Source organism: Malus sylvestris, chromosome 2 (assembly GCF_916048215.2).
Source record: "Malus sylvestris chromosome 2, drMalSylv7.2, whole genome shotgun sequence".
In the NCBI taxonomy this organism is placed as follows: Eukaryota; Viridiplantae; Streptophyta; class Magnoliopsida; order Rosales; family Rosaceae; genus Malus; species Malus sylvestris.
The window spans coordinates 25,610,030-25,682,118 of record NC_062261.1 but is presented as its reverse complement, the minus strand read 5'-3'; the positions used below and the strand labels follow the sequence as shown (position 1 = coordinate 25,682,118).

General features: G+C 37.8%; 3 protein-coding genes and 1 long non-coding RNA gene across 4 annotated transcripts; 2 read left to right on the top strand and 2 right to left on the bottom strand.

Moving 5' to 3' along the window:
• Positions 1-32,010: 32,010 nt before the first annotated feature.
• Positions 32,011-57,948, top strand: LOC126634368 (uncharacterized). Its single transcript, XR_007627312.1, has 2 exons — positions 32,011-32,298; positions 57,776-57,948. It is a non-coding gene; the product is annotated as an uncharacterized LOC126634368 (long non-coding RNA).
• A 431-nt stretch (positions 57,949-58,379) lies between these two features.
• On the top strand, positions 58,380-60,825 carry LOC126634347 (uncharacterized). The gene is made up of 4 exons (XM_050304865.1): positions 58,380-58,888; positions 59,786-59,944; positions 60,040-60,148; positions 60,308-60,825. Exons 1-4 carry the CDS (start codon positions 58,517-58,519, stop codon positions 60,499-60,501), a joined length of 834 nt encoding a protein of 277 aa, XP_050160822.1. The 5' UTR covers positions 58,380-58,516; the 3' UTR covers positions 60,502-60,825.
• A 124-nt stretch (positions 60,826-60,949) lies between these two features.
• LOC126634358 (transcription factor DUO1-like) lies at positions 60,950-62,959 on the bottom strand. Its single transcript, XM_050304870.1, has 3 exons — positions 62,700-62,959; positions 61,801-62,047; positions 60,950-61,576 (listed from the first exon to the last, which is right to left on the bottom strand). Exons 1-3 carry the CDS (start codon positions 62,888-62,890, stop codon positions 61,067-61,069), a joined length of 948 nt encoding a protein of 315 aa, XP_050160827.1. The 5' UTR covers positions 62,891-62,959; the 3' UTR covers positions 60,950-61,066.
• A 2,710-nt stretch (positions 62,960-65,669) lies between these two features.
• On the bottom strand, positions 65,670-67,818 carry LOC126634346 (uncharacterized). Its single transcript, XM_050304864.1, has 2 exons — positions 67,486-67,818; positions 65,670-65,867 (listed from the first exon to the last, which is right to left on the bottom strand). Exons 1-2 carry the CDS (start codon positions 67,723-67,725, stop codon positions 65,790-65,792), a joined length of 318 nt encoding a protein of 105 aa, XP_050160821.1. The 5' UTR covers positions 67,726-67,818; the 3' UTR covers positions 65,670-65,789.
• Positions 67,819-72,089: the final 4,271 nt, after the last annotated feature.

Genomic DNA, 72,089 nt, shown 5'->3' with positions numbered 1-72,089 from the left:
TATTTAAGTCTTTAAAGGCGAGTGCTCAACTTCAATTGCCGAATCCTCCAACCTCATTTACGCTTTGTTTATTGTTGATTAACCATTGAAAGCCAAGCTTTGAGTTGAGCAGATGTCATTGCCTTCTTCCATTTCCACAAAACAAACACAAACCCGTGTCTATGTGGATTTAGGGAAAATAAAAGGTTCAAAATTGAATCTTGTGAAGAGAAAATTCTCCGAAATTCAAAAAACCCATACGAAAAAATGAAAAGAGTTGTCGAGGGAGATTCAGAGTTCAATTCATACCTTGAATACTTGATAGTGAGGTCATGAGGGATAGGTGAATGGCGGAAGCCGATGCACAACAAGTTGGAAAAACTTGTATATTAGACGTTGATGTCATGATTGAGTAGGAAAAGAAGTTGTTGCAGAGTGAAGAGGACGTAGAGGCGGTGTCAGAGGGTGAGATTTTTTCGCTGCAAGTATTTGATGTCGAAAAATTAGGATGACAACTGCAAAGAGGATATCAGATGACTCACACGTGTGGGTAAACTCATCATTTTATTGTTGAGCCAAAAAAAAAACTGAAACATAAGAAAGGGAAAATTAGGGGCAATTCCACCAATTCACTGTGCTTAGGAACAATGAACCTGCTGAACTGGGTTTTAGTATATATAATTTATTTTCACAATAGTGCCTACAATATGCCAATGATTATCTACGGTTTAAAATATTATTTTTAAATCCCACGAAATTAAACGTACCCAAATAAGTTTTTCTTTTAGTATATTAAAAAGAAAATAGGACTGAAAACAATATAAACATGCCAATAAAAAATGTGTATGAAATCGAACGTGGCTAAATGAAAAATAATGTACCAATATTAACAATATGTACCAGTTCAAAAGTACCAAATGCAAATAAACATACCAATCAACGATTTTACAAATTTAAACGTACCCACCAATAATATATGCATAATATATTGTACCTAATAATAGTCTGTCGACAACTATATGTAATAAAACAGCAAAGAAAAATAGTTTCACAAAAAAATTGAAAACAATTTACACAAAACTTGTTATGTTGGATCACAACTATTTGACAAGAAAAAAAAAATCAATAAAACAAACCATTTGGGAAAAGAGATAACATTAAATGTTTGTAAATATATTTAATAACTAATATCTCCACTAAACAAGGAAAAACTGAAATTGTTACCAGGTGGAATATCTTGTATATATAAATTATAATCCGCTGGACTGAATAGTCAAGCCCGCTAGTCAACTTAGATAGATTTGTTAGTCTTTAAATCTGAGATTCAAATACTAATTTCAGTTCACAAAAACTATCTTAGTCAGCAAGGCTATAGATCGTTGCAAGTTATTAATGTGTCAAGTGAGCATGACAGTGAGCACAAACCATTTAAATATTCAACAAATATATGTACCATGTATAGTGGGATGTGTGATACAATAAACATGACTTGAATACAAGATATTTTGGGCCAAAAAAAAACCAGGGTTAAAAAACCGAGGACTCTCCATTGAGTCCAATCCACTAGTGTAAACAAAGGTTCATACAAAGACCACACAAGCTTAAATCCTAGATCCTTTTCCATGGAGCAGCTTTACCTTTGTGCAACCTTACCTTCCACGAGACAGACTTCTTTTGTCTTCACGAAGTGGCAGGTCCTCTTGAGCTCATCACCTTGTGGCACCGAGATCAACACGAACAATGATGTGATATGATTTTATGATATGCATATAGAATTTGGATTCAAATGACTAGTCAGATTCTCCAGTCAAACAATTGAAGGTAGAATCTAACTTGAATCCAAAAGCTTGGTCTAAAACCGAATTTAAAGCTTAAAACCAGACAAAAACTTAAATGCAAAACCTTAAAACAATGCAACCCTAATAGACAATGATTGAGTATTTAATGCATGAGGAAGGTTTGACAGTTAGGGTTCATAAATGGAGAAGATGCAAGCTTCAAGCGTTTAAGTCAACTCTTTATTTCTAAAACTAAGTTCTAAACCTGCAAAGAACAATCTGCAACCCTATAAGCAAATATACCCAAGGAAATCTGATTTTCCATAAGGCAACTTATCCCAAAGACACTTGTCAACTGTAAAAGAAATCTAGGCAGATCAATGGCCAGAAACTGACTACCATAAAAAAGGTGTCAGTCAGCCCATGTGGGCTGTCTTAATTTGTGTGCTTAAATAGTTGGAAGTCAGTGCGCAAAACTGACTAGACAATCAAACTAGACATAATGCAACACAAAAAATAATATGAAATGCACATGCATGAACAAACATTTGAGTTGAAATGTGTCACTTCTTGAACATTTACTCCAGCAGCAACAACCCATAATCTGAGTATATTCTAAAGTTAGATTGAGCATGTGTTATATTCAATTACAATATATGACAAGAAAAGTCAAACACTTAAAGTTAGACTTTACAATCTCCCTCTCTGGCTTTCCTTGACAAAATATCCCAAGCCTATAACTAATTTCACTCAAAACCCACACTCAAGAGAACATCAAGCAACAGAACAAGGCCAAGTAACAACTCCTGCAAAAAAAAAAAAAAAAAACTCTTGACAAGAACAAGTAAAATTTATCGTGGGTAAAGACTTACAAAATATGAAGCACAAAGAAATATTTCTCCCCCATTTTGTCATGGTAAGACAAAGAAATGGTGGAAGATCACACAAAACAGTCAAATTTGCTGCAAATAAACATGATAAGAACAACAAGAACACAACAGATACATAATTTGAAATAGAACATGTGGATATGCCCAAGAACAGTGTAGCAACAATGAGACTAACAACAAACAAGCAAGAAAAGATACATGCGTTGTGATTGAACCCCCCCCCCCCAATAATGAAACTCCCCAAAAAATGATGCTTGCAATATGAACAGGCTCTTAAACAAGATTATCACAAATTTTGAGATTTGCACCAATAGACAACCGACAACATAACCACTAGATGAGAATAAATTACAATGTAGCTTGAATATCTATGCTTCCAAGAGATATGTAATTTGAAGAACACATAAAGTAGACGTGCAATGCAGTTTTCAATGGACAAATCTTCAAAGGCATACACAAACATTAATAATGAGATTAACACAAGGTCATAATCCTGCAGTGATGTGTCAAGGTATGAGAGAAAGGATTTCGGATAACACTTTTAAAATCATAGAACCAAGCATTTAATCTCAAAAGCATTTTCAAAGTTAACCAAGCTTTTAATAATCCATTGAACTTAAGAGACAACACTTCCTACATAATATGGACAGTGGACATGACTCGCAAAAAGCAAGGCATAAGCCTTGAAGGAAAAGCCAACTTTGGTGAGAAACTTTGAGTGAGGCACCAATTTGAGAAGTGCCAAAGGTCATTTGAATGAAGGTGAAATTTTGATGAATCACCATTGATGTTTGAGAGAATTGCATACATGACCCAAAGAGGGGGATCTTGCGGCACTACTCAAGACATTGCATGAGAGACTAAATGAAAGGATTTTCCCATTTGATAATATATACTTTCTTTCGAAGATACCCCTTTCATAAAACACTCTTCCATTTGATTTTTTTTTTGGGAGAGGACAAAAAGAAGAGAATTGGCACCTGGTCTAGATTATAGAGTAAATAAAGTCATTACCACTCAATTAGGACCAAAGCAACATTAAATTCAAGAATACCACTAGATTTGGATGATTGGAAAAATGATTTTGTTTTCAGAGGCGATCAAGATAATATGGAGAACCTTTGACATCACAATGAATAATTAATCAAGGATAATCCCAAAAATATCATGAATGTATGACAGTTAAGATAAGCATATAGAGAGACAAATTGTAAGTATCTGATGAGCATGCTGACAAGACAGACACAAATTGGAAGCGTAACTATTCAAACAATTTAGTTCATAGTAGAAATGCTAATAGACCATCGAAGATCTTCATACCTTCGATTATCTAGGGCTTTAACGAATATGTCAGCTAGTTGTTTTTCAGTAGGCACAAAGTTCAGTGTAAGAATTTTAGCTTCCACTAGATCTCTAATGAATTGATGCCTAATGTCAATGTGTTTGGTTCTCGAATGTTGGATATGGTTCTTAGAGATAATAATTGCACTCATGTTATCACAATAAAAAAAAAAGTGGATTAAGATATACCATAGTCATTGAACATTTTTTTCATTCATATCAGTTGAGTGCCAACTCTCAGCAGCCACATATTCTGCCATGGTAGTAGATAAAGAGACACAATTTTGCTTGTTGATGTGCCAAGCAATCAAATTGTTCCAACATAAAAAGCTCCCCCTGAGGTACTTTTTCAATCATCAATGCACCCAGCCCAATCAACATCACTGAACCCAACCAGGTTTGTGTTGGTGTCATGAGTATATTGAAGTCCACAAGCAATGGTTCCACTCACATACTTGATGACCCTCTTAATGAAGGATTTATTTTGAAAAACATGTTCATTTGAGCAACATCATATGGCATGCAATTAACAATTAAAGGCGGAATCATGCTTGCATGTACTCAAAAACAAAACATTACCATGAAATTCAAAGCCTAGTAGATTGGTGAACCAATAATCAACTCAAAACAAAGTGAGTTGAAATTATTACCTTTGTAGATTCCTCTTTGCATAAGCAAAGGCTAATCACCCAAAGAGATAGGGCCTTCATTCCTTGCTTCTTAGATCCATGGATTTGGATGGAAAAATAGGTTTCTCCAAGTTCCCAAAATAGGGAACCTCTAAGTCTCTTCACCAAGGTTTGATTGTAGAAGAAATGAGTGACCTTGGAGTAGTAGGATTGCTAGATGTACCCTCCAAGGTGTTGGCCTCTTTAGAGAGAAATGGAGAGACAATTCTCACCAATTTTCCCCAAAAATAAACCCTTTTATCACTTAATGAATATTTGGCTATAAAATCATTTATATAGTCACTTCTTTAAGTGACCTAAACAACCAAAACCCTAATTCATTCACATATGGCCGGCCATTTAGGGGATTTTGGGCTTTTGGGCTTTAATGAATCTTCATTCATTAAATTGTCATACAACTTAAGTTAATGGGCTTGACGTTCGAAGCCCATTGGGCCTTAAGGTCCAAAACTATCCCGAAGTCTTTAACGAACTTATTCGTTTGATTAATTAACATATTAATTAATCCTTGCCATAAATAAATGATTAAACCATTTAATCATTCTTACTCATTTCCGTTTAATCTCCAATCTCTACCTTTTACGGTGTGCGATCCATTAGGTTCCTTTTAGCGAGGTAGTGGGCGATTAAAACCATTTTACATCGATTGTGAATTGAAACTATTTTCAATTCTCCCTTTAGTGATTACACACGTTTAGGGCTTCCACAAACCATGAGTGACACCTAGCAGCATATCATGGTTACCCAAGCTAATCAGAAGAGGTGGAGAACCTATTCAGTTCGGGATTACAAATGCAATACGGTCCTTCTCTAATCTAATACTCTTGACCACATTGTTTGGTATGATAGTTTATTTACCCATGTCTACTATCCAATGTAAATCGTTTGCTTATATGATTTCCTTGAATGTGATTTGGAACGCATTCCCTAATCTCATTCATACTCTGGCCAGAGATTCCAAATCATATCATAGAGTATTCTCCCTCAACTGTTTGAAGGTTAGAGATCCCTTGTTGCGCATTCACTTGTCTCCATAGCTAAGTGGCTTAACCCCAACGATGCCGTGGACACCCCGAGGGGGTGACTTTGACATAATCAAAGATCAAGGACTTAACCACAAGACAACTGTGATGCCTCAGGTCAAATGACTACTTTGCATTATCCCAACCATGAGTTCTTATGTGACATGGAATATGAGAACTCTTCGTTGATCACGTTCAGTGTACTCATTCTCTATTGAGCACCTACGTACTTGTCTTGATGTCACACACACCAATGACTCGAGACTAATCACTCTCCCTGAGAGAAGACATAGTACGTACCGATCTTTACGGACTGTCAATGCCCAATTGACAATCCTATGATCAGGAACATTTAGGATGTGTCTACGAAAGAATGGTCTCATGAATCTAACTTCATTAGATTACATTCTCCCAATCACATATTCCTTGGACTTTATCGTTTAAGCATATAACATTTATATGAGACGGCTCAAACAATAATGTATGCCCTTTATATGTAAAACTAGATTAGTTTAACATGTGAAATGTCCGTAAAGTATCATCACATGATTGGCTTTAGGGCACATTTCCAACACTTAACTGCTTGCAAGTAAGACTCATTTGGGCAGCTTTGAAACCGTGCACATACCCCAACAGAAAATGTGATGTTTGGTCGACTAACAGTCAGGTAGAGAAAGCTTCTAATCATGCTTCTATATAGAGTCTGATCAACACCCTTGCCACTTGAGTCTTTGTGAATTTTGGCACATGTGATCATGGGAGATCTAGCAGCTTTTAAACATTCGAGGTTAAACTTCTTCACCAAGTTCTTAACATACTTTGTTTAAGAGATGAAGATGTCATCCTTTTCTTATTTCACTTGAAGTCCAAGGAAGTAGTTTAATTCACCAACTAAGCTCATCTTAAATTCACTTGTTATCATATCGATAAATTGTTTCACAAGAGAATCATAAGTATACCAACAACTATGTTGTCCACATACAGTTGAGCAATCACAACATGAGATTTAACCTTCTTACCAAACAAAGTTTTATCAACAGAGCCACGAGTATAACCATGAGTAAGAAGATGAGAATACAACCTGTCATACCAAGCACAGGGGGCTTGTTGAAGATCGTAGAGAGCTTTCCTCAGTTTGTACACCCAATCTAGCTTGTGAAGATCCTCAAAGCCCTTTGGTTGTTCCACGTAGACCTCTTCATTAAGATATCCATTAAGGAATGCAGTTTTGACATCCATTTGCAAAAGTTTGAAATTTAAGTGGCATGCAATAGCACAAAGAAGTTTGACTGATTCAAGACGAGCAACATGAGTGAGGGTTTCATCAAAATACCTTCAAGTTGAGAGTATCCTTGAGCAACAAGCCTGACCTTATTTCTGATTACATTCCATGACTCATCAGACTTATTCTTGAAAATCTATTTGTGCCAATAACATTAGTGCTTGATGGACGATCAACAAGGGACTAGACTTCATTCCTCTCAAACTGATTCAAGTCTTCCTACATGGCTAGGATCCATTCATCATCAGTTAAAGTATCTTTGATATTCTTAGGCTCAATCTGGGAGACATAACAAACATTTACAATTTCATCAGCTATTTGTCTTCGAGTTTTAACGCCTTTGTCAATTGGACCCACAATTTCCACATCACGATGACCTTTGGTCCACTTCAGTTTGTCCTTAAATAGGACACGAGAGTTGTTCAGTGCTTGATTCACTCTCATTGTCACTTTCTGATACCACACTTGACTCACCAAAAGTATCACCATTATTCCTAGAAGAAGGATATAACACATCATCATTTTCAGTCGCCAAAGAGGATGGGACATTAGTGTCATCAATCTTGACATTTATGGACTCCATGATGGTTTTTATTCTCAGATTGAGAACTCTATAAACCTGACTTGTGTTAGTGACACACCCCGACTCAGAATGTCCACTAGAACCCCGAATCGAGCCATGCTGGCCGACACCTGGAAGGTGATGAAGCCATAAAGTGTGATAATGTATAAAATGTGAATAAATTAAAATCTAAAAGTGCCTAAGTACACTAGTGCGAGATGAGTGGGTTTGGACCCATTTCACGCATGATACAGAGAATAAGTAAAGTACAGTAAGGTAAGATAATGTTTATACCATCATAAGAAGTCACCTACACTGGGAGGTGCCACGAATCCTCGTCGATAAGGAACTCTGCTGCTAGAACCTGGAGGGGTAAAAAATAGAAAATGTGAGTGACTGAAACAAAACTCTTCAAACTAATTCCAACTACCAAAGATAGTAGCCCATCGCCGCAATACCTGCTTAATTTCTCAGAAAATAACAGACGTGACTATAAATCAAGACCATAACCAAAATGATAGTCTTACGGTTATGCTATGTCAATTATCTTAACAGGAATGAGTAACCCAGGTGAATTAAACCAATAAGAAATGGCATGTTAGCCGGATCCACCCATCATGTACGGTTGAATCAATATTTCATCCCATATATGCTAGCATCTCATCACATATCTCATCATAAATATATACTAGCATCTCATCATATATCACCACATTTATGCTAGCATTTCATCACATATCTCATCATAAATATATGCTAGCATCTCATCATATATCACCACATTTATGCTAACATTTCATCACATATCTCATCATAAATATATGCTAGCATTTCATCACATATCTCATCATAAATATATGTTAGCATCTCATCATATATCACCACATTTATGCTAGCATTTCATCACATCATAAATATATGCTAGCATCTCATCATATATCACCACATACATGCTAGCATTTCATCACATATCTCATCATAAATATATGCTAGCATTTCATCACATCATCACATATCTCATCATAAATATATGCTAGCATCTCATCATATATCATCACATTTATGCTACCATTTCATCACATATCTCATCATATATCTTGTTGATGCACAAAATCAGCGAAGACTTTGGTACAACAGAAAGTGTTAAGTTTGTGACCTTCGCTAGGTTGCTCCAGTTACTAGTGTGGATAAGTAAGTAAATGGATAGGGACAGGGAAACAAACACAAGATATATGTGGTTCACCCATATTGGCTATGTCCACGGAGTCGAGGAGTTCTCATTAATTGTGAAGGGTTTACACAAGTACATAGGTTCAAGCTCTCCTTTAGTGAGTACTAGTGAATGATTTAGTACAAATGACATTAGGAAATATTATGAGAGAATGATCTCTATTTATAGAAGAGAGTTTCTAGTTTCATTCTGACATTGACACGTGTCGTGTTGTGATTGGCTTATGATGTTGACATGTGTCGTGTTATGATTGGCTTCTGATGTCAACACGTGTCGCGCTATGATTGGCCTCCTGGTTGGAGGGAAACTCTTCTAGGTCCTTGACGGTATAACGTTGATTGGTGCTCAGTAGTTTCGGGATTGGTCAAGTATGGTACAAACAGTGCTCCCCTAAGTTCGCGAGTGAGGGAAGCTCCTCGGTTGGGGACATGCAAGATCTAAGCCATTGAGTAATCACGAAACTTCTAAGTACCAAAGTGTGGTATCATTTTCACTTGCCTCATCTGTCTCATATGTAGATGTGACATTTTCTCTAGAAGTATTTTTCCTCCATCCAGGGGTGGTATCTTTAACCGATGAAGATGCACAAGGTAATGTATCAATTTCACTTGAAGCTTACTTGTAGTTTCATGCTTGGTCAAGTGCGATACAAACCCTATAGTAGGAGTCCCACAAGTTGCCGAGCTAGGAGATTTGCCGAAGAGGTAACAGACAAGGTAAGCAATCATACTTCCAAGCAAGCAACCTGGTTCGGAGGTTCGACTTCGGCTTCCGGTTGATTGTTCTCATTCTCCTTGTGTCGTAAACAACAATAAGGATAAGGAGAAGAAAATGGAAAAGAGATGATATGAGATGCTTTTGCTTTTGAAGAAGTAACTTTCCACAGGCTTATTCTTGAACTGGGCTGGAGGGTTTTCTGGTTTCCTCCAGAGTATAAGGCCGACTCAAGAATTTAAGGGTCAAAACAAGTTCATCAAATCTAGAGTACGTTCAACCCTGATGATATAGGATACTTTTGCTGTTGACAAAGTAGTGGATGTATCGGCACGTGTTCTGTTATGCTTGTCTCCACATGCTTCCTTGTATCCTTCTCACTTGCCCTATCTGTTCCTCAGGAAGATGTGGTATCTTCTCTTGAAGCATAAGATGTTGAAGATGAGTACTCGAGAGCAATGCCAAGTAAGTAATCAGGTAAGGGGTTCCAGGCAGTCGGTTCCTGACTGGAAGCTTGATTCCAAATGCTGACTGATTGCTCTCTTTCTCCTTGTTTTGCAGGTAAGAACAAGGCCAAAGGAAAAGACAGGGAAAAAGCATGATATGGGATACTCTTACTTTTAACCCTGATGATATGAGATACTCTTGCTCTAGTGTGGCTTGGTTGCAGAGGTATTATCGGGAGGAAAAAAAGCTGAGTATTTTGAGAGATTTTGCTGAGAGTGCTCTCTCGGATGTGAAGAAAAGTTGAGCAGTTTTTTTTATTTGCAGGTCTGCCTAGCTGTGGAGGATGGAGGTTAACATATATAAGAGTCTCCCTAACAACAAGTAGTAGTGTTATTCCTTTACCCTTATTGGTCATAGCAATGAAGTGGGAGCTGCAAACTTCATGTGTTTTAACTTTATCAAAGCACTTTGAAAAAGTGGTCTGTGGTATCTGGAAAGCTGATGTTGAGTGTGAAGATTGCAAACAAGCTTTATCCAAGGAAATCTGGCTTTCAAAGTTCGGAGAGAGATGCCTCTTCGGTTTTTTAACAAGCAATCCTGTCGGGGATCTGGCTCTCGAGATTCAGAGAACGGTGTCTCTTCGATTTTTGAGAATGCAATCCTGTTGGGAGTCTGGCTCTCGAGATTCGGAGGGCGGTGCCTCTTCAATTTTTGAGCGCGTAATCCTATTGGGAGTCTATTTTTCGAGATTATGAGGATGCACAAAATCAGCGAGGACTTTGGTACAACAGAAAGTGTTAAGTTTGTGACCTTCGCTAGGTTGCTCCGGTCACTAGTGTGAATAAGTAAGTAAATGGATAGGGATAGGGAAGTAAACATAAGATGTATGTGGTTCACCCAGATTGGCTACGTCCACGGAGTCGATGAGTTCTCATTAATTGTGAAGGGTTTACATAAGTACATAGGTTTAAGCTCTCATTTAGTGAGTACTAGTGAATGATTTAGTACAAATGACATTAGGAAATATTGTGAGAGAATGATCTCTATTTATAGAATAGAGTTTCTAGTTTCATTCTGACATTGACACGTGTCGTGTTGTGATTGGCTTATGATGTTGACACGTGTCGCGCTATCATTGGCTTCTGATGTCGACACGTGTCATGCTGTGATTGGCCTACTGGTTGGAGGGAAACTTTTCTGGGTCCTTGACAGTATAACATTGACCGGTGCTAAGTAGTTTTGGGATTGGTCAAGTATGGTACAAAGATATCTCATTGATGCGAAAATTAACTTAACACACAAATTTAACCCTCTTTTGACAATTGTAGTAATAATATAAGTAGGGATCGTTCTGGACCGGAGATTAGGAGGGCTTGCTAATAACGTCTAAACCGACTCAAAAACATAAAACTAAACTTAAAAACACTTAACAAGATTCACAAGACTCAAAGCAAACTTAAAATACTCAAAACAGCTCAAAACAACCAAATAAACTTAAACTAGACACTAGGAATAATTTTGGACAAAAATGGACTTTTACTTGAATCAAAACACTTAAAAACACAAACTAAAACAGATTTGAAACACTTTGAAACAAGAACTAACAGGGGGGTTTTGATTTGGATGAAGTTGTGAGAAACAAACAAGTATGAAAATCTAGACAGATTGTAAAACGAATGTGAGAAATAAGATGATGGATGGGATAGCAAAAGGCTTTTTCTCCACACATGACATGTATGCAAATAACTTGGTTTCCAGTTACTACTTCATTGAATTATGAATGACAATGCTCCAAATTAACCGTGACATCACTAGTTATCGGATTGAATGACATCATTCGACAACCCATAACATTCTTCAAAAGTTCCCTACATGACATCATAATAGAGATACAATCAAAGATCATTACGTTTAATGAAAATCATAAGCATTGACAAATCACTTGCAACTATGACATCATGTCACTCATGCTAGGAATTGAACTTAACGCAATCGTTTATAAGCGACCTTCACTACATGTGAATATAAGTTTGTAACGATTATGTGAAACTTTATTATATTCTAGCAACGAATTTATGCATGTCAATTAAGTGTCGACCCTTAATTAACAAATACAAATAAGTTATCAATCAAATAGTTAAGCCAATTGCATTCATGATTCAAGAGTTCATAACTAGAATTTATCAAATTATATTGCACACATAATCATGGCTTTGAAATCACCCCTAGCCAAGAGGGGTTTAGCCACTCATATTTACAACAAAACGAAAGGAAATGAATTTAAACATTAGAAACAAAAGAAAGAAAACACCTAAACGCTCCAACGATCCAAGTTGGACAGCAAACACGTCCAAGCACTTTCCTTCCCTTTCTTTGCTACGGCACAAGGTGTTGGTGAGTGTTTGAAGGTTTGTTTGTACGGAGGAATGGATGTGAAGATGAATGGATGTGTTTGGGTGAAGGTTGTGTTGAAATGGGAATGAATGATCTAACAAAGTACGAACTCAATTTATGTTACACACACTTCCTTTTATAGAGGAAGTGCATGGCAATGGAGGGGAACATGGAGTGGTGTAGCAATTGAGTGCATTAATGCATGAAATCTGAAATGATGGAGGGAACAAGGAATGGTGTAGCAATTTAGTGCAATGTTTCAATGTAATGATGCATGAAATCTGAAATGATAGAGGGAACAAGGAATGGTGTAGCAATTGAGTGCAATGATTCAATGTAATGATGCATGAATCTGAAATGATGGAGGGAACAAGGAATGATGTAGCAATTAAGTGCAATGATTCAATGTAATGATGCATGAAATCTGAAATGATAGAGGGAACAAGGAATGGTGTAGCAATTGAGTGCAATGATTCAATGTAATGATGCATGAAATCTGAAATAATGAAGGGGACAAGGTGGATATGCATGGCATGGGTGGAAAGGTGAGTAAGTGGTGAATCAATAAGTGTAAGGAGGTGAAAGGATATTGTGCACATGGTAGACAAAGGAAAGGAAGTGGAATGATGCAACAAATGAGTCAATGGAGGGAACATGGATGATGATGCACGGCATAGGAATCCAAAGGGAGTGTAATGGTGTTGCACGGCAATGATGGAAAGGTGAATGGTAGAGTGACACCCTTTTGTGGATGAGCTTTTTGTCCTTTTTACATTAATTCTTCTTTCTCTTTAACACATTCCTAGCCTCTTTAGTCTTCAATTTCATCCATCCACCTTGCTCCATGCATGTGTTATTCATTCCAAGCCCAAAACTGCTCCAAAATGCACCAAAATGCATCTTATTGCTATATAAGGCCTATGGACCTACAAACACACGAAAATAGCTTAAAATACATAATTAACTAAGAAATAACAACATAAATGCATGAGAACAAGCTAACTTAGTCGCATAAATATGCTCCTATCAAATTCCCCCACACTTAGCTTTTGCTAGTCCTCGAGCAAAACAAAACAAACGAAACAAACAAAACACAACCTAGATCTTCCAACATTTGCCTCAGGGATTTTTAATGAAACATGACATGTTAAAAATCATCATTCCCACAGATTTAGGTCATCTTTACACTTGAGCACATACTTAATCATAGTCACCACTTACTAGTTCACAATTAACCCATTAAAACAATGTTTTGAATGTAGTAACATGCCTTAGAGAATTTTCTCAATTCTTTACAAGATACTATCTATTTTAACACACATTTTCTGACTACACACCCTACACTAGTATATGTGAGAAGATTGATGTAAACACGAAAGACTAGGACTCACATATGTTATAACAAAGAAAACAATTTTCTGGAGTTATTAAGCATGTTTAGATATGATCTCATGAATGGAATGCTACTACTTAGATGCGAGAACCAGTGACACCATATGCTCATACCAATTTCGAACTCCACAAATTGAAGCACACAACACTCAAGATTGAAGTCAATGGTTGTAACAGGGCTTGGGGGTAATGGCTAACAAAGAAAGGATAGGGATAACAAACGTTCTTAAAGCGATAGCAAGCAAAGCAATGAAATAGACACTTGGAAATCCTTTTAGAATGCAGAATCAACTTTTAAATGCAAAGGGAAGATTCATGCAACACTTAGGGCCGAATTCAATGTTTTGAACCCTTTCTTTAATAAACAACACTTTAGAGCTCTTTTTCATACTTTTTTTCAATTCTTTTTTTTTCTTTTTTTTTCTTTTCTACCCGTGCCTTATTAAGGACTTTGGCACACACACACACACATACAAGAATCACTTCCCTCACACTTGCTTTCTGCAATACATTGATAAAAAAGGAGTTCATTTTAAGTCATGCTTTACTATGCTTCAAGAATAAGGGTATGGATGGTCCTAAAACTAGGCTAGGTAAGGATAGTGTGGGTTAACAAAGAATATAGGCTTAACAAGGTTCAACGGGGTTAAACTTAAACACATAATGAAATAGGGGCACGGCAATTTGGCTTTGGTGGTCACTACACAACTTCATCTTGAATATGTGTTATGCAAATCAATAGCATGCTTTGAATGAAATAGGCATGAGTTCTAGCATTTGGAACTAAATGATGAAATGCCTTCTAAGTAGCAACCAAGCAAAGAATAATGAGATCATGCAACAACTTTAGAAAACAATGGTGCACAGATTATTAACTCTCCAAATAAATGTTTAGGCTTAAGTCTCACAAGTTTGTAGCGTTCATTTGAGTTCATTCCTTCAAGCATGTTACAAAAACTGATTTTTCCTTTATGATTGCATGTGAATTCATAAATTATAACCACAACCAAGCATACACCAAAGAGTAAATCAAATTTTCATCCATGTTTATAACTCTTTTTAACAGTCATGTAATTAAAAACCAAATCCTCATCATTGTGTTGGAAGGTACCCTAAGACACAAATAAACACACAAAAACAACTCTTTTTGGGTTTTTCAAAACAATTTTTCAAATTTTTATGAGATTTTCGGATTTTTATGTCAAAACACACTAAAACACTCCAAAACAGCTTAAAAACACTTAAAAACAGCAAGGAACAACACTAGAAGTAATGGGTGATAAACTCCTATGAATTTTATGCAAAACAACTTGGTTACCCCCCACACTTAAATCAAACATTGTCCTCAATATTTCAAGCATAAACTCACACAAAAACAAGCAAACAAACAAACAACGAATAAACATAACAAGTATAGCAAAGTAAAAACCAGAGAGAGTAGAGTTTAAGAACGCAAATCTGGTTTTGGAGATAGATGATCTTGTTGACTTTCCACAGCTTTGATCTCGAACTGGTTTGGAATTCTGAGTGAGGAATATTATAGTTCCTTGGTTGTGCAGTCTGCATTCTTCTCTGCTTGTTTCTTCTGCACGGCAGGCAGACACGAGGTAGAGGTGATGGTCTGTTTCTTTCTTCAATCTTTCCAAGTGCCGACCATTTGCTTTCTTTCTCCTTGTCCCTAGCTGAGGATGAATTAGCACATTGTCTCCACATGCTTCGAGGTATCATTTTCACTTCCCTTATCTATTCCCCAGGCAGATGTGGTAGCTTGATGAAGCATAAGATGTTGAAAATGAGTACTCGAGAGCAAGGCTAGGTAAGCAATCAGGAAGGGGTTCCAGGCAGTCGGTTTCAGATTGGAAGATTGATACCAAGTGCTGGCTGATTGCTCTCTTTCTCCTTGTCCCGCAGGTGAAAAACAACGACAAGGAGAATGACATAAAGAAAGCATGATATGAGATACTCTTGCCTTCAACCTTCATGATATGAAATACTTTTACTTTTGGTGGGTTGTTTGCAGAGGTATCCCAGGGAATAAGGAACACTAAGTGAGTCGAGAGGCTTTGTTGGGAAGGCATTCTCGGAGATGAAGAAGGGTTATGTATGTCTGCCTTGCAATGGAGGGTGAAGGTCGACATTTATATGAATTAAAAACCGGTACTATTCTTTCACTCTTGTTGGTAACTGTTGGATGATTGAATAATAATCTTCACGTGCTTTCTACGTCACCAGAAATCTTCGACAGATTGCCTGTAATTTCTGCAAGGTTGAGTGTGCATGTGACAGATGCTGACACGTCTGGAAAAGCAAATGCCTCTCTGATTTCTGAGCTTGCCCCTTCGATTTCTGAGCTCCATCGAGTGCAGAGGTTGCATGTGACAAGTGCGGACAAATCTAGAATAGAGGATGGCCCGTGGTTTCTGAGTAAGCCCAGCTTTTGAGAAAGCTAGCGCCTCTTCGATTTTTTAATTGGCCTCAAGCCCAGCTTTTGAGAAAGCTAGCGCCTCTTCGATTTTTTAATTGGCCTCTTTGATTTCTGAGCTCGCCTCTTCGATCCCCGAAATCCCATCAAGTGCTGATTTTTATAGAGGATAAGCAGTTCATTTCTAAGCACACTTGAATTTCTGCCCGTAGAAACTCCCTTCATTGCACTTCTAAGATCTCGATTTGTCCGACCTTTTCTTTCTTCAACACCTTTGAAAATGTCTAGCCCATCCGATCGTCGTTTTGACTTGAACCTTGGTGAAGAGGCATCCATGCCTTCTCCAGACAACATATGGCGCCCATTCTTCATATCCCCTACTGGTCATCTTACCGTTGGGGATTCGATAATGAAGAATGATATGACCGCTGCGGTGGTGGCCCGGAACCTTGTCACTCTCAAAGATAACGGACTACTTTCCAAACGGTCTGATGAGTTGGCTGTTAAGGTTTCTCTGGCTCTCAGTGTGCAGTGTGCGGGTTCTGTGTCTAATATGGCCCAATGTCTATTTGCTCGAACCCGTCAAGTTGAATCATTGGCGGCTGAAGTGATAAGTCTCAAACAGGAGATTAGAGGGCTCAAGCATGAGAATAAACAGTTGCACAAGCTTGCACATAACTATGCTACAAACATGAAGAGGAAGATTGACCAGATGCAGGAATCTGATGGTCAGATTTTACTTGATCATCAGAGGTTTGTGGGTTTATTCCAATAGCATTTGCCTTCGTCTTCTGGGGCTGTACCGCGTAGTGAAGCTCCAAATGATTAACCTCTGATACCTCCTCCTTTTGTGGCTTCACCGACTGCTAATGCTCCGCCGACTACTGAGACTTCTCCTAAGCAGCCTTTGTGAAGGCTCCCTTTTGTATTTTTCTGCCTCCTGTTCATTTTCAACGAATTTTAATGTAAAATACCTTGCATATCTGTCAATGTTCCAAAAATAAACCCATACAAAAAACAATTAAACAAGCAATAAATAAAAATGACAATCATGGAAAAATAAAATTGCAGAAAAGGGAAGGTTTTTAGGAACGCAAAACATGGGTTGCCTCTCAAGAAGCGCTTGCTTTAACGTCTTGCAGCCGGACGAAACTTCCTTCTAAGCTTGGATAGGGCCCACGGCACTGAGTGGGATTTCTTCCACAATTTGCCCCACATCACTCTTATAGTATAGCTTCAGGCGATGCCCGTTCACTTTAAATTCATCGCCGTTCCTTAAGCTTTTAACTTGGACTGCACTATGGGGAAAAACATTAGTGACAACAAATGGCCCAATCCACTTAGACCGTAACTTACCAGGGAATAATCGTAGATGGGAATTGAATAGTAGCACTTTCTGTCCAATTGAGAATGTTTTTCCTCGAATCATTTTGTCATGAAACGCCTTTATTTTCTCCTTGTAAATTCGTGCATTCTCATAGGCTTCGTTCCGTATCTCCTCAAGTTCATTCAGTTGGAGCTTCCTATTCATTCCAGCAGCATTTAAGTCCAAATTGAATGTTTTCACAGCCCAGTGCGCTTTGTGCTCCAGTTCCACAAGTAGGTGACACGGCTTGCCGTAGATTAGTCGAAATGGAGACATCCCTAGAGGTGTTTTGTAGGCAGTGCGATATGCCCACAGTGCATCTTCTAAACGCAAGCTCCAATCCTTCCACTTTGGCCCAATAGTTTTCTCCAAGATTTGCTTGATTTCTCTATTCAAGACTTCGGCTTGGCCACTTGTTTGAGGGTGGTATGGCGTGGAAACCCGATGCTTCACATTGTACTTTTTAAACAACGCCTCAATGGTGCAATTGCAAAAGTGGAAGCCTCCATCGCTTATGAATACCCTCGGCATGCCAAATTTGGAAAAGATGTTAGCCTTGATAAAATCTGCCACCACTCTAGAATCGTTAGTATGGGTGGCTTTGGCTTCCACCCATTTCGACACATAATCAACGGCTAGCAAAATATAAGTAAAACCTTATAAGGGCGGAAAGGGTCCCATGAAATCCATACCCCATACATCAAAGATCTCCACATTAAAGATGGGGGTTTGCGGCATTTGATCCTTGGCACCTATTGTACCTGTTCTTTGGCATTTATCACAAGTTATACAAAATGTTCTAGCATCCTTAAACAATGTAAGCCAATAGAAACCACTCTCTAAAACCTTAAGGGCTGTCATTTGGGTGCCAAAATGACCCCCACATGCATAACTATGGCAAAATGCAAGAATTGAATTAAACTCGGAATTGTGCACACATCTACGAATAATCTGGTCAGGACAATACTTCCACAAATATGGATCATCCCACACATAAAATCGTGCATCATTTCTGATTTTATCACGCTTGTATTTATCTAGAGTGCTAGGAACTTGTTTTGTGACCAAATAATTGACCAAAACAGCATACCAGGGCTCACTTACCTTTAGGGACAACAATTGCTCGTCAGGGAAGGTCTCTAGAATGGGTAAGGAGTCCTCCTCGTGCACCAAACGGCTGAGGTGGTTAGCCACCACGTTTTCACTCCCCTTTTTGTCTCTTATTTCAATGTTGAACTCTTGAAGTAGGAGCATCCAACGAATCAGCCTTGGTTTGGCCTCCTTCTTGGTGAAAAGATACTTCAACGCTGCATGGTCAGAATATACAATCACTTTAGTGCCAAGTAAGTATGAACGAAATTTTTCTAAAGCAAATACAACTGCAAGAAGTTCTTTCTTAGTGGTAGAATAATTCAATTGAGCATCATTTAGGGTCCGGGAAGCGTAGTGGATGACGTGGGGTTGTTTGTTCCTCATTTGGCCTAAAACAGCACCAATGGCATAATCGGATGCATCACACATTAGCTCAAATGGAAGGCTCCAATCTGGTGGCATGATGATGGGGGCTGAAGTCAACATGTCTTTAAGGGTTTTGAAAGCGGTCTCACACTCCTTGTTGAACTCGAAGTGGGAGAGGGTAAGTGACGTACAAGATCTATTTTAGATTTATCAACCTCAATCCCTTTTTCTGATATGATATGCCCCAAAACTATACCTTGTTTTACCATAAAATGACACTTTTCCCAATTCAAGACAAGATTAGTTTCAATGCATTGTTGTAATATTAGAGTAAGATTATTCAAGCATGCATCAAATGAGTCACCAAAAACACTAAAGTCATCCATAAACACTTCAATGATCTTTTCCACAAATTCTGAGAAAATACTTACCATACACCTTTGGAATGTGGCTGGTGCGTTGCATAGCCTAAATGGCATGCGTCGATAAGCAAAGGTACCAAAGGGACATGTGAAGGTAGTCTTTTCTTGGTCATCAGAAGCTATCACAATCTGATTATAACCCGAATAGCCATCAAGAAAACAATAAAATGAATGACCGGCTAACCTTTCCAACATTTGATCAATAAAGGCAGTGGGAAGTGATCTTTTCTTGTCGTAGCGTTAAGCTTCCGATAGTCAATACAAATTCTCCATCCGGTTTGGATTCGGGTGGGCACAAGCTCATTATCTTCATTTTTTATCACAGTGACTCCGGACTTCTTAGGAACAACTTGGATCGGCGAGACCCAATGCCTATCAGAAATTGGGTAAATCACTCCACAATCTAGTAGCTTGATGATTTCCTTCTTCACAATGTCCATCATGGGTGGATTGAGCCGGCGTTGTGCTTCCCTAAATGGTTTGGCTCCTTCTTCCAAGAGTATTCGATGCATGCAAGTGGTAGGGCTAATTCCCTTGATATCAGCCAATGTCCACCCAATGGCAGTTTTGTATTCCCAAAGCACCCTCACCAACTTGTCCTCCTCTTGTAAAGTAAGTGAAGAAGAGATGATGACATGCAGCGTCTCTTGTTCTCCCAAAAACACATATTTCAAATGGCTCGGCAATGGTTTAAGCTTTAGGGAAGGAGGCTGGATTACAGAAGGAAGCAACTTGTTAGTCGAATTGGGAATTGAAATTAGGTTAGGAGACTTACCAATATGCCTTGGATTTGACTCTAGGGCAACAACCATCTCCACCAATTCTTCTTGAATAGGCACGACAAGAAGTTCCTTGTTGTTGCCGTGTGCATGCCTAAGTGCTAACCCTTCATTTTTTAGTCTAATGCTTTACGTGAGAGTCTTTTCAAGTGCATCCTCACTCAAATCATCAAGGAATTCCTGCGCCCAAGAGTCAATCACATCAATAGAGAAACAAGAGTGACCATCATGAGGATATCTCATAGCATCAGAAATATTGAAATCAATAACTTCCCCATCAAATTCCATGGTCAATGTTCCCTTGAATACATCTATCTTTGTACGGGCAGTCTTCATGAATGGTCGGCCAAGTAATATTGATAATTGAGGAGAATGGTTCGGGTCTTCCATTTCAAGCACGTAGAAGTCCGCCGGAAAGACTAGGTGATTCACCTGCACTAAAACATCTTCCAAAACACCTTTTGGATACGCATTAGATCTATCGGCCAGTTGAATGATCACTCCATCATTTTTTAATTCTCCCAAGTTCATAGATGCATATATTGAATAAGGCATGACATTTATTGATGCACCTAGATCTAACATGGCAGATTCAAAGTGAGTATTTCCTATAACACAAGGAATTGTAAAACTTCCTGGATCTTTGCACTTAGGAGGTAATTTTCGTTGCAACACAGTTGAGACATTCTCACTTACCCTTACGACCTCTTTGTTCGAAGCCCTCTTCCTTGTAGTGCAAAACTCCTTCAAGAACTTAGCATACTTGGGGACTTGTTTAATTGCATCTAGAAGTGGAATGTTGACTTGCACCTTTCTGAATGTGTCAAGGATGTCTTTGTCACTCTCATCCTTCTTTGATTGCATAAACCTGCGAGGAAATGGTGCATTGGTTGGAGTGGAATTAGAAGTCATGGAATTTGAACCCAACTTACCTTTGGTGGTCGAATTAGGGTGTATAGGTGGTTGCGGTAAAGATTGCTCAATCCTTGCCGAGGGCAGGACTTGTTCTTTCTCTCAGATTGCATCTTTTCGTCCTTTTTTTATTGGATTTAGATGGGCTGGGATCAGATCCAGCTTCTTTTCCACTTCGCAGGTGATGGCTTTGGCAGATTCGAAGCCTCCCTTTGGATTCACATCCGTCGAACTAGGTAACTTACCTAGTTCTTTATTAAATTGCCCCATGAACTCAGCCATTTGTCCCATTTGTCTCTTTAATTCAGTCACCTCTCAAGCTTGATTTTGCACTTCCTTGGCGTAATTGTGCATATTTTTGGCTTGATTTTCCTGACCCTTCGCCAACGTAGTTAGTAACTGAATAACTTGAGCATTATCAAAAGACGAACCTGAGTTATTTTGGGCAGGTTACGTTTAGGGTTGTGCGGGTGCATACGGCATTTGATAGAATACTGGAGGTTGCTGTCTGAATGCACTTTGTTGTTGGGTTTGTTGGGGCTCCCTCCATTTGAAATTTGGATGATCTCTCCAACCTAGATTGTATGTATTCGAGAACGGATCATTCTTTGTTTGGTTTTGACTCCCAAAACCCACGGCGCTGGCAGATTCCCATCCTCCGTTCTCGATCAATTGAGGGCACTTATCCGTGAGATGTTCATTCAATGAACACATGCCACAAGCAGCTACACTTTGTTCTTTTGGTTTTTCAACCACCTGTGAAAGAAGAGTAGTAAGATTAGCCATTTGATTTTGAAGTTTGAAAATAACACTTACCTCATTAACTTGTTGTTGTCGTGGGTTATCTCTTTGACCAACGCCTTCATATTGTTAGGCATTCAATGCTTGGTTAGCAATTAAGGTCTTGGCAGCCATGGGTGTTTTGTCCACCAAAGCTCCTTCCGCTGAGGCGTCTAGCATTAGGCGTTCAATTGGTAGAAGCCCTTCGTAGAAATATTGAAGAAGAAGCTCATCCTTCATCTGGTGCTGTGGACATGAAGCAACAAGGGTTTCAAAATGCTCATAGTAAGTGGGAAAGGATTCACCTTGGTTTTGCTAAGTGCCACTAATCCTTTTGCGTAGTAGAATGACTCGAGAAGTTGGGAAAAACTTCTCCAAAAATGCCCATTTCATACTCTCCCATGATGTGACAGTTCCGGGGGCTAGCTCATACAACCAATCTTTAGCATTTTCCAAGAGAGAAAAGGGAAAAGTTTTCATTTTCAGAATGCTCCCATCAACATTCACAGAGGTCATGCTCGAACAAACAACCTCGAACTTCTTCAAATGTTTATTAGGATCTTCCAAGGACAACCCATGAAACTTAGGAATATGGTGCAATAAACTGGACTTTAATTTGAACTCGTCGGTCTTGTTTTGGGCCGCCCTTGGATATTGAATGCATAAAGGCAGAGCATTGTCCAATCCCGAAGCGGAAAGCTCCTTGATTGTTCGATTGTCTACTGCCATATCTTGGACTTCTTAAAAAATCCTCGCCGTGGCCTCCTTTTGCTATTCTACTTTGTCTTCTTCAAGATCTAGTGCAGGTTGAGATGGTTGAGGATCTTGTTGATTCCTTGCTCGTCTCAAAGTTCGTTCAAAATTGTCGTCAAAGTCAAAGATGTGCTTATGAACAGGTTGAGAATTTCGAGTCATAAACCACCTAAAATAAGAAAACAAGTAAAATCAGCAACTAGGAACAAAACACATGAAAATAAACAAAAAGAAATAATAAGGGATTAGCAAAGTTGCTAATCCCCGGCAACGGCGCCAAAAACTTGATGCGAAAATTAACTTAACACACAAATTTAACCCTCTTTTGACAATTGTAGTAATAGTATAAGTAGGGATCGTTCTGGACCGGGGATTAGGAGGGCTTGCTAATAACCTCTAAACTGACTCAAAAACATAAAACTAAACTTAAAAATACTTAACAAGATACACAAGACACAAAGCAAACTTAAAATACTCAAAACAGCTCAAAACAACCAAATAAACTTAAACTAGACACTAGGAATGACTTTGGATGAAAATGGACTTTTACTTGAATCAAAACACTTAAAAACAGATTTGAAACACTTTGAAACAAGAACTAAAAGGGGGGTTTTGATTTGGATGAAGTTGTAACAAACAAACAAGTATGAAAATCTAGACAGATTGTAAAACGAATGTGAGAAATAAGATGATGGATGAGATAGCTAGAGGCTTTTTCTCCACACATGACATGTATGCAAATAACTTGATTTCCAGTTACTACTTCATTGAATTATGAATGACAATGCTCCAAATTAACCGTGATATCACTAGTTAACTCTTAGATTTTCCTTGTTTTATTGGATTGGATGACATCATTCGACAACCCAAAACTTTCTTCAAAAGTTCCCTACATGACATCATAATAGAGATACAATCAAAGATCATTACGTTTAATGAAAATCATAAGCATTGACAAAGCACTTGCAACTATGACATCATGTCACTCATGCTCGGAATTGAACTTAACGCGATTGTTTATAAGCGATCTTCACTACATGTGAATATAAGTTTGTAATGATTATGTGAAACTTCCTTATATTCTAGCAACGGATTTATGCATGTCAATTAAGTGTCGACCCTTAATTAACAAATACAAATAAGTTATCAATCAAATAGTTAAGCCAATTGCATTCACGATTCAAGAGTTCATAACTAGAATTTATCAAATTATATTGCACACATAATCATGGCTTTGAAATCACCCCTAGCCAAGAGGGGTTTAGCCACTCATATTTACAACAAAACGAAAGGAAATGAATTTAAACATTAGAAACAAAAGAAAGAAAACACCTAAACGCTCCAACGATCTAAGTTGGACAGCAAGCACGTCCAAGCACTTTCTTTCCCTTCCTTTGCTACGGCACAAGGTGTTGGTGAGTGTTTGAAGGTTTGTTTGTATGGAGGAATGGATGTAAAGATGAATGGATATGTTTGGGTGAAGGTTGTGTTGAAATAGGAGTGAATGATCTAACAAAGTATGAACTCAATTTATGTTACACACACTTCCTTTTATAAAGGAAGTGCATGGCAATGGAGGGGAACATGGAGTGGTGTAGCAATTGAGTGCAATGATACATAAAATTTGAAATGATGGAGGGAACAAGGAATGGTGTAGCAATTGAGTGCAATGATTCAATGTAATGATGCATGAAATCTGAAATGATGGAGGGAACAAGGAATGGTGTAGCAATTGAGTGCATCAATGAGTGCAAGGAAGTGAAAGGATATTGTGCACATGGTAGACAAAGGAAAGGAAGTGGAATGATGCAACAAATGAGTCAATGGAGGGAACATGGATGATGATGCACGGCATAGGAATCCAAAGGGAGTGCAATGGTGGTGCACGACAATGATGGAAAGGTGAATGGTGGAGTAACACCCCTTTGTGGCTGAGCTCTTTGTCATTTTTACATTAATTCTTCTTTCTCTTTAACACATTCCTAGCCTCTTTAGTCTTCAATTTTGTCCATCCACCTTGCTCCATGCATGTGCTATTCATTCCAAGCCCAAAACTGCTCCAAAATGCATCTTATTGCTTTATAAGGCCTATGGACCTACAAACACACGAAAATAGCTTAAAATACATAATTTACTAAGAAATAACAACATAAATGCATGAGAACAAGCTAACTCGGTCGCATAAATATGCTCCTATCACTCATCCATCATGGCTAGCATATAAGTCGGAGTCACCTTTAGTGACCTGTACGACATATTCATATCTCATCATATATCTCATAAATTCTACCACATTATATACTCACCTGAACTTACCTTAGCCTCCGCATTGGTGTGCAACACTGTGCAAGGTTGTACTAAATCACATACTAAAATGTAGACTAATTATGGGATGGCATTTATAAAACATAATCCCCAATTTCTCGTTTCCTTGTATGTTGATTTATAACCAACATTTATTCACCCAAAACATAGGGTTAAATCTCACGGTTTTCACCAGATTCCTTCACATTGCTCATTTTCCCAAACAAAGCTTTTGTCTCGATTAGTTAATCTCACTTATTGTATGGCTGTATCTAACGTCTTGTTAAACTGCCTACGTACCCTAAACAAGGATCAAGCCATTCGTAGTTCATATTAGTACTTCAAAGCATTGACAATAATTTTATGAAATAATCAATTTATAAACGTTTGAGGAGATGTCAATCTTATATATATATATATATATATATATATATATATATATATATATATATATATATATTATAGAAGAGAAAAGACCTACTCACCTTAGGTCCACGCTACAACTCCCTCGCACGAATATCAAGACATCACAAACTATCGTCGCATGTGGCCAAGTATCAAATCACGTCTCAAAGTTCTTACCGATAGAAAACATAATTTACATAAAACATATCCTTAAGGACCTTCAAGAAAAATTTGAGACCCATTGACCAAGAGTCAACCATCGATCGAAGATCGACGGTTGGGTCCACAACCCTGTATAACTCGATCTGGAAGATTTGCATATCAGATTTCCAATCCTCAACTTCCAAAGACCCAAATTATGCTTCTAGAATAACATACTAAAATTTCATTATGATCCAACGGTCGGATCTTTGTCAATTGCCCAAAACCAAGTGGCGGTTAACATTTATTTTATAAACTTACAAATCCAATTCGGGAAGATCTGTACGTCAGATTCCTGATTCGTAAGTTTCTATGGTTCTCAAATATTACGTACTATAATGTATTAAAGTTTGGTGATGATCCAACCGTCGGATCGTCGATTACTATCCTAATCAAGTGGTGGACCTTAGTGAAACTTTGCCGGATTTTGCAAATTTTGCAAATTTCTTGGGCGATCTTTGGAACTCCATATCTCACTTGTTTTTCAACCAAATTTAACCCATAATATACCAAATCGAAGCTAGAGAAATTTAGAACAAAATTATACCACTTGGAGTCCAAATGGTGGCCAAAGGTGGTCGGAAAATGGTCTGAAAGACGGCTGTCCACTGGAAAATTGGTAACTCGCCGGAATTTCTGGGCAACCTTTCAATGTCCATACCTTTGTCAATACTCAACAAAAATAGGTGATTCAAAAATGGAAATCATAGTTCTCGACGAGAAAAAGAGATTGGTACCTTACCCGATGGCTAACTCGTTATGGTTTAGCCGGAAAATGCCCCGAAAGTCGCGGAGATCGCCGGAAACTGGGTAACCTTAAAATTGTTATAACTATCTCATTTCTCCACCAAATTAAATGATCCAAACATGAGAATTCATCTAAAACATGAGGAATCGATTTATACCTGCTACTAAGGCCAATTGGGCCAAGAAACACCTCAAATCACCACGAACCGTACGAAACGCTTGAATTTGGGTGTGCTCCATTAGACCTTGAACGAACTCCGACGCCCCAAAACTTGTTTGGGCTTTATTCCAGACTTCATGAGGATGCTATAGGTGGTGGTAATTGGTGAAAATAGTTTCAATTATAGGAGAATCGATGGTAAAGGTTTCCCACACCCACCGGTGCAGTTTTCATACCTTCATGGCAAAATTTCTACAATTTTGGGTTGTAATGGGTAGAAGGAAGGTCGTGGAACATTTTCCAGGGGGTTAGATAATGTGGTTCACAGGAAAAACCGAGAACAAGCCACCGGAGAAGATGAAAAGGATTAGGTCGGGTCAGAAAATGAAACCGGGTCGACGGATCCCCCGCTCCCCTCTTCTCTCCTTTTTTCTCCTTTCCTTTGTTTCTGATTGGGTCATCCTAACTCTCTCCTCTCCCTATTAGTCATACACTTCTTCTCATTTTTTATTTTATCTTCTTTCCTTTACATCTCCACCATCCATTCCTCGTTTCCTTTAATCTGGGCCACCCACGTGGCACTCCAGATTTTCCGCTCAACAAAATTTGAAATTAATTAATTTACTAAAATATCCTTAACTTTAAATATTAATAACTCTTTCATTATAGCTCCAAATCAAGTCTCGTTTGCACCCACACGTCTGTAGCGACAAGTAACTCGAGAATACGCCAACAAAATAAGTCTCACATGACACGACGCGGTAGTCAATACAAGTCAACACTTTGCCTCGAAGGGCATCTTCATAACTCATGTATTAAAATTATAAAATCATTATCTTTAGGGACAGGTTGTTACAGTTAGAGTACCCCAAAAAGATTCCTTCATCACTCTTAATATCAAACTTTGCTAGATGTTCACGATCACGCATAATGTAGCAAACACTCCCAAAAACTTTGAAATACTTTACCATTGGCTTCTTACCCCGCTAGAGTTCATAAGGAGTCACATTAGTGCCAGGTCTGAGGAATATTCGATTTGAGATGTAGTAAGTAGTGTTTATGGCCTTGGCCCAAAAGTGCTTTACCAAGTTTTTGCTGTTAAGTAGCACCCTAGTCATTTTTATCAAAACATGATTTTTCCTTTCCACTACACCATTCTATTGAGGGGTGATTGGAGTAGAGAATTTATACTTGATGCCGTTTGTTGAACAGAAATCATCAAAGTGAGCATTCTCAAACTCGGTTCCATGATCAATTTTGATTCTGACTAGAACAAGATGGCTAGACATAGATTCATTCAACATTACTTTGTACACAATGAGAAACTGTTGGAAGGTATCAGATTTTTCCCTTAAAAAGCATACCTAAGTAAATCTAGAGTAGTCATCCACAATTACCAAGATGTAATTCTTGCCACCAAGAGATAAGGTCCGAATTGGTCCTACAAGATCCATATGAATCAATTGAAGAGGCTTAGTTGTTTCAATGTCAGCCACTTTCTTGTGAGCCACCCTAGATTGCTTTCTTAATTGACATGATCCGTAAACATAAGAGTCAGAAACAGAAAGAGGTGGCAGCCCTGTCACAACCTCATGTTTTGACAACTTCGTGAGCCACCCTAGTGTGCTTCTCATCTTTTATGCCACAATACACTAGTTTCATCAGTAGCTTTATGACACTTCGAGTATTCAGCAACTTTAAAGACATCAAGAATGTAGCAATTGTTTCTAGATCTTGGGAGTACAAGCAAGTTCTTTCCATGTTCATCCACAATCAGACAACCTCGTTTTGAGAAGCACACTTTATCAGCCACATCATCACACAACTGGCTAATGCTAATGAGAATTGACTTCAACCCATCAACATAGTTAACATTTTCAAGCTCAGGTAATCCAAAGATCTTGACATAATATTTTCCTATAATTTGAAACTTGTCTCCACCACCAAATACAACACCACCGCCAATAAATTAAGCAAGAGATGAAAAAGCCTTCTTGTCTCCAGTCATGTGATGAGAGCACCCACTATCAAGATACCACATATTTGGTTTGGTAGTAGATAAAGCATTTAGAACAACAAGGCATCTATTTGAGTCATTTTCAACCTACTTCGAACTTTGCTTAATATTTCCAGATGAAGAAGAATGAACAAGCTAGACAATTCAGTTAACTTTGATGACCAGACGATCCACCTGATCCTTCAGTAAATTGGTTTTTTTAGAGTACCATTTTTTACATTTTGGACGAATGTGTGCCTAACTTCACTGTAGTGATGACATGTAGGAACATGTCTTGTCTTTGGACATGGTTTGACTTTATGAGATATAACCCTAGATTCTCTCACAAATTTTGTTTTGGTGGGGATATAACCACTTTCTACATAACCAAGACCACTTTTGTCACCATGTAGTTTCCCAATACTCAGCATCTTGTCAATTTATTCAGCCCCAATAGTGAGATGAATAACTTTATCATTTGCCTCATTCAGATTCAAATAGATGTTTCATGTTGGCCTCATGATACATCACATTATTTGCCTTCAATGCATGAATTTGATTAATCAAGTTCTCTTGAGATTCTAGCAAGTTTTGAACCTGAGCTTCAAGAGCAGTAATAACATCATTTTCAACTTTGTCATTGCAATTAGAAGCCTTCTCATTCAACTCCTCGACATGGGTCTCAAGATGTCCAATTTTTTCATCCAGTTATGTTCTGACTAGATGAAGAGACTTGTTTTCTTTCTGTAACGCAACAACCTTCTTAGTGAGCTCAATCTTCTCCACTTTTGTGGTATAAGTCTCATCAAAGAGAGAATCATACTTGATGCATAATTCATTATAAGACATCTCCTCATTGACATTTAGAATAGAATCATCATCACTCAGAGATACTTCCTTAATTGGAGCAACAACAGCAACAAATTTTTCTTTATTATCAGATGACTCATCAGAATGCACAGAACCTTGATCATTGTTATCACTCCAAGAAATCATCATCGTTTTCTTTTTTTTTTTTTTGTGCTTTTGACCAAGGAGTTTGGTGTTGGTATAATTAGTAGCACGGTGCCCACTTCCCCCACATACAAAGCAGGGAACAAGTACTTTTAACACACCTTTGTATCATTTTCGAGTGAACCCTTTGTGCTTCACTCCAGTAGATTGTTTTTTCCGATTGTTTGATAACTTACCAAACCATTTAGAATCATTTCTTTTGTTTTTGAGAATTCTTCTGAATTGTTTGACGAATAGGGCAAGATCATCTTCTGAGGCATGTCTACACACATCACCAACAACCTCACAATTCTCAACACTTTTGAAGGGCCACTTCTTTTCTCTTCTTGGAGTCACTTTCATCCATGTCAAGCTCCATCTCATAGGTAATGAGCTTCCCAACCAATTTTCTAAGCTTGATCTTATTTAGGTCCTGAAACTTTTGAATGACAGCTTTCTCTGCTTGAAATCTCTTGGGCAAGCATCTCAAAATCTTTTAAACAACAGTTGTTTCTTCAATAGGCTTCCCTAACCCCAATGCTTTATTTGTTGACATTTCAACTTTTTCAAAGAAGACCGAGAAAGTCTTAGACTCGAGCATTCTCAAATCTTCAAATTTTGAAGAGGTCATTTAAAGCTTTAAATCTCTCACTTGTTTATCACCTTTATGAAGAATTCAGAGTTTGTCCCAAGCTTGCTTGACAGTTGTGCAATATTGAACATGAGCAAACTGATTAGACGAAATGGAAGAAACAATTGAATTCTTTGTTTTCCTATTAGCCATGGCTGAAACAATTTTTCCTTAAGTCCATTCACCTTTTGGTGTAATCATAGACTCTCCATTGACTAGCCTTGATGGAGCCTTCCACTCAAGAGTGAGATAATCAACAACTATAAGATCTTGAGCCTCAAGGAATATTTGAAAGTTCTCGTTCCAAGCAGCATAATTTGTACCATCAGAGAATGGAGGTGTATTGCACGAGCCACCGACATGATCATGATCCATGGTGAGATTCCACCCAATACCAGCAAATCCCACATATCACTTTAAGTATATCTAAAGTAAGGCTCTGATACCAATTAAAATTGGTACGAAGTGGAATATTTTGTATATAAAAATTATAATCCACTGGATAGATTAGTCAAGCCCGCTAGTCAACTAAGATAGATTTGTTAGTCCATAAATTTGAGATTCAAATACCAATTTCAGTTCACAAAAACTATCCTAGTCAGCAAGGCTGTAAATCGTTACAAGTTATTAATGTGTCAAGTGAGCATGACAGTGAGCACAAACCAATGAAATGTTCAAAAGATACATTTACCATGTATGTGTATGTGAGATGTGTGACATAATAAAAATAACTTGAACACAAGATATTTTTTACTGGAAAAACCCACCTCTGGGTTAAAAAATCAGGGAGTCGCCATTGAGTCCAATCCACTAGTGTAAACAAAGGTTCATACAAAGACCACATAAACTCAATTCCTAGATCCCTAGTTATGAAGCAGCTTTACCTTTGTGCAACCTTACTTTACACGAGACAGACTCATTCGATCTTCATGAAGTGGTAGCTCCTCTTGAGCTCATTGCCTTATGGCACCGAGATCAACACGATCAATGATGTGATATGATTTTATGATATACACATGAAATCTGGATTCAAATGGCCAGTCAGATTCTCTAATCAAATAGTTGAAAGATGAATCTAACTTGAATCCAAAAGCTTTGTCTAAAATCGAATTTAAAGCTTAAAACTAGACCAAGACTTAAATGAAAAACCTTAAAATAATGCTTAAGGAAGGTTTGGCATTTAGGGTTCATAAATGAAGAAGATGCAAGCTTCAAGCCTTTAAGGCAACTCTCTCTTTCTAAAACTAAGTTCTAAACCCACAAAGAACAATCTGCAACCCTAGAAGCAAATATACCTATGGAAATCTGATTTTCCATCAACCAACTTGTCCCAATGACACTTGTCGGCTGCAAAAGAAATATAGGCAGATCAATGGCATAAATTGACTATAATCAGAAAGGTGTTGGTCAGCCCATGTGGGTTGTCTTAATCTATGTGCCTAAACAACTCAAAGTCAACGCGCAAATCTGATTAGACAATCAAACTAGACAGAATGCAACACAAATAGAGATATGAAAAGCACATGCATGAACAAACCTTTAAGTTGAAATGTGTCATTTATTGAACATTTACTCCAACAACAACATGCCATAATCTGAGTATATTCTAAAGTTAGATTGACCATGTGTGATGTTCAATTACAATATTTGACAAGAAAAGCCAAACACTTAAAGCTAGATTTTACAAAAACGCATCAAGCAACTAAATGGATAAATTTAAAAATTATTTTAATACAAAAATACAATAATGACATGCAATTTAACTTAACAAAAAATGCTAAGGAATGTTCAAAACCCTTTAATCAAATTTTAAAAAGGCACAAATATTTAATCTATATGATATAGAAAATGTGTAAAGAATTTTAATTTTCTTTTATATTAAAGACATAAGTATGGTAGCCAAATTCGTACTCAAATTTATATGAATGTGACTTTTATATTTTCCATTTACACTCTAAGGGTGTGTTTGTTTGGGCTCACTAGCTCTCATTGGACTAGATAGGACTAATTGTTAGTGCAATCTTGTGTTTGTTTGACAGAAGGATTATGTTTAATGGGATTAAGTCGGACTCGCTCCGACTAATCCCTTCCTTAGAAGTTCTTAGCGAGAACCCTCCAATATCACCGGATTGCTAAGACCATCTACGAGACTACGAGACAGTTGCTTGCTCATCCTGTTTGTGCTCGTTCTACTCCCTCATCCTCGTCCTGCTTTTTCCTCCTGCTCGCTCATCCTTGTTCTCGTCAGGTAAATTTTGAATCTGACAATCAATTTCTTCAATTTTGTTTTGTTGATTGTAATTATTATTGGGTTTTGATCTATTTCGTTGTTTTGTGCTTGAAATCTCTGGAAATTTTGAATTTCTAGCACAAAAATTGGGTGCGTTTTTGTGGGTTTGTGTTCTATGATTAGGTGCGTTTATGTTATGTGATTGAGTGAGTTTTTGAATTGATTGCTACCCAATTTATCTGCTATTGTTCCTTCTATGAACTAATTGCTAAGTTTTTGTAAGTTGATTGCAATTTTTTCTTCGTTCCTGCTTATTGTTGTTATTGTGGTTTAATCTTATCCAAAATTGTCCGATTTGGTTACATAAAAATCACCATTTTATAGCCTTTTTTTTATATATTGTTCTGGGCTTCCTAATACAGAAAGCACCCATGATTGATTTTTATCTTGGGTGATATTTTTTATTTGATTCTTGAGTCTTGACGTACATACACAAATTCCTTTGTTGTTAATATTTGACATGAGTACACTGGGTTTGGTTGTTGAGTTCATATTTTCTCAGATGTTTCATTCCCATCAAATATCAACCTTGAGGTCATATGAAAAGCTATCTACTTTGTGACTTCCACTCATCTTGCACCCCCTTCCCACCTATCTTGACTTCTAAATGTCATCTTGATTTTCTATCTTTTACATTACAAAATCAGTCAACTACACAGGTTTATATGGTTTAAAGCATAAACCTGAGGTTTTCATATAAATTTACAAATGAATTACAAGAAGAAAGATAGCTTTTCTCAACTACAATATAATAACAACTAATGTTCTTTGTCATCCACACATGTTTGCATAAATGTCATCTTGCATTTATGTAAACCAATAAACCTGAGGTTTATTTTTATTTTTGAATGATTTGTATTTTGTTTCTTGGTGCATTGATATTCATAAGATGAGGATGCTGATTATTTTTATTCTTGCTTATTTCTTACTCTTCAGCTGCCATTTGATTTGATTGAAGCTTATAGTTTATCACTTTGGATCACTTCTATCTGTTAAAGTGTTAAAGATGCTCCACTAACTGTACAGCCTGGACATAAGGAATGTTACCATGGATAAAACATTCCTTGACAGCTAGGTTAGCATGTGAAGATGTATCATTGTTCTGGACAGCAAGGTCACTGCATGTGTATTCTGACAACTGTATCGTGGATAGCAAGGAAGCCACTTCCATTGCTTTTGTTTATTGCATATGTGTGTAATAAAATGTATATAAACTCTGCTGCAATTGTAGTAGAATATCAATTCAAAACAGATATTGGACCCAAGTTTAATATGGTATCAAAGCGGTTCTAATCCTTGCTCTGCTCTGCCTTCATTCTTCCGCTGCCATAACCACCGTAGCCCCCTCCCTCCATAACCACTACATATCTCCCATAAACACCATTGTCAACACCATGACAGACTCAACCCAAAATACCAAACCTGATAAGGAATTCTCAGACCCATACACCATACACCACTCAGATCATACGGGGCTTATCCTGGTTTTAAAACACTTGACGGAAACAACTATAGGCAATGGAGTCGTACCATGCGCATGGATCTCAGCGCAAAGAACAAGATTGGGTTCATTGATGGAACCATCAAAGCTCCACCATTCTTAGACACAAAGTATACAACTTGGAAAAGATGCAACGACATGGTCACATTGTGGATTGTGAACTCAGTTCACTCGGACATAGCCAGCAGCATCATGCACACCGAAATTGCAGTTGCAGTTTGGAACGATCTCAAGGACAGGTTCTCACAAAGCAGTGACTCAAGGATCTACCAAATTCGACAAGAAATTGTCAAGAGCAACTTTCAGTTTCTGCCTATTACACCAAAATGAAGGCCTTGTGGGACGAGTTAATGTCCTACCATGATCCACTTGTTTGCACTTGTTCAGGTTTGAAGGGGCTTACTGAACGGGAAGAGAAAGAAAAAGTCATGCAATTTCTGATGGGACTGAATGACTCTTACTCAACTATACGAGGCTCGGTTCTGTTAATGAGCCTACTGTTGGAAATGTGCCCTAAAACCAATCATATGATGATACTTTACGGACATTTCACAAGTTAAACTAATGTAGTTTAAATATAAAGGGCAAAAATTATTGTTTTAAGCCGTCTCATATAAATGTTATATGCTTAAACGATAAGTCCATGGAATATGTGATTGGGAGAATGCAATCTAAAGAAGTTAGATTCATGAGACCATTCTTTCGTATACATATCCTAAATGTTCCTGATCATAGGATTGCCAATTGGGCATTAACAGTCCGTAAGATCAATATGTGATGTGTCTTCTCTCAGGGAGAGTGACTAGTCTCGAGTCATTGGTGTGTGTGACATCAAGACAAGTACGTAGGTGCTCAATAGAGAATGAGTTGACTGAACACGATCAACGAAGAGTTCTCATATTCATGTCACATGAGAACTCATGGTTGGGATAATGCAAAGTAGTCCTTTGACCTGAGGCATCATAGTTGTCTTGTGGTTAAGTCCTTGATCTTTGATTATGTCAAAAGTCACTCCAAAAGGAGGGTGTCCACGGCATAGTTGGGGTTAAGCCTCTTAGCCATGGAGGCAAGTGAATGCGCAACAAGGGATCTCTAACCTTCAAACTATTTGAGGGAGAATACTCTATGATATGATTAAGAATCTCTGGCCAGAGTATGAATAAGATTTAGGAAGTCGTTCCAAATCACATTCAAGGTAATCATATAAGCACACGAATCACATTGGATAGTAGACATGAATAAACTATCAAACCAAATAATGTGGTCAAGAGTATTGTATTAGAGAAATACCGTATTGCATTTGTAATCCTAAACTGAATAGGTTCTCCACCTCTTCTGATTAGCTTGGGTAACCATGATATGCTGCTAGGTGTCACTCATGGTTTGTGGAAGCCCTAAACATGTATAATCACTAAAGGGAGAATTGAAAGTAAGTTTCAATTCACAATCGATTTGAAATGGTTTTAATCGCCCACTGCCTCGCTAAAAGGAACCTAATGGATCGTACACCGTGTAAGGTGGAGATTGAAGAAACAAAAGAGATGAGTAAGGATAATTAAATGGTTTAATTATTTATGGCAAGGATTAATTAATATGTTAATTAATCAAACGAATAAGTTCGTTAAAGACCACAGGTTTAGTTATGGGCCTCAAGGCCCAATGGGCTTCGAACGTCAAGCCCATTGACTTAAGTTGTATGACAACTTAATGACTAATAATTCACAAAGGCCTTAAAAGCCCAATGAAACCCTTAAGGCCGGCCATTTAGTTAAAGGAGTGGATTTTGGACTTATTTACAAGTTTGCCACTCCAAGGAATTAAGGTATATAAAGAACTTTATAGCCCAAATTCATTAAGGGTTTCTTTTGGAGAAAATTGGAGAGAACATGTCTCTCCCTTTCTCTCTAAAGAGGCCGGCCCTCTTGGAGGGATTAGCTAGTAATCTTTCTCCTCCAAGGTCACTCATTTCCTCATCAATCTTACCTTGGTGTGGAGAGGTTCTCAATTTTGGGAACTTGGAGAACCATTTCATCCATCCAAATCCATAGATCTAAGATGCAAGGAATGAATGCCCTCTCTTTGGGTGATTAGCCTTTGCTTATGCAAAGAGGAATCTACAAAGGTATAATTTCTCAACTCACTTTGATTTGAGTTGAGTCTTGGTTCACCAATCTACTAGGTTTGAATTTCATGGTTAATGTTTTGTTTTTAAGTGCATGCAAGCATGATTCCGCCTTTAATTGTTAATTGCATGCTTATAGATGTTGCTTAAATGAACATGTTTTTCACAAATCTTCCTTCAAGTGGTATCAGAGCCAGGTTTAGTAGTTGGTGAATCCTTTTGGGTTTTGTAGTTCATAGTCTTTGATTTAAATGTTGTAATATGTTACAAGCCTTATTCTTGCTTCTTTGAATGTAAATTTTGTTGGAAAATTTGCCATCTCAAATGTTGTAGATGTAGTTCATATGAGCATGAATATTGGAGCTAAAATTTGGTGCCATGTTTTTGGGGATTTTCGGCCAAATCCAAAGGGTGATTTTTTGGGTTCTTGTTTGACTTGTTAAAAGTGTTTTCAAATAACTTTTGGAACCCCTATGTACCCTAGTTTGGTTATATGTTATTTCCCTTAAGTTTGAGTGGTTTTGGGATTTCTTTGGATGAAAAATGTTCATGGAGCTCTTATGGGTTTTTCATGAATGTTCTTCATTGTTTTGACATTTTAGCCAAGAACAAAAAGTTTGGTGTTTTGATTCAAAGTTTTGATTTATTTCATAAAGTCTTTGTTTTGTGCTTTATCAAATGTTTTAATGTGATAGAAATTGTGTAAGGTGATAGAAATGGTGATGGGTGTGTAAGAAGTACTTCTCTTACACACACATCACTTGCATGACTTTATGTCATGCACCACTTGCATGACTTTATGTCATGCACCACTTGCATGAATTAATGTCACACTTATCTTGCACCACTTGCAAGGCTTTATGACTTTGAAAAAAAATTTCAAAATTTTTGTGGACTCCTCTCCCAAAACCGGCCCTCCCTCAAGTAGGGTAATTTTGGGGCTTTTATGCAATTACATAAAGTTTTGATACTTTTGTGTTTTTTCACTTTGACCCAAAAGTTTACGTATTTACGTAAAGGCCCAAAATCATTAAAGGACAAATTGTTTTGTTCCTTTAATGAAGTTTTTCAATTTGTTGAAATTTTTGGGTTCTAGTTGTGATTACATGAAGTAGTGGACTTTTGTGTTTTTACAAAATGAGCTCAAAAGTTTAAGTTTTGCAACATAGCCCAAAGGTTGAGGTTATTGCATTTTGGCCCAAATTAGGTTGAGAACAAAATGGTTTTGTCTCTTTAAATGAGAATTGGATTTTCATTTCATTTAGCTCCATTTAAATCAATTCTATGGATACAAAAACCAAATGAAAATGTTGCATTCAAGTTTAATTGGTTAAAGCGTTAATTGATTAAAGAAAGGGTGATTATGAACCTAAGCCTAATATAATTGAGCTATGTGAAAGGCCGTTTCAAATTTGTTTGAACCATGGGAATGTGTAGATTAGATTTTGGTTGTAATTTGATTTGATCAAATGTTGTAAAAGAGCATAAGCTCTTCTTTACTTTAAAGTAATTTGTTTTATTCAAATGTTGTAAAGAGCATAAGCTCATCTTTACTTTGAAGTACTTCTTTCTTACTTTATTTGATATGCATGAAATTGAAGTAGTTGGGTCCAACGCCCCTAAGACAACACGCCTTAATGTGATTAAACGCGTAACTAAAATCAATCACCATCCCTAGACCGAGATTCAACACTAGGCTCGTGTTGAATCTAAACAAAGGTTCATAGTCATCCTAAGGCCCTAAGGCAACTATATAGTCCATCAAATGAATGCAAAGTTTATGTTAGTAGTATCATATACTCTTGCTTTAAAAACCGTTTTATAAGCATAGTGGGAGTATTATATACAACTAAATTCAATCAAATGGACCAATAGTTGTAATAGGATCAAAATTGTTTTAATAAAGATTAAAATGAATATTTAGATGTGATGAGACCTAAAAACCCTCAACCAAACCATTATTAAGTTGAGAAGCGTGAGAGTGCTTTGAACACTCTTTCGTGGCCTTCCACCGTGGTAGGCTCCAATCGTTTATGACTTGTACACCGCCTTCACCCTATCATGGGGGAGTGCAAAGTGCATGCTTATACTCAGGAGGAGTCTATATGCATACTTGATGATGTGAGACGTACGCAACGAGAATGATCAATATCATATCATTGTGAGGTTGTTCTTGAACCCCTACCCGAACTTGCATGGTGGGAATGACTTAACTAAGTGCAATGGAACCAATATCATATCATTGTGAGGTTACATTCTCTAGAGGCCAAATAAGATGGGTACTTGCAAGAGATGCAAATGAGTAAGCGTACTCTCTCATTATTATTAATGCTAGCCAATATCATATCATTGTGAGGTGGGCTTGGTAGTAGTAAGTCTCCCATACCCTACTAAGAGTTTCCTCCAAAACTCTCGAATTCCGATGAGGGATATGGAATTTGCCAAAAATAGTGGGTGGTGCTATTTGATTTAAAGACCCGGATCAAATGGCTTAAAATCAATAAATCTATATTCGTTATGTATTAATTTACCAATATATTTGCAAACACTATCCAACACTTGACAAATAAAAGCCGAATGCTTTAGTTTCCGGACTTGGTACAACAATCCCAAAGATTGTCTTAAATGGATTGCATATGTACCTAAGTAGTCTCATCCTCACAATCTTCCTATTGATAATGTACCATTGGAAGAATATGTTAGATCAGTCTATCATAAGGAGGACAACACTTTTAATGTCATAATTCTTCACTTACAAATCGTTGTATGAAGAAATAAGAGTTGTTTTGAACAACCCTTAGTCAATGCAAATATTAGTGCTTGTTTCTTTGTTAAATGAACAAGGAACTTTAGAAGTAAGCACAAGGGCATGGACACTTTATGTGCCATGATTCTTCACTTACAAATTGTTGTATGAAGAAATGAGAGTTGTCTTGAACAACTCTTGAAAGTTTGTAATTATGTTTAGAACATAATGGTTGGTTGACAAAAAATAGTCCATCAACATGGACTTATGATGATTTTGAATCATTGAGTGTTGAAGTGTTAAACCACTTCTAGAAACGGAAACTAGGCAAGGACTTCACCTTTGTGTCCCTATCCAAATGGTTCACTAAGTTTATTGTAAACTATATAGTGAACAATAACCACACGCTCTCCAAATCGTTTGATGTGTATAACACAATTGAAATAAGTTTCAAGAGAGATAGTGGGAGTTTAGGGACCATGACTATTGTAGTCAAAGGAGAAGTCAAATGAAGAAGATAAAATTAGATCCAAGGGAACAAACTTTCTTTATGAAATGATGGACATTGGAAGGGGTATTTGCAAGAAATGTCTTGCAAGTGTCAAGAACACACCTTTCGAAGGTGTTGTAAATTGTTCTTGAATAGTTCAAAACAGTTGATTCTTCTACTTGAATGCTTGATTCCGTATTAGTAACTATGTTTTACAATCGTTGTAAAAGTGTGAATAATAAGAAGTAGAAGATATATGAGAGAAGAAAAAGGTGCTTCACATTCGGAACGTGAATAAAATAAAGATCTCTGGGAAAGCAGATAGTACTTACTTCCTCATATGAACTACCAAAGAAATTGGAAAAACCAAAGATTGTCTTTACATTCCAATTTTAAGGAACTTAATTCCGTCACTATAGTAGAGATGGATGAATGTTTTGTTTGACAAAACATTGTTCTTTATTAAATCAATGATTGGATTATAGTAATCTAATTGATTGTCTCTATAGTAGAGATGATATGGTAGTGTTAACTGTTTAGAATATAAGGATGCTTAAAACCCAAAAGGTTGCAAGATAGTGACTAATCCCAACTGAGTTGTGCTACCTCTAAAAACATAAATTACGAGTTGGTCATAGATGGATGCTCTGGATCGTTAGATCTGGATCCAATACGTTCTTGTTAAAATTGTATAAAGGCGAAATGTTAGAATCTTTATTCTTTTGGAAAGAAGAAAGAATCACAAAGTTGTTGAGGTTAATTCACTTAGATGTTAGTGGCACTTGTCCACAACATAATACTACTCATGTTGTATGACATTCACCGAAGATCACTCTCGGTTGGACTATAGTTTATTTTGAATAAACACAAGTCCGAATACTTTGCAAAATGTTTCAAAGAATTCAAGAAATGTAAGTTGATGAGTAAGACGTCTAAAGTATTTACATCCTTAGATTTGATCCAAGGAATGGTAACACTTTAGAATAGTTTTCTTGAAAGATATCAAGGAAAGAAGCATCATATGATAATGGATTTCTCCATAAGGAGAAGAACGAACTTGAATAAGATTTAGTTCATTGGATATTATCAATTACCCATATATAGGATAGATACTTCTAAGACAATATGATTGTCAATTAGAAGATCTTCCAAAATTTTCATGACTCCATAGGATGTAGTTGGAAAGAAAGACAAATCTTAATCATGTTAAGATTTGGGGTTATGTGCTAATAAGCAATATTTGTTTGATAACAATCTTGTGGGATATCCTTAAATTAACTTTTGGATATCGCTTCTATAAACCAACTAACAAATGTTGTTTTGTTGGGTAGTTCATTGTAATCTTACAATATGATTTGCCTAAGTGCAAATGAATGAGAGATAGAACTCAAAGAATGGATTCTTTGAGAGACAAGATAATAATCAACAAATATAACAACCTAGTTCTTATACCACAAGCTCCAAGGTAGTCGAGAATGATTTATAAACCGTCTCAGTTGAATGGTTTGAACTTTATGACTATGTCATAGAGTTACACCTCTTAAATCGAAAGAAATAAGAATGAAAATCCTTATGACTACATTGAGTGTATATATGATATATACTCAAGGAAATGGTAAAGTACCATTTGACCCGAAATAATAAAACCTTCATAAGCTAATTGGTAGCTTAAGGTAACTACAATCAAAAGAATGGTTGACTTTGAAGAAACCATCTTTGACGTAGTCTTGGTTTCAATTAATTCGAAGATAGCTAGCTACAACTAAATGGTGATTCAATGTTTGGACATAATATGGGTTTCCGAAACCATTATTAAGATAGTCTTAATAATATATGTCTAAAACTATGAATCACAAGACATGTAAGTTGTAGAGATCCATCCATCATGAATCTAAGCAAGCTAGTGGGAGCTATGAGCATCTTATGAGAAAATGATCAAATCGTTTGATTTCTCATAAAGATGTAAATGAATCTTTTGTTTACTAGGTTTACAAAAGATTAGTGGGAGTTAATCATGTTCCTAAATTTGAATATATATATATATATATATATATATATGCAAATATATGATATATTGATTTTGGAAATGAAAAGAATACTTCTTCGTTACAGTTATGACTTTAAAACATTATATGAAGATAGAATGTATATGGGAGACATAATCTATATACATGGGATGGAAATCTATATTGATAGATTTTAGGATATAATTGGATTATATCAATCCCTAATAATAGACAATAGATGCTAGGAAGTTTCTCATATGATGATAAACTTCAATTAGAAGGACAACTCTAGTGAGACTAAGAAGTTGCTCTTCTCAAAGAGAACGTACTCTTTGACTCCCAAAGAAATAATGCGTAAATAGAATCCTTTATGCATATGCATAAAGGTGATTTATGTATTTCATATTGTATGAAAAACATTGATATGAGTTGTACCTAGAACGGTACAAGACGATTTCAGTGCAAGCCCAGGATCAGAACCATGGCAACTTTCAAGTGAGTCCTTAAGTATTTAAGAAATACTAAAAGATAGATTCCTCAAAGAATGAAGAAGAATTAGAGTAACGTAAAGGAAGCGTAAATGTATTAGATTATGAATCTAATCCATCATTGGATGTTTCTTCATTATGAATGAAGAGATAATCAGATATCTCTTTATTATGACTAAAGAGATATTTGGATGGAAACATTAAAAGTAATGACTTTAGTATGTTCCATTATGAATGCAAAATATATATTGCCATATAGAAGCTTACAACATTGTTGTTTGGATGGGAAAGTTCATTTATGAACTCTCTATTCGGTTCCAACCAGAAAGTGTCTCTAGTGTACCGACACTACGACACTAATGGGGCGATAGCTCAAGCCAGGGAATCAAGGTCTCATCAAGATCCGAACTTAAATGAGAGACTGAACCACATGATTAAGAATCAGGTATAATGTTGACGTCGTTATTCTCAAGGTTGCTTCTATGGATAACATATAGATATCCATTGTCTAGGCCTGCTATTCAGCCATTTATGAAATGACTACAGAAGAGGTATCATCACTGATGACCAAGCTGATTGGCTCTAGTGCAAGTGGGAGATTGTTGGAAATGTGCCCTAAAACCAATCATATGATGATACTTTACGGACATTTCACAAGTTAAACTAATGTAGTTTAAATATAAAGGGCAAAAATTATTGTTTTAAGTCGTCTCATATAAATGTTATATGCTTAAACGATAAGTCCAAGGAATATGTGATTGGGAGAATGCAATCTAAAGAAGTTAGATTCATGAGACCATTCTTTAGTATACATATCCTAAACGTTCCTGATCATAGGATTGCCAATTGGGCATTGACAGTCCGTTAAGATCAGTACGTGCTGTGTCTTCTCTCAGGAAGAGTGACTAGTCTCGAGTCATTGGGGTGTGTGACATCAAGACAAGTACGTAGGTGCTCAATAGAGAATGAGTTCACTGAACACGATCAACGAAGAGTTCTCATATTCATGTCACATGAGAACTCATGGTTGGGATAATGCAAAGTAATCCTTTGACCTGAGGCATCATAGTTGTCTTGTGGTTAAGTCCTTGATCTTTGATTATGTCAAAAGTCACTCCAAAAGGAGGGTGTCCACGGCATAGTTGGGGTTAAGCCTCTTAGCCATGGAGGCAAGTGAATGCGCAACAAGGGATCTCTAACCTTCAAACTATTTGAGGGAGAATACTCTATGATATGATTAAGAATCTCTGGTCAGAGTATGAATGAGATTTAGGAAGTCGTTCCAAATCACATTCAAGGTAATCATATAAGCACACGAATCACATTGGATAGTAGACATGAATAAACTATCAAACCAAACAATGTGGTCAAAAGTATTGTATTAGAGAAATACCGTATTGCATTTGTAATCCTAAACTGAATAGGTTCTCCACCTCTTCTGATTAGCTTGGGTAACCATGATATGCTGCTAGGTGTCACTCATGGTTTGTGGAAGCCCTAAACGTGTATAATCACTAAAGGGAGAATTGAAAGTAAGTTTCAATTCACAATCGATTTGAAATGGTTTTAATCGCACACTGCCTCGCTAAAAGGAACCTAATGGATCGTACACCGTGTAAGGTGGAGATTGAAGAAACAAAAGAGATGAGTAAGGATAATTAAATGGTTTAATTATTTATGGCAATGATTAATTAATATGTTAATTAATCAAACGAATAAGTTCGTTAAAGACCACGGGTTTAGTTATGGGCCTCAAGGCCCAATGGGCTTCGAACGTCAAGCCTATTGACTTAAGTTGTATGACAACTTAATGACTAATAATTCACAAAGGCCTTAAAAGCCCAATGAAACCCTTAAGGCCGACCATTTAGTTAAAGGAGTGGGTTTTGGACTTATTTACAAGTTTGCCACTCCAATGAATTAAGGTATATAAAGAACTTTATAGCCAAAATTCATTAAGGGTTTCTTTTGGAGAAAATTAGAGAGAACATGTCTCTCCCTTTCTCTCTAAAGAGGTCGGCCCCCTTGGAGGGATTAGCTAGTAATCTTTCTCCTCCAACGTCACTCATTTCCTCATCAATCTTACCTTGGTGTGGAGAGGTTCTCAATTTTGGGAACTTGGAGAACCATTTCATCCATCCAAATCCATAGATCTAAGATGCAAGGAATGAATGCCCTCTCTTTGGGTGATTAGCCTTTGCTTATGCAAAGAGGAATCTACAAAGGTATAATTTCTCAACTCACTTTGATTTGAGTTGAGTCTTGGTTCACCAATCTACTAGGTTTGAATTTCATGGTTAATGTTTTGTTTTTAAGTGCATGCAAGCATGATTCCGCCTTTAATTGTTAATTGCATGCTTATAGATGTTGCTTAAATGAACATGTTTTTCACAAATCTTCCTTCACCTACTTCCTGACACACGCCGAGTTCATGGTCTTATTCTCCAACATGAACGACAAATAGTTATGGTCAATCGACGCGATATGGGAACAAACTCCCATGCAATGCAGGTTCAACAAGCTTCAGCATCGCAATTGACTAACAACAAGCACTTCAACACATCTTCATGTAAGTCACTTAAATGCACTTATTGTGATGGAGATGGACACTTAGTGGACCGCTGCTACTACATCATTGGGTTCCCAGTAGGACACAGATGGCATGGCAGGAACATGAAACCCAAGAACAAAAGGACAGCAGCCAACAATGCCGAGATCATCACCTCTGCATTCACCAACAACTCGGCGAAATCTGTCGGTCCCATGTTCACTGCCGAGGAGTACAATCAGATCATTACCATGTTTCGCAATGGTAATAGACAACCACTTGCAAATGCAACAGGTATTTTCTCACCTAAATGCAACATAGCACAAACAGATCCACACTCGACTATATATTAGATTGTTGATAGCAGAGCAACCGACCATATATCGCATTCACCATCAACACACAACATCATTGATGCTCATCATGAGTACGTTGGCTTACCAAATGGGGAGCAAGCAAAAATCAAACATATTGGTTCCATGAGATTGTCACATGATCTCTCTCTTGATAAAGTTCTTCACATACCAAAGTTCCGCGTCAATTTATTATCTGTTAGTAAATTAACAAGAGCTTTGCATTGTAAAGTGACATTCTATTCCAATTTTTGTGTTGTGCAGGACATGGACACGAAAAGGGTGATTGGCTTGGGCAAGCATTTTGATGGGCTTTACTATCTTACACCAAGACAAAACCCCCATCTCGCCAACCACATTCATCATACCAATAGCCTCTGGCATAGGCGACTCGGACACCCATCATCCGCACCTTCACTTTCGTTAGCCAAAAATAATGTTGAAATAATGTTTGATTCCACACACATTTGTGAAGTTTGCCCTTTAGCCAAGCAAACTCGTCTACCATTTCATAATAGTGAAATCAAATCTTCTGCACCTTTCGACTTAATTCATTGTGACATTTGGGGACCTCACAAAGATCAAACACACACTGGAGCATGATATTTTCTTACTATTATGGATGATTTCACTCGTTTCACCTGGGCACACCTTATGAATTTCAAATCAGACACACAAACGATATTGAAATCCTTTTTCTCTTAGGTCAAAACACAATTCCAACATGCCATAAAAGCCTTTCGTGTAGATAATGGTGGTGAATTCCTTTCCCTACGTCCTTACCTAGAATCATGTGGCACCTCATTCCAACATTCTTGCACTTACACACCACAACAAAACGGAGTGGTCGAACGTAAACATAGGCACCTTCTGAATGTTGGTCGTGCTCTTAGGTTTCAAGCCAACTTACCTTTACAATTTTGGGGAGAAAGTATTCAAACCGCTTGTTATCTAATCAATCGTCTACCTACACCCTTACTTTCCCATAAATCTCCATATGAATTTTTGCATAACACACCACCAACTTACACCCACTTACGAATTTATGGATGCCTAAGCTATGCCACCGATCTCACACCCACCAATAAGTTTGACATCCGTGCTCGTCGTTGTGTTTTCCTTGGTTATCCTATTGGCCAAAAGGGTTAAAAGGTATATGATCTAGCCACACGTAGATTTTTTATCTCACGTGATGTCGTCTTCCATGAGCACATTTTTCCTTACAAATCCTCACCCACCATGGACCAAACCGACAAACATATTACTCCCATTATCCATCCCACACACGACACCACCTCATCATTAATCCCAAATCCCATGGTACCTAGCAGTGAAGTTGAGCTGTCTTTACCGACCAACCTTGAGCCTTTTTCACCCAACTCAAACCTTCCCGTATCACCTGCCACCACCGACATACCACAAGAACTTGCCACTTACCACTTGCCGCAACAACCTTCCCCTCTTCCTCCACCATCTGCACCAACACCCCCCGACCAACTCCCACTACGTCACTCCACTCGTCCCACCAACCCACCTGCTCACTTCAAAGATTATGTGGCTCATCATTCCACCTTGCTCATGCCATCGGAGGGCCTCTCTTTATCCATGTCCAGCATGCGATATCCACTGCATCGGTATGTTTCCTATTCCTCCTTATCTCCTGGACATCAACGTTGTGTTTCTCATATTTCACACTTGGTAGAGCCTACTACCTATGAGCAGGCTTGTCAAAACCCTTATTGGGTTGCAGCGATGAAGGTTGAACTCACCGCTCTAAAGGAAAATCAAACCTGGAGTTTTGTCCCCCTTCCACCAGGACAACGACCCATTGGCTGCAAATGGGTTTACAAACTCAAGTACCAATCTGATGGTAGCCAAACTCATTACTGTGCGTTGCCTCTTAACTGTGGTTGCTGTTCGCAATTGGCCTTTACATCAAATGGACGTTCAAAACACCTTCCTTCATGGCGAACTTCATGAGGCCGTCTACATGTTGCCTCATCCAGGTTGTCGTCGACAGAGGGAGAATGTCGTTTGTCGACTCCACAAATCTCTTTATGGTCTTAAACAGGCGTCCAGAAGTTGGTTTCGAGCATTCTCAAAAGCAATATATACCATCGGTTTCTGCCAATCCAAGGCAGATTATGAAGGAATTATTTTGGAAAAACATGTTCATTTGAGCAACATCATATAGCATGCAATTAACAATTAAAAGGCGGAATCATGCTTGTATGTACTCAAAAACAAAACATGACCATGAAATTCAAAGCCTAGTAGATTGGTGAACCAATAATCAACTCAAAAATAAGTGAGTTGAAATTAATACCTTTGTAGATTCCTCTTTGCATAAGCAAAGGCTAATCACCCAAAGAGATAGGGCCTTCATTCCTTGCTTCTTAGATCCATGGATTTGGATGGAAGAATAGGTTCTCCAAGTTCCCAAAATTGAGAACCTCTAAGTCTCTACACCAAGGAGAGATTGGATGATGAATGAGTGACCTTGGAGGATTAGATGACTAGCTAATCACCTCCAAGGTGTTGGCCTCTTTAGAGAGAAAATGGAGAGACAATTCTCACCCATTTTCCCCAAAAATAAACCCTTATTTCACTTAATGAATATTTAGTTATAAAGTCATTTATATAGTCACTTCTTTAAGTGACCTAAATAACCAAAACCCTAATTCATTCCTTATGGCCGGCCATTTAGGGATTTTTGGGCTTTTGGGCTTTAATGAATCTTTATTCATTAAATTGTCATACAACTTAAGTTAATGGGCTTGACGTTCGAAGCCCATTGGGCCTTAAGGTCCAAAACTATCCCGTGGTCTTTAACGAACTTATTCGTTTGATTAATTAACATATTAATTAATCCTTGCCATAAATAATTAAACCATTCAATTAATCTTACTCATTTCATTTATTTCGTCCATCTCTACCTTACACGGTGTACGATCCATTAGGTTCCTTTTAGCGAGGCAGTGGGCGATTAAAACCATTTTACATCGATTGTGAATTGAAACTATTTTCAATTCTCCCTTTAGTGATTACACACGTTTAGGGCTTCCACAAACCATGAGTGACACCTAGCCGTATGTCATGGTTACCCAAGCTAATCAGAAGAGGTGGAGAACCTATTCAGTCTGGGATTACAAATGCAATACGGTCCTTCTCTAATCTAATACTCTTGACCACATTGTTTGGTTTGATAGTTTATTTTCTCATGTCTACTATCCAATGTGTGTCTTGTGCTTATATGATTACCTTGAATGTGATTAGGAACGCATTCCCAAATCTCATTCATACTCTGGCCAGAGATTCAAATCATATCAGAGAGTATTCTCCTTCAAACGGTTTGAAGGTTAGAGATCCCTTGTTGCGCATTCACTTGTCTCCATAGCTAAGCGGCTTGACCCCAACGATGCCGTGGACACCCTCCTGGTGGGATGACTTTGACATAATCAAAGATCAAGGTCTTAACCACAAGACAACTATGATGCCTCAGGTCAAATGACTACTTTGCATTATCCCAACCATGAGTTCTCATGTGACATGGAATATGAGAACTCTTCGTTGATCGCGTTCAGTGAACTCATTCTCTATTGAGCACCTACCGTACTTGTCTTGATGTCACACACACCAATGACTAGAGACTAATCACTCTCCCTGAGAGAAGACATAGTACGTACCGATCTTGACGGACTGTCAATGCCCAATTGGCAATCCTATGATCAGGAACGTTTAGGATGTGTCTACGAAAGAATGGTCTCAAGAATCTAACTTCATTAGATTACATTCTCCCAATCACAAATTCCTTGGACTTTATTGTTTAAGCATATAACATTTATATGAGACGGCTCAAACAATAATGTATGCCCTTTATATGTTAAACTAGATTAGTTTAACATGTGAAATGTCCGTAAAGTATCATCACATGATTGGCTTTAGGGCACATTTCCAACAATCTCCCACTTGCACTAGAGCCAATCAGCTTGATCATCAATGATGATATCTCTTCTGTAGTCATTTCATAAATGGCTGAATAGTAGGCCTAGGCAGTGGATATCTATATGTGTTATCCACAGAAGCAACCTTGAGAATAACGACGTCACCATTATACATAATTCTCAATCATGTGGTTCAGTCTCTCATTTGTGTTCGGATCTTGATGAGACCTTGATTCCCAGGCTTGAGCTATCGCCCCATTAGTGTCATACACTTTCTGGTTGGAACCGAATAGAGAGTTCATAAATGAACTTTCCCATCCAAACAACATTGTTGTAAACTTCTATATGGCAAGATATCTTGCATTCATAATGGAACACACTAAAGTCATTACTTTAATGTTTCCATCCAAATATCTCTTTAGTCATAATAAAGAGATATCTGTTTATCTCTTCATTCATAATGAAGAAACATCCAATGATGGATTAGATTCATAATCTAATACATTTACGCTTCCATTACGTTACTTTGATTCTTCCTCGATCTTTGAGGAATTTATCCTTTAGTATTTCTCAAATACTTAAGGACTAACTTGACAGTTGCCATGGTTCTGATCCTGGGCTTGCACTGATATCGTCTTGTACCGTTCTAGGTACAACTCATATCAATGTTTTTCATACAATATGAAATACATAAATCACCTTTCTGCGTACGCATAAAGGATTCTATTTACGCATTATTTCTTTGGGAGTCAAAGGGTACATTCCCTTTGAGAAGGGCAACTTGCTAGTCTCACTAGAATCGTCCTTCTAATTGAAGTTTATCATCATATGAGAAACTTCCTAGCATCCATTGTCTATTATTAGGGATTGATATAATCCAATTATATCATGAAATATATCATTATAGATTTCCATCCCATGTATATAGACTATATCTCCCATATACATTCTATCTTCATATAATGTATTAAAGTCATAACTTTAACGAAGAAGTATTCTTTTCATTTCCAAAATTAATATATCATATATATTTAAATTTTTAGGAACATGATTAACTCCCACTAATCTTTTGTAAAACTAGTAAACAAAAGATTCATTTACATCTTTATGAGAAATCAAACGATTTGATCATTTTTCTCATAAAATGCAAATAGCTCCCACTAACTTGCTAAGATCCATGATGGATGGATCTCTACAACTTTCATGTCTTGTGATTCATAGTTTTAGACATATATTATCAAGACTATCTTAATAATGGTTTCGGAAACCCATATTATGTCAAAACATTGAATCACCATTTAGTTGTAGCTAACAATCTTCGAATTAATTGAAACTAAGACTACGTCAAAAATGGTTCCTTTAAAGTTAACCATTCTCTTTGATTGTAGTCACCTTAAGCTACCAATTAGCTATGAAGGTTTCATTATTTCGAGTCAAATGGTACTTTACCATTTCCTTGAGTATATATCGTATATGCACTCAATGTAGTCATAAGGATTTTCATTCTTATTTCTTTCGAATTAAGAGGTGCAACTCTATGACATAGTCATAAAGTTCAAAACCATTCAACTGAGACGGTTTATAAATCCTTATCGACTACCTTGGAGCTTGTGGTATAGGAACTAGGTTGTTATATTTGTTGATTACTTTCTTGTCTCTCAAAGAACCCATTCTTCGAGTTCTATCTCTCGTTCATTTGCTTTTAGGCAAATCACATTGTAGAATTACAATGAACTACCCAACAAAACAACATTTGTTAGTTGGTTTATAGAAGCGATATCCAAAAGTTATTTTAAGGATATCCTACAAGATTGTTATCAAACAAATATTGCTTGTTAGCACACAACCCCAAATCTTTAACATGCTTAAGATTTGTCTTTCTTTCCAACTACATCTTATGGAGTCATGAAAAATATTGGAAGATCTTCTCATTGACAATCATATTGTTTTTAGAAGTATATATCCTATATATGGGTAATTGATAACATCTAACGAACTAAATCTTATTCAAGTTCGTTCTTCTCCTAATGGAGAAATACATTATCTTATGATGCTATTTTCCTTGATATCTTTCAAGGAAACTTATCTAAAGTGTTACCTTTCCTTGGATCAAATCTAAGGAGGTAAATACTTTAGATGTCTTACTCATCAACTTACATTACTTGAATTCTTTGAAACATTTTGCAAAGTATTCGGACTTGTGTTTATTCAAAATAAACTATAGTCCAACCGAGAGTGATCTTCGGTGAATGTTATCCAACATGAGTAGTATTATGTTTGTGGACAAGTGCCACTAACATCTAAGTGAATTAACCTCAACAACTTTGTGATTCTTTCTTCTTTCCAAAAGAATAAAGATTCAAACATTTTGCCTCTATACAATTTTAACAAGAAGGTATTGGATCCGGATCTAACGATCCAAAGCATCCATCTTTCACCAACTCATAACTTATGTTTTTAGAGGTATCACAACTTTAGTTGGGATTAGTCACTACCTTGCAACCTTTTGGGTTTTAAGCATCATTATTTTCTAAACAGTTAACACCACCATATTATCTCTACTATAGAGATAATTAATTAGATTACCATAATCCAATCATTGATTAATAAAGAACATTGTTTTGTCAAACAAAACATTTATCCATTTCACATAGTGACTGAATTTAGTTCCTTAAAATTGGAATACAAAGACAATCTATGTTTTTCCAATTTCTTTGGTAGTTCATATGAGGAAGTAAGTACCATCTGCTTTCGCAGAGATCTACATTTGATTCACGTTTCGAATGTGAAGTACTTTCTCTTCTCTCATTTATCTTCTACTTCTTATTAGCCACACTTTTACAACGATTGTAAAACATAGTCACTAATACAGAATCATGCATTCAAGTAGAAGAACCAACTGTTTTGAACTATTCAAGAACAATTTACAACACCTTCGAAAGGTGTGTCCTTGACACTTGCAAGACATTTCTTGCAAATACCCCTTCCAATATCCATCCTTTCATAAAGAAAGTTTGTTCCCTTGGAGTTATTTATCTTCTTTATTTGACTTTCACCTTTGACTACATTAGTCATTGTCCCTAAACTCCCACTATCTCTCTTGAAACCTTTTTCAATTGTGTTATACACATCAAACATTTTGGAGAGTATGTGGTTATTGTTCACTATATAGTTTACAATAAACTTAGTGAACGATTAGGATAGGGAAACAAAGGTGAAGTCCTTGCCTAGTTTCCGTCTCGTTTAAGTGGTTTATCACTTCAACATTCAATGATTCAAAATCATCATAAGTCCATGTTAATGGACTATTTTTGTCAACCAACCATTATGTTCTAAACATAATTACAAACCTTCAAGAGTTGTACAAGGCAACTCTCATTTCTTCATACAACAATTTGTAAATGAAGAATCATGGCACATTTAAGTGTTCATGCCTTTGTGCTTTCTTCTCAAGTTCTTTGTTCATTTAACAAAGAAACAAGCACTAAGGTTTGCATTGACTAAGAGTTGTTCAAAGCAACTCCTATTTCTTCATACAACAATTTGTAATTGAAGAATTATGACATTAAAAGTGTTGTCCTCTTTATGATAGACCTTTTCTAACATATTCTTCTAATGATACATTATCAATAGTAAGATTGTGAGGATGAGACTACTTTGGTACTTTTACAAGCCATTAAAGACAATCTATGGTTTTGTAGTACCAAGTCCGTAAACTAAACGTTCGGTTTTGTCAAGTGTTGGATAGCGTTTGCAAATATATTGGTAATCAAATACATAACGAATATAAATTGATTGATTTTAAGCCATTTGATTTGGGTCTTTAAATCAAATAGCACCACCCACTATTTTTGGCAAATTCCATATCCCTCATAGGAATTCGAGAGTTTTGGATGAAACTCCTAGTAGGTTATGGGAGGCTCACTATTACCAAGCCCACCTCACGATGATACGATATATGGCTAGCAACAATAATAATGAGAGAGTACGCTTACTCATTTGCAACTCATGCAAGTACCCATCTTATTTGGCCTCTAGAGAATGTAACCTCACAATGATATGATATTGGTTCCATTGCACTTAGTTAAGTTCTTCCCACCATGCTTAGTGTGTGAAGGGGTTCAAGAATAGCCTCACGATGATACGATATATAGCTATCCTCGTTGCCTACACTCACCTCATCATATGTATATGGATTCCTCCTGAGTATAAGCATGCACTGTGTACTCCCCCATGATAGGGTGAAGCCGGTGTACAAGTCATAAACGATTGGATCCCACCACGGTGGAAGGCCACGAAGAGATATTCTAAACATCTCTCGCTTATCAACTTAATATTGGTTTGGTTGAGGGTTTTAGGTCTCATCACATATAAACATACATTTTAATCTCTATTAAAACTATTTTGGTCCTATAACAACTATTGGTCCATCTCATTGTTTTAGTTGTACATAATACTCCCACTATGCTTTTAAAACGATTTTTAAAGCAAGAGTATATGATACTACTAACATAAACTTTGCATTCATTTGATGGACTACATAGTTGCCTTAGGGCCTAAGGATGATTATGAACCTTTGTTTAGATTCAACACGAGCCTTGTGTTGAACCTCAGTCTAGGAATGAAGATTGATTTTAGTTACGCGTTTAATCACATTAAGGCGTGTTGTCTTATGGGCGTTGGACCCAACTACTTCATTTTCATGCATATCGTATAAAGCAAGAAAGAAGTACTTCAAAGTAAAGGTGAGCTTATGCTCATTACAACATTTGCATATAACAAATTACTTTAAAGTAAAGAAGAGCTTAAGCCCTTTTACAACATTTGATCAAATCAAATTACAACCAAAATTTAATCTACACATTCCCATGGTTCAAACAAATTTGAAACGCCTTTCACATAGCTCAATTATATTAGGCTTAGGTTCATAATCACCCTTTAATTAATTAACACTTTAACTAATTAATTGAATGCAACATTTTCATTTGGTTTTTGTATCCATAAAATTGATTTAAATGGAGCTAAACAAAATGAAAATCCAATTCTCATTTAAAGAGACAAAACAATTTTGTTCTCATCCTATTTGGGCCATCTTGCAATTAACCTCAACTTTTGGGCCATATTGCAAATACAAAAACTTTTGGGGTCACTTTGTATAATACACAAAAGTCACAACTTCATGTAAATACAACTAGAACCCAAACTTTTAATAATGCAAAAACATCATTAAAGGATCAAAACAATTTGTCCTTTAGCGTTTTTGGACCTAAACGTAAAAACGTAAACTTTTGGGCCAAAGTGCAAATACACAAAAGTATCAAAACTTTATGTAATTGCATAAAAGCCCCAAAAGTACTCCCTTTGAGGGAGTGGCCTGTTTTAGGGAGAGGATAAGAGTGGTGTGTGTGTTGATTTGTGAGTTTTGTCAAAATTAATCATGCAAGTGTATGTAAGATAAGTTTTGAAATAATTCAATCACAATTATTTCAATCATCATTTATACAAATATCTAACACTTTAAATACATAATAAATCATTTAAAAACATATCACATATACTTTATGAAATAATTCAAAACTTTGAATCAATACACCAAACCTTTTTGTTCTTGGCAAGAACATCAAGAACAATGAAGAACATCCATGAAAAACCCAAATTTTTCCATGAACTTTTTCCACCCAAAAACATTCCAAAACCATTCTTACTTAAGGGAAATAACATCTAACCAAACTAGGGTACTTAGGGGTTCCAAAGAACACATTAAAACACTTTTAACAAGTCAAACAAGAACCCAAAAATTCACCCTTTGATTTTGGCCGAATTTTCCCAAAAGCATGGCACCAAATTTTAGCTCCAATATTCATGCTCATATGAACAACATCTACAACATTTGAGATAGCAAATTTTCCAACAAAATTTACTTTCAAAGAAGCAAGAATAAAGCTTGTAACAATTACAACTTTTAGATCACATACTATGAACTACAAAACACAAAAGGATTCACCAACTACTAGACCTAGGCTCTGATACCACTTGAAGGAATTATTTTGGAAAAACATGTTCATTTGAGCAACATCATATAGCATGCAATTAACAATTAAAAGGCGGAATCATGCTTGTATGTACTCAAAAACAAAACATGACCATGAAATTCAAAGCCTAGTAGATTGGTGAACCAATAATCAACTCAAAAATAAGTGAGTTGAAATTAATACCTTTGTAGATTCCTCTTTGCATAAGCAAAGGCTAATCACCCAAAGAGATAGGGCCTTCATTCCTTGCTTCTTAGATCCATGGATTTGGATGGAAGAATAGGTTCTCCAAGTTCCCAAAATTGAGAACCTCTAAGTCTCTACACCAAGGAGAGATTGGATGATGAATGAGTGACCTTGGAGGATTAGATGACTAGCTAATCACCTCCAAGGTGTTGGCCTCTTTAGAGAGAAAATGGAGAGACAATTCTCACCCATTTTCCCCAAAAATAAACCCTTATTTCACTTAATGAATATTTAGTTATAAAGTCATTTATATAGTCACTTCTTTAAGTGACCTAAATAACCAAAACCCTAATTCATTCCTTATGGCCGGCCATTTAGGGATTTTTGGGCTTTTGGGCTTTAATGAATCTTTATTCATTAAATTGTCATACAACTTAAGTTAATGGGCTTGACGTTCGAAGCCCATTGGGCCTTAAGGTCCAAAACTATCCCGTGGTCTTTAACGAACTTATTCGTTTGATTAATTAACATATTAATTAATCCTTGCCATAAATAATTAAACCATTCAATTAATCTTACTCATTTCATTTATTTCGTCCATCTCTACCTTACACGGTGTACGATCCATTAGGTTCCTTTTAGCGAGGCAGTGGGCGATTAAAACCATTTTACATCGATTGTGAATTGAAACTATTTTCAATTCTCCCTTTAGTGATTACACACGTTTAGGGCTTCCACAAACCATGAGTGACACCTAGCCGTATGTCATGGTTACCCAAGCTAATCAGAAGAGGTGGAGAACCTATTCAGTCTGGGATTACAAATGCAATACGGTCCTTCTCTAATCTAATACTCTTGACCACATTGTTTGGTTTGATAGTTTATTTTCTCATGTCTACTATCCAATGTGTGTCTTGTGCTTATATGATTACCTTGAATGTGATTAGGAACGCATTCCCAAATCTCATTCATACTCTGGCCAGAGATTCAAATCATATCAGAGAGTATTCTCCTTCAAACGGTTTGAAGGTTAGAGATCCCTTGTTGCGCATTCACTTGTCTCCATAGCTAAGCGGCTTGACCCCAACGATGCCGTGGACACCCTCCTGGTGGGATGACTTTGACATAATCAAAGATCAAGGTCTTAACCACAAGACAACTATGATGCCTCAGGTCAAAGGACTACTTTGCATTATCCCAACCATGAGTTCTCATGTGACATGGAATATGAGAACTCTTCGTTGATCGCGTTCAGTGAACTCATTCTCTATTGAGCACCTACCGTACTTGTCTTGATGTCACACACACCAATGACTAGAGACTAATCACTCTCCCTGAGAGAAGACATAGTACGTACCGATCTTGACGGACTGTCAATGCCCAATTGGCAATCCTATGATCAGGAACGTTTAGGATGTGTCTACGAAAGAATGGTCTCAAGAATCTAACTTCATTAGATTACATTCTCCCAATCACAAATTCCTTGGACTTTATTGTTTAAGCATATAACATTTATATGAGACGGCTCAAACAATAATGTATGCCCTTTATATGTTAAACTAGATTAGTTTAACATGTGAAATGTCCGTAAAGTATCATCACATGATTGGCTTTAGGGCACATTTCCAACAGATTATTCTCTGTTCACTCAAGTCAAGGGTACTTCACTCACCATTGTATTATTATATGTTGATGATAGGTAACAATGAGGCAGAAATCAAGAACCTAAAGGCCTTCCTCAGCAACCAATTTCAAATTAAAGATTTTGGACCTTTGAAATATTTCCTTGGAGTTGAGGTTGCACGATCAAAATCTGGAGTCACAATCTGCTAACGAAAATATACATTGGACATATTGGAGGAGGCTGGCCTTCTTGGAGCCAAACCCATGAAAGTCCCAATGGAGGCCGATTTGGTCCTAACCCTTACAGGTAGCACTTCACTACATGAACCTGCAAGGTATAGGCGCTTGGTTGGAAAATTAATTTATTTGACCATCACAAGACCATAAATAGCATACACTGTCAACACATTGAGTCAGTTCATGCAAGATCCACAACGACACCATCTGGATGCAGCGTATCGACTTCTTCGATACCTCAAAAGAGCACCTAGACAAGGCTTAATGTTTTCTTCCCAAAGTGAATTTCATTTAATCGGTTACTGTGATGCAGATTGGGCACGTTGCTTTATTACCCGTCGATCAGTTACTGGTTACTGTATCTTCCTTGGAAAGTCCCTGGTGTCCTGGAAAAGCAAGAAACAAGTTACAATAGCTCATTCCTCTACTGAAGCGGAGTATCGATCTATGGCTGCAGCTACTTGTGAATTAAGTTGGCTGCGATATTTATTGGAAGATTTACATGTTGAACATTCCCAACCGGCAAGGTTATTTTGTGACAACCAAGCAGCTTTACACATAGCTGCAAATCCTGTGTATCACGAACGCACAAAGCATATTAAGATTGATTGCCACACTGTTCGTGAGAGGGTTGAAAGGGGAGAAATTAAAACTTCCTATGTCAGAACAAGAGAACAAGTCGCAGACTTGTTTAGTAAGCCACTTCGTGCGCCTATTTCAAACACATCTAGGCAAGTTGGGCGTCATTGACATTCACGCTCCGACTTGAAGGGAAGTGTTAAAGTGTTAAAAATGCTCCACTAACTGTACAGCCTGGACAAAAGGAATGTTAAAATGGATAAAACATTCCTTGACAGCTAGGTTAGCATGTGAAGATGTATCATTGTTCTGGACAGCAAGGACACATGCATCATGGACAGCAAGGTCACTGCATGTGTATTCTGACTGCTGCATCGTGGACAGCAAGGAAGCCACTTCCATTGCTTTTGTTTATTGCATATGTGTGTAATAAAATGTATATAAACTCTGCTGCAATTGTAGCAGAATATCAATTCAAAATAGATATTGGACCCAAGTTTAATACTATCATCTTAATTGTGCTATCTCATTTTGACAATGGTAGGGAGAGATTGATAACCTCTTTTGCATTTGCAAGCAGTGATTGAAGATTGCAATTTCGGGGCAATGTTTAGAACAATTTCAGAGATGCTCCTAAGTACTGACAACCAAACCGAAGGTCACCCATTTTACCTTAGCTGGCTTAGTGTCATCCTAAATACATCACTATTACAATTTACAAAGTTGATTTCAATAAAGACTAACAATTGGGGACATCTTCGAGTGAGTAATTTGGTTTTCATATTTTTATTAAGTCTCACTCACATCCAATATTATTAATTTTAATAATATCTTTAATAAAAAAAGCAATTAAAATAAAACAATAATGTAGTCCTAGTCTAAGCAAACATCTAACTGGTGACAATACTATTTTCATTATCTTGCTTCTTAGTCCGATATTGCACAAAACGCTTCACTAAGCCAGTCCAGTTTATTCCCTGAAGCTAGTCCAGTCCGAGACAGTCTAATGCAACAAACGCAACCTAACAGACAGTCTCAGGTTAACTATGTCTAAAAAATCAAACGATCAATCTGCTAAAAGCATAAATCAATGCAATTTTAATATATAGTACAGTAATTTAGGTCTAGCATTTAGGTCTAGCGATACTCTTCTTCGCATTTTAGGGAAATCCGAAGTCAAAAAAAATTGATCCACATCATTACTAAGCTAAATGACCGTACTAAATTTCCTTCTCTAAAACATTACCATCAACAAGAATAGCTCTCATCCTTCTGCTGACTCCTCCATCTGACTTCCACCTCTCTCAAGGCTTTTACCCAAATGGACGCGTCCAAAAATCAATCCAAATCGATCAGCCAAGACTCCGATCCGCCCACGGCCCACCACTTCCAAAACGTCGTTGTCATGCGCCACGGCGACCGCATCGACAACTTCGAGCCCCTCTGGACATCGCAATCACCCAGGCCGTGGGACCCACCTCTGATCGAAGAGGGCAAGCTCCGGGCCTTCTGCACGGGTACCAAGCTCCGATCGGATCTCGGGTTTCCAATACATCGCGTCTTCGTCTCGCCATTCGTGCGATGCGTCGAGACTGCCGTCCAAGTCGTCACCGCCCTTTCCGCCACCGAAGGCCCTTCTCTCTCCAAATACGAGAGCGACCAGCCGGTCACCGTCGACCCTTCTAAGCTTAAGGTGGGCCCCCACCATTTATGCCCATACATATACATATATACGTATTTTGATATTCTAGTACTAAATGTTGAAACTTTGTGATTGCATCGTATAACAAAAAAAATTCAGTACTGTTCATCTTTAACGAAAAAATATATTTTTACATTAAAAAATTAATTTTTGTAGTCTTTATTTTCTCTTATCGTTAAAATTTAAAATTTTCAAGTATTTTTATTAATTTTTCATTAAAAATTTTGGTCATAGCACTACCCTTTGGATATGTATTTATGTGTGTGTGTATGTTATTTTGTAGTGTTCACGGTAAATATTATTGACAATTAGAGTAGATATCTGACATGTTATATTGTCCTTGTCAACAAATTTGCGCAGTTAGAAGTTTTGATTCACTGTCTGACAATATAACATACTAAGAAATAGCTCGATTGTATTTAATCTTGGGATTCATTTTGTAGGATGCAAAGAAAGCTCTCGAATGGTAATGATATTGTAGGATGCAGGGCTGGTTTGGTATTGCTGTGCTTTGAAAAAAAGCTGCTGTGAGAATAAGCGGCTGTGCTGTGAGAATAAGCGGCTGTGAAATAAAGTCAGTAGAGTGTTTGGTAAACTTTTTTGTGAAAGTGCTTTTGGAAAAAAAAGCAGGATGATAGTGTGTCTTTTCATTAAAGGAGCACTGTAGCTCCGTGTGCTTTGAAAAAACTGGCTTTTTTTCAAAGCAACAAATAGCAGCTTCAGCTTTTCCTTTGATTTTCAGCTTATTCTCACAGCAGCTTCCAAAATAAGCCTTTTTTTTTCAGTTTACCAAACACAAAAATGACCCTCAGCTTTTTTTCACAGTGGCTTTTTTTAAAATCACCTCAATCCCAAACGGGGCCGCAATCTGTTGTTCCCATTTTGCAGGTCTCAATTGAATATGGGTTATGCGAGATGCTAAACAAAGAGGCGATTCACGGTGATTTGGCTCCGAAAGATGAGCAATGGGATTTCAACATACCAGATCTTGAGGCTATGTTCCCGGCTGGGACAGTTGATCAAACTGCGAAACGAGTGTACAAAGATGTAAGTGAGAATCTCTCGGTGCACATTTGTGCGTATATGAACGTAGAATGATTAGTATTTTTCATGATGGAACCTGTTCCCGTGATTAAACTCAGTTGCCCCATTGGGGAGAGAGCGTGACTGGTGCGCGTGCTAGATATGCTCAGGTCATTGAGGCCCTTGCTGATAAATACCCTGCAGAAAACTTGCTCCTTGTCACTCATGGTAGGCTTCATGTCTGGTTCGAAACTTTCTCGGACTTTCATTTTCTGTTTCGTATTTTTGACATGTTTTTGGTTGTATTTTTAAACGTCGTCAACTTTCATTTTCTGCCTCCAAAAGGCTACACAACCTTCAAATATAAGAGAAAGCATCTTTGTGCAGGTGAAGGAGTTGGTTCTTCAGTTTCCGCATTCCTGGAGGGCGCAACAGTATACGAAGTAGAATACTGTGCATATTTAGAACTAAGAAGGCCCATCAAAGACCAGTCATCAGCTGCAGGAAAGTTTGAGGTAATCGGAAATCGTGGCCGGACTGGGGTAAGTTACTCACTCCTAACCTCAGGAACAGATGATTGACACTGAATATCAGAGTACAAGACAACAGCGTAATAATCGCCTTCTTTTTAGCACACTTGACTGCATTTTTACGCCAATATTCCTGTTACTGGAGAGATCATTCTGGGATTCACTGGATTTACATATTGATCAGACAATAGTTTTCTTTACTTGTTTTCGCAACTTCAGATTCCCATGTATTTGCTGCTAGACCATGAAGGGTCCGGTTAGAAAGGAACAAAAACCACAGCTTCCTTTGTATCAGAACCAGAATGATCAAATTCCGGTTTAAACACTGACAAAAGAAATTGAATTGAAATATCATTAGTGATTTCATTGCTACTAGATTATTGATCTGGTTCTATTGCTGTTAATTTTAGTCCAACTCTTGACTTTTCTTTCAAAAGGTTTTCGATTTGAACGAGATAAAAAAAGAAAACTGAATGAAAGCTGATTCGTGAATCAAGAATTAAGCAGGCAAAAACTCTACTAGCTACTAGAAGTAGGTCAGTGTCTAGTACAAAGAATGCCAGTAACAAAAATTACCAATACAAAAGTTATAGAAGAGGTAGAAGGTTATTGTCAGTCAATGCTGCCCTGATATGTTCGGAAGTGGGTCAAGTTGATCAAACATGTCTGTCGGGAAGTCATCGAACAGACAATCCGGAGCCATGGTATGGTCGATTTGTTCCCTTTCACAGCTTACACAGCTTCCTACTGGTTCAAACAATGGAGGTTCCATGGGAAGTGGTTCTCCATTTCCAAGCTCCGAAGCATCCAGAGGTACTAACATGTCGAAATAGGGGTCGAACCTTGCCAAGAGTTCTTGGGTTTCGGATGAGAATAGGTCTGTTTGGGGCTGTGGGTTCTGCAGGAAAGGTATTACAGACTGGGACTCATTCCATGGATCCTTATCAGTTATGGTGAGCTCATGTTGAACAGGGTTTGTTTTGAAGCAAATAGACTCGGGCTTAACAATATCCGGCAGCGGCACCATTTTGATGATCTCAGAGTTCCGAATGTAAGGTGGCGGTGACGAGCATGACGGAGCCTGTGACGATGGTTCGCCCTCTGATGAGCAATTGAATTTTGGAGCCTGAAGCAAAAGAAGAAAAGGACCTGTCATCTAATAAACAACAGTTATTGGAGCGTAACTACACTACTATTAGAGGATGGTACCATTTTGTAACCTTGTAAAAGTGTGGGGTCCTCTTTTTCCTTTGACTAAGTTTAAATTTCCGACAAAATTTTAACAGGGCCCACTATCCTGCATCGTATCCTCATGTACAAGTTCTTTTTAAAGAAGAAAAGGTAAATTGCCTGTAAAGTGGGAAGCTCATGAAAAACAGAGACTTCCCTTCTGGTTTTATGTGATTTGGAGGAGAACGTGATTGCTGTTGGTGTCTGTAGAATCCTAGCCAGCCTCTTCTGCCTGCTGCTCCAAAAATTCTTGACGTCGTTGTCCGTCCTCCCCGGCAAATAGGTCGCTATTCTTGCCCATTTGTTCCCAAATTGTGCCTGCAACTCTATCACCACCCTCTCCTCCTCCACTGAAAATTTGCACCCACTGAAAAAAAACAGAGATTCCAGCCACAATTAGTAACAAAACCCCACAACCCATTTCTTTTTCTCAATTAAGAAAAAAAAAAAAATAACTTGTTTCGTAAATCTCAATTTTTTGTTGTTGAGTACAACGTTATATTTTACACTAAGGGAAAGAGGGAGTGACTAAGTCACATAATAGGCAACTTAATTTAGTATCGAATTCGTCATCTACGAATTCGAACCTAACGAAACCCAACAACCATTTCTTTGTTTATCACAGACCATATTTCTACTCTAAACTAGAATAAGGGAAGGAGGAGTGTTCAAACGAGGAATGAAGTTACAAGAAGCGAAATACTCTAAACCACCAAGTAATCCACCACTAGACTTGCTAACAACCCATTTTCTTAATCTTAATTAGCAACAAAACCCAGCAACCCGTTTGTTAAATCTTAACTAGCAGCAAAACCTATTTCTTAAACTTTAATTAGTTACAAAACCCACCAACAACCCATTTCTTAAATCTTAAATACCAACGAAACCCAGTAACCCATTTCTAAGATCCTGATCAAATTATCAATTTATCAATCTTCAAGTTCATGAAACCAAAATGCCAACGAAAAACAAGTGAAAACACAAGAGACAGTGAAATGGCGGATGGTAAATTGGGTTACTTCTTCAAGTTGGGTCGGAGCTTATTGACCCAACGGAGCCGGCAAGACTTTCCGGTTCGCTGCAAGAGGCCCTTGGATCGAATGGAGCTCCAGTCTCTTGGTCCACATTTCTTCACATGGTTCAATAGCACTTCGTCTTCCTCTGCCTTCCATGGTCCTTTCCTTATACCCTCTTCTTTTTTACCTTCCATTCACAATTAATTACCTCACACGCAGAGAAGAAGTAACTTTTTATTTTTTTGGGGGGAATGTTTTCTGGGTTTTTTTGGTTCTTCTCTGAGTTGTGCAACACTCTGTAATTTTTTTTTTATCGTTTTGTGTAGTGGCGGTTAAGGCGGTTACTTCCTTCCGGTGTCCTCCCCCCACTAACGAGCCCACATGCGCACTTTTTTCTCCGTTTCAAAATCGTCTGCGTGGAATTACAAAAGTGGCCCTGAACATGTGGCACATAGTTTATTTTTTATTCCAATTTCCCGCCTTTGTTGTTGATTTTTTTTTTTAAAGGGGATCAGCAAGTGGCCACATTAGTCCATCATTCTAAGGATTGAGAAGCCTCACAGACATTTTAGCTTCTCGTTATCATCATTGTGTGATTCACCAACGTGAGTAAACGAACTCAAAACATTCTGTGTGAAATACGAGTCTAGAATCACCTTTTGTCTATTTTACAGAATTTACGTGAATTTCTTTATGAACTTTTTTTCTTTCTAGAAAATTAAACATGTGTTGATAGTTTACATATGCTTCCCATATTCTAAACTAAAGAAGTAAAGTGCTTCGCCTGTTGATTGGACCTCTTTTTTCGAATCACTGTATCTCGCGTTTTATCCTTCTCAATCTGTTAGTGTAGCATGATGTATAAATCTGCCAAAAGCTTATCAACATTGAACTGAAATACATCCCTGAGTACAATGAAAACACGATACTTGTGAATTTTAATTCACGAAAGTATTAATCCATTAAAAAATAAAGAAAAAAATTGGTCAAGACCATGTCAGAGTGGCCTAATCTGTTTCAAATTATGTATGTGTTTGGGCCCAAAATAATAGTTTGGGCCGAGTATAGAATCATTCTCGCCCCGGAAGGCCTTGCGACAAGAATACCATGGATCGTTTAGTACGTGGGCCTCCAAACCTAGGTCAGCTAGGTCATAACGCAAGAAGTCGAGTCCTAGTGCAATGAGGAGTCTCGGCAGGACCCGGAAGCAAATCCGGCTCGGTTAAGGACTAGGTTCACAATCCTAGTGAAAGTAGGACTGGTCGAGTTGGTGCTGATCAGGAGAAGAAGACCTAGTCTGAGTAGGTTTTTAACTCGACCTTGGGGGGAGCCGTTGCTATAAATAGAAGAGGTTGCGCATCATTCAAGCCCCTGCAAATCGATACAAAACTGCCCTGCGCAAACTCAACAACTTGAGATTTTTCCTTCTTTTTCGCTGACACATCTTCCGTTGGCATCAACAGCACTGTGAAAGCAACCGGTGATATCTTAAGTCGGCATAGATAGCTCTGTCACCGTAGAATCAGTCGATCTCGCAGTATCTTCCGTTGGCATCAACAGCACTGCGGCGAGAACGGTTGATTACCTATCCAAGTCTCGGTCAAGGAGGATTTCCGGATCCTTATTGATTGAGGTCATCTCATTAGCCTTCTCGGCGAAGTGAGGTGTTACGGTATATCGAATTCGGCGTTTTGCTTGCCGAGTTATTTTATGATTGGATATTCCCAAGTGGGATTTAGAGTTCGGCATTCGGACGGCCGAACCACGTTCACCATTAAAACTTATATTTGCTTTGAGTATTTGTGCCCTTACACTCTAGTGTCGATTCGGCGTGAGTTTACTCTGACGAATAACATCACTGTGACTGAATCCGACGACGACGACTCGTGAACTTCGTAAGAATAGTAACCTTGTCTTCAGGTTCGAGAGCCCAAGAGGCCGAGACGTGTTCCTTTCTCGACCGCAATCGCAAGACGCAGAAGTCAGCCGCGCACCCAACGCAACATCAACAAAATTTACTCCTCGGCCGAGCTCGGCCGACGAGTTGGCACGCCCCGCATTCACCGAATGACGTAGTTAGCTTATAGATTACTCGGCCTGCGCGCCACGTAGGCTTGGTAATTTCTAGGGTCAACAGTATGCTAAAGCGCAATGGAAAAAACATTGTTTATAAGCACGTTGGCGAAATTGCCCTTATTTTACTGCGCTTTCTCTTCTTTATTTTCTCAGCGGAAGAGTAAATTACGAAATTACCCATAGTCATACGTGTTGGTTCTGTGTGTTTGCTAGCCGTCCTTTTGTCTGGTCGACAACGTTTAGTGTGGGACTCTTGGCGATGAACAAACAGCGCGAAACCCAACATACCCAGCCCATCGCCGCAACCAATCGTTCCACAGAACTACCGCCCTTCCAATTCACTCAATCCACCGACTCCACCGATTCAACCAAATCCGGCTCCTTTATTTATCAACAATTTTAGTGAATAACAAGTTGTTTGTTCAGAACCTTGAATCAGACGGTCTGATTCCCAGAGTGAAACAAGATGATAGTTTAAGCTGATAGGATAAGGGAATGCAGGCTAGAACGGACAGAGGACAATATTGGAACTTACCAAAATATATTCAAGAATACCATCAACCTTTGGTTTGTAAGGCATCTTTTGCTTCGGCAGCCGCCTCGCTCTTACATGGAATCTTGTTGGACAATCTTTACATAATTGGCTCACGCAACCACCGGTGTTTCATCTGTTTACTTGTCAATCAAGTAATCATCCTCTTAAACCTGTAATTCGCGATTTGCAACATTTTCATTTCTTTCCTTCCACTTGTTCCCTTCACTGTCTGATAAGAGAAGCTAAGTTCCTCTAAACGCCGAGGAAGCAAATGACATTTGCTTAAATACACCTACAACTCTCAAATTACACCTCCTTTGTAAATGCACCGTAAATAGACAAGTGACAGTGATGGACTCATGAGACGATAAATACTTCTCGATCAGTAATCAAGTCAAATCAAAATGCACAAAGATGCAAATCCAACCCAAGTGTGGGTTTTATACGATAAAAACTGCTTTTCGAAACCTAAAACTGAAAGGTTATTCCTCCCTCGACCTCCTCCGGGGTACCCCAAGTCCAGTTCTTATGTTGGCACCCAGCTCTACTAGATCCTCCACCTGTAACACAAGGTGCAGCTGTGTGAGTACATGTATATGCGAGGTAGAACAATATTGACTATTGTCGTCTACTTGTCTTGCTCAATTAACCGATCAAATAAGATATGCCAATAAATCAATCTCTCTGTAAATAACACCCCAATCATTACTGAAATAGAATATGCACAACACTAGAGGGTCCGAACACATCGCAAGCCCCCAAACACATATGATCTATGACAAACTAAGAACAAGGCAACCATACATCTAAATTAAGTCCCTTGACATGTGTGCTTAAATCTCCCATCTATATTAGACAGTAAGCAACAACTTAATTACCATTTTGGAAAGGTGGTATCTCAATTCCTTTAGGACACCTTAAGTTCTGTTCATATTTTGGAAAGATACAACAAGTTGCAGATAGAAGATGAATTGAACTTCAACTATCTACACATGTAACCTGAGAAGTTGGTCCACTATTCGTATCTAGTTTGCAACCAGGAAATTTATGATTCTGTTCGGGTAGACGGTTGAAGGAATTTTAAAGTGAGGAGTAACTGGGTCTAACATTAGAAAATGAGGTGACTTGAACGGCAATTAATGTTCATGTTTTCAAGAAGAACCAGGGTACAAAGAATTGCAGATAGAACAAGGACTGAACAATCTAGATAGTAAACCTCACAAGTTGTTCCACTCTGGTAGCTAGTCTGCAATCAGGAAACCAGGGTTTTTATTGAGGTACAGGTTTGAAAGAATTTTAAGAGTGAAGAGTAACTTGGGGAACTTACAGGGCCTTAAACTGGGTCATTATGCAGCTCGAAGAGTCACAAGGTTTGAAAGAGAAACTGGGGAAAGCAGTATATAAGGATCTACTCAACAAAACCAATAACATAAGCCAATGAAATTCGGCAACAAAACTTGCCGAGTAAAACATGATTTCGGATTAAGGGAACTGGAGGAAGAATTCTCTTATAATCATACGAGCACCAGACGGGGTTCGCACAGTCATAATAAATGAGAAGTATACAAGAAAAACCCAAGAAAACTACCAAAAAATGCTAAGAATCCAAACCCAAAAGATCAAAACGGATAAAAAGGAACCGAAAGCCACTCAACCACCCGCATAGGTCTAAAATTTGATTCACACCCAATGCCCCAAATGACACCTAAACAAAAGAAATTCACTTTACTCCTTTCTCCACCAAACTGTCCTTCCTTCCCAAGAGACCTCAACAACACATCATTCACTCAGTTTTCGGTTCCTCCCTTGACCAGTAAAACTAGTCCTTCACTAGTTCAACATAAACTGAACATTACAATTTTCATTGTTTTATTTAGTAAAGGAGAGTACTTTGCTTCACTATATCTATACACACACATAAGATATATTTATATTACTGAATTTAACAAATGAAATTCTGATGAATGAGGAGCATATGATCTTGATGTTAAAAAAGCAGCAGAAATATAAATATAAACTACCATATAATCATGATTCATGTGGAGACCGTACTTGTAATTACAAATTACACAAGCAATACAATCAATGTAGTAAATTGCAATGCTCCCCCAATGAAGAATTTCCATAAAATGACTGATATACCCCTGGGAAGCTGAGATAGAGAAATAGGAAGATAACCTCGCGGATGCCAGAGGCATGGAGGCCAGCGACGCCGGCGGTGGCCACAGAGCCGACGTAGAGGGAAGCAACGGCGAAGGCCTTGAAAGGCATCGTAAAGGAGTTACCGGCGCAGCCTTTCCGGGATGACATAACGGCCCAACCCAGCTGAGCCGCACTGGCCCCGGCCCACCACAAGTGGGTGTGTGACCCAGCGCTACCGCCGCTTCCATTCTCCGGAGTCTCCTCCTCCTCCTGCATCTGAGTCCCTCTGGCCGATGACAATAAAGCACCTTGTTTTGCTTCGTTCTGCAGAATTCGGTGTGTGTTGCGATGTTGGACTGAAATGTTTAAGTGGGCTTGTTTTGGGTTTTTTGGGACCTCAACAGATTGTGGGCAGATGAACTATTGGGCTTACACATAAGGATGGAACTAAATTTTTTAAATTAAATTGTAAACCAAATGATGTGTTATTAATAAGAAACAAGTATATTAATCGATATTTAATCAATAATCGAATCATCTACAATCACATCATTTGGTTTAAAAAATTTAGTTTTTCGATTAATGTGGTGAAAATTTCCAATTTAGAACTTCTTGTTGCAGTCCTATTGGAATAGGAATGTGATTGTGTAAATCTTAACATATCTAGGGACATCTTCTATATTCCCTTTAGTAGTTAATATCCTATTAGAGTTGTAATTCTAAAAGGGTAAGGAATTAACCTTCCTTACTACTATAAATAAAAGCACAACGGGTAGAATAACACACACGTTATCAGTACACTCTTGACGCTGTGCTAAAGAGAGTTTGATCTTCAATCAGGAGAGTATTACGTTTTAATCATTATTTTTATGATTAATTTACTATGTTATTGAATTGATCTACATGTTATTGCTTCAATTTAATTTTTCTGTGTTGAACATGATACAATGCATTGGAGATGCAATTCTAGCTTTCTGAGAAGGAACCTCTACAAATTCAAAGGCTTTTATTGTTTTCTGCCAATCAAGTACACTTAAAATAAAGTAAGATATTTGAATCGACTTTGAAGCATGAAAACATTCCCCATGATGCATGAACCCTCCTATGTTTATATTTTCCTTCCGATATATTTATATATTGTATATGTTCATATATTTGTTCATGCATTACGCAATTTATGCTATGTGGAATTTGTGAGTCAAAGAATCGAAAGAAATTATAAGCAATTAGGGTTTTTCAAACCCTAGGAATTTTGAAGAAAAAACAAACAATTAAATTTTGGGAAAAATTTTCTAAGCCATGGCCTGTAGCAACGCCAACCTAACCAAGCCTACATCCCAAGGCTTAGGCATTGGACTCGTGAGGCAGCAACTTTTGGGCTTGTTGCATGTGAGAACCAGGCATGTGCTTGGGTTTGAAATTTGCATGGGCCAACAGCCCCTCCAAGCCGTATAATAACATCTTTGGGGCCTATTTCTCACAAGCCTGCGCTGCTGGGCTTGTCATGCCCACTCGGTCCACCAAGCCAACATTATTGCGCTTGTCAACTCGGCCCTCCCGCACTTTAGGCCTGCCTCCAAAAGCCTATGCGCTGCTGTTTTTTCCCCATACATTCGGTCCAAATACTGCAACTTACCTTGCAGTAGACTGGGCTTTTTGGCAGTCGTGTCCCCAAGCCCAATGGCCTTCAATTTTCTTTGCAAGGCCGTGTGTTGCACCCAACCCACACATGCTAGGTTGCATCATTTTTTTTTCTCGACCCGACGCCATATTTTGACATCCCCCGCTTCTTATCCATACCCCAATATTTTTTGGACGTTTTTAGTTAAAGCCACACTAGGTTATATTTTCTTAATTATTTGGCCCAAAGCCATCTAAAATGAATATGACCCGAAGTCATTATTTTGCTTCTACGATCGACCCTGAAGCTCTCACACTTGAGTTCCTTAAGAACCTCAAATCCACTATACTTAATTGAACCTGTATTTTCAAATTTAGTGCCTTTGAAACCTGAAGTTTTCATAAAACAATACACCCATGAAAACCTGACGTTTTTCATGAAAACCATGTTTTAGAACTCGAATGTTCTAACTTTGATGCTTATGGATCATTCATTCCCATAACACCAATTACAATCTTGTTCCCTCCAATTCAGTGGATTGTCGAACCGTCACAAGTTCGATTTCCCTTATTTGGATGTTTATAATAGAAACCACTTTATGTGGGGTACAAGACATGAATCTCCACTTGACTATCAAGTAGTTGAGAAACCATTGAAGCCAACAATGGCAAGGAAGAGCTGAATAAGCCTCCGCCATGATCTTCATTCGAAGACTTATACCCAAAGCATGACAAATAGGCGTACCTCATGAACGATGATTCCATGGCTCTTTGGCTCACTCCTATTGACTGTCTAATCATGAAAGACATTGCCTGAAGCACACCATGATTACATCCATGAATGAGTACAATTCTGAAGTTTATAAATCTGATCAAATTTTGACTAGAGAATACTTTTCTCGTCCTTCCATGTTTCAAACTCATTCTTGAAGCAACAGTGTAGAATGCAAAAGTTTACCAAATTTTTGAATCTGATTACTACCAAACATATGGTAGAATCAGGGCTTGCCAAGGTGTGGCATCATGCCCGAAGCATGATCCTTGGTACCTAAGACCTAAAACTTCAAGAATAAGGGATAATATTCTTGAACCTTAACCCTGTAGAATCTACTTCCGTCTTGATGGAATAGATTATTGGTTATGCACCTGTTTGTGCCCCTACCAATGTTGTTGAGGAGTACGATTTTGTTAGTTAATATGTGAGATTAATTTTGCTTCATCGTTGGAAGAGCAAAATTTTGACATGAATGGCCTTGTTGGCCGAATCCACCCTAGTAACTTTGGTTTACTTTGTGAACATTTTTCCTTGTTCTTGGATTCAAGTTTGGTGTATGTTTTACTTATGGATAATCTTATTAATATTGTCCTCGAATATGAGTTAATTTAATCATGTTTCTTAATACATGTGACCCAATTCAATTAAACACGTGATTAGGTAGGAATGTGGGAAAGTTAGTTGTCTAGATGAATGTGTATTACGCACACTAACTTTACACCTAAATAACATCTCTAACAATGACTCCAGGTCTATCCAACCTGATTAAGAGCATTTGGCACGCTCCTCGTTGTATGAATGGTACTGACTTAACATTTAAGAGACCTTAAATTCTCCCTATCGTTGAGGTTTTAAGGATATTCGAGAGAACAATGATCATCAATGAAACCACTGAAGAAAATAAGAGTGAAATATCTTTGCACCATCTCTAAAAATAAGCATGAAGCTTTGATTTGGGGCCAATGGGTTGCCCCCCAACTGGGAATACACCACATGTGGCTGGCCTGGAGCCTGGTGATTGAGCAGTTTACTTGCTTTGGCATGACCATTGGGGATATTTAGATCGAACAATGATGTTACGACGCATCTCCTTACCCAAAGTAAGGATCTTGTGCCTACAAGCACACTTGCCAAAGCCCGCTCATTTGGAAAATTTGATTTTTATATCATTCCTAGCAAAGATACAAAACGACTCTCTTTTCATAGTGGATTCAAGAGAATATATGTGGACTAATCCAACCAAAATGCGGACCATATAAATACTTATGGTTTTGGTTGATGAATCGACAAACTGGTCACATGTTTGTCCACACATATTGCTGCTAAACCTCATGGCCGATGAAGGGTTCACCGCCCTACTTATCCCTTAAGGTCCTGGAGACTTGATAATGCGGAGAGTTTATATTGACGGTTTTTTACAAAGTATTGCATGTATTTTGGGTTAATAATTGAACATCGAATTCCCATGTTCACCCCAAATAGCCTCACCTAGTGATCATAAAGCGCAAATTAAATGATCGCCCGGACCTTGGTGAACGTACCAAGCTTTTTCGGTTTTTGCCTAGGGCTATGCAATCTTGTACCCAACTATGTTGGTCCACCTTAAGGCCCATTGCCACCCAACCTATATGACGTTACATTTAGTTACTGGGTACGAACCTGACGATTTTCGTATTTACGCATTTGGGTGCGCATTCCATGTGCCAAGTTGCGCCATCGCAACTTACCAATATGGGTCCTCAACGAAGGATGTGTATCTTTTGTCGATCATGATTCACCTTCACACTAGCTCTCTTTGAGCCCTTGCACGCGATCTCTTTACCGTTCATTTGGGGGTTGTCACTTTAACGAGACAGTTTTCCCGCTGTTAGGAGGAGATAAGAATGTTAACGTTCCTGGAGAACGGTGCAAATTTACGTGGACATTGCCCATTATGTCTCATCTCGATCCCCATACTGCACAAGTATGATAAGCAAGTGCGATGAATTCTAGATTTCAGAATGTTGCTCCAGATGCATTCCTCTCGATCCCCATACCACTATATTGGACTAGCTGCAAACATGCCTATAAGGATAAACGTACTTAACGGACGTCAAGTCAACATCCCTAGAGGGTGTGTTGCCCCTGTTAGATGGTTTTGACGCCATTGTTGGATAGTCCGGTACACCGGTGGATAGCCAATCAATCTGTCTTGGCCAAGAGCATGACGTATCACTCGGTTCGTAGGATTCACTTCCCTAAAAGA

Bases quoted from the DNA above. Each gene is read 5' to 3' on its own strand.
- LOC126634346 (XM_050304864.1), bottom strand. From the start codon at position 67,725: ATGCAGGAGGAGGAGGAGACTCCGGAGAATGGAAGCGGCGGTAGCGCT. The intron at 65,868-67,485 runs GTTATCTTCCTA...CTTGTGTTACAG, and splicing joins ATGCCTCTGGCATCCGCGAG to GTGGAGGATCTAGTAGAGCT.
- LOC126634347 (XM_050304865.1), top strand. From the start codon at position 58,517: ATGGACGCGTCCAAAAATCAATCCAAATCGATCAGCCAAGACTCCGAT. The intron at 59,945-60,039 runs GTAAGTGAGAAT...GATTAAACTCAG, and splicing joins CGAAACGAGTGTACAAAGAT to TTGCCCCATTGGGGAGAGAG. The intron at 60,149-60,307 runs GTAGGCTTCATG...ATCTTTGTGCAG, and splicing joins CTTGCTCCTTGTCACTCATG to GTGAAGGAGTTGGTTCTTCA.
- LOC126634358 (XM_050304870.1), bottom strand. From the start codon at position 62,890: ATGGAAGGTAAAAAAGAAGAGGGTATAAGGAAAGGACCATGGAAGGCA. The intron at 62,048-62,699 runs GTAACCCAATTT...GTTTTTTTTCAG, and splicing joins CTCCGACCCAACTTGAAGAA to TGGGTGCAAATTTTCAGTGG. The intron at 61,577-61,800 runs GCAATTTACCTT...CTTTTGCTTCAG, and splicing joins ATGAGCTTCCCACTTTACAG to GCTCCAAAATTCAATTGCTC.